This window comes from Lissotriton helveticus, chromosome 7 (genome assembly GCF_964261635.1).
Source record: "Lissotriton helveticus chromosome 7, aLisHel1.1, whole genome shotgun sequence".
Lineage (NCBI taxonomy): Eukaryota > Metazoa > Chordata > Amphibia > Caudata > Salamandridae > Lissotriton > Lissotriton helveticus.
Window position 1 is genome coordinate 1736031574 of NC_136068.1, and position 72089 is coordinate 1736103662.

At 46.3% G+C, this 72089-nt stretch overlaps 1 protein-coding gene across 1 annotated transcript; it reads right to left on the reverse strand.

Moving 5' to 3' along the window:
* Positions 1 to 5162: 5162 nt before the first annotated feature.
* Positions 5163 to 48345, reverse strand: LOC144770718 (lens fiber membrane intrinsic protein-like). Its single transcript, XM_078655450.1, has 5 exons — positions 48165 to 48345; positions 44420 to 44614; positions 41357 to 41506; positions 39108 to 39230; positions 5163 to 5539 (listed from the first exon to the last, which is right to left on the reverse strand). Exons 2-5 carry the CDS (start codon positions 44580 to 44582, stop codon positions 5499 to 5501), a joined length of 477 nt encoding a protein of 158 aa, XP_078511576.1. The 5' UTR covers positions 44583 to 44614; positions 48165 to 48345; the 3' UTR covers positions 5163 to 5498.
* Between the last annotated feature and the right edge of the window lie 23744 nt (positions 48346 to 72089).

Here is a 72089-nt window from a genome sequence, read left to right on the forward strand (position 1 = left end):
AATGTGAGAAAACTGAACCACATTTACCATGATGCATTGTGTGCAATTCACACTTTGTGAGAAGTAGATATAGCATATGAACTGCTCTAGAAAGTTAGAAAATCACAACTGTAAACAACGACACTTCGAAGAGCAAATATTCCCTTAGAGGTTTGTCTACAAATGGGTTAAATTTAACATCAAAATAATCAAAAGCTATAATAAAATGAGTCCATTGAGAGTAGCCAGTTCCAAACCTATTTCCTTCCAGTCTAAAAGCAGTGGGGCAGACCGTCAGCTTTCCCATGGCGGGGGCCAAGCTGGCTCCACCTTCAGCTTATTCCAACAGCTCTGAGACAGAGCATCATGCTGCCCCTGCTATGTAGAGGAGACGGCTGGATGTCCTTTTTTATGTCACTGATAAACATCAACAAATAATCAGCCACTCAACTGTAAAGAAAACTTCTAGAGTGTGGGGGCCAGAAACAATTAAGAATTTGGTGCAGATCTGGCCATAATATGGTGGCTGTGCACCAAATTTTCAGTGCCTTCACAGGAACCACCAAGACGTCAGCTCCAGTAGTCACTCTAAATTCGGCAGACCTCGGGGTGTTGGACAAAATGTTCTCTGCTTCCCTAACAGACAGAGGTAATATCACCATAGTGTAAATGAGACCCTAAGACTGTTCATAAGTGCTGGTGGGCTGAAGTCAGGTTACTTACCTTGGTTGGCACAAACTGTTTCCCAATGGAGATGCTAAAGGCAGTTAACTTTTTGTGGTAAATCTTCAGGAATGGTTTCAGTGAACAAGTCCTTTTCAGAATAGTAGGGGCAGAAAGGTGGATCCATGCGTCCTGCAAATAATGACTTCCTACCAATATCACTCCTCCCAGGTAAGTGTTGTAAAACCACGTCAATATGCACCTTTTTCAAATCATCAAAGCCAACAATATCCTACAGCCATCCAAACTGGTTTTTGGCCTAAACATAGCACTGGAACTGCCCTTCTAGCAGTAGTGGAGAACTCAAAAAGGACACTTGACCAAGGAGGCAATGCAGCCATTATACTTCTTGAACTAAGCGCTGCCTTTGACTAGGTGAACCACGACATCCTGCTCAAAAAGGATTCAAAGGGCCGGAGTATCAAGGAAAGCCTGAACTGGCTCAACTCATTCCTGATGGACCGATCCTTTCAGGTATTCGTGATCTCCTGCTCTTCAGACATCATCATCTCAACTGTGGAGTCCCCCAGGGATCTTCCTTGAGTCCCAGGCTGTCTAATTGTTAAATACAGTCACTCGCAGACATTGTAACTCCATTCAGGGTCTTCATAGTCTTCTACTTGGATGATACCCAACTGGTATTCTCGCTCCCCAGGCCTGTCCCCTGCAGCCCCCACTTCGGGACCATGTCTGGAGCTTGTAGCCAGTTCGATGAATAAGGCTTGCCTTAAATTTAATGTAAGTGAAACCAAACTGATGATTTGTTATTGTTATTGTTATTGTTATTATGGGTTTATATAGCGCCGGGTCACCTACAGGTCTCAGGGCGCTTTGACCACAGAACATAACAACCGAGAAAGAGAACGGGTGGAGTGCCTAAGCTGGACTAAGTGCTGTTCGGAACAAGCTGGTCTTCAAGGCTTTCCTGAAGCGGAGTAGATTCTCCTCCTTTCGGAGTGTTTCAGGCAGGGCATTCCAAAGCTTCGGTAATACAACCGAAAAAGATCTCCCTCCCATTGTGGCCAGCTTAAAACGAGGACATACAAGGAGTTTGGCATCAGAGGACCTGAGATTTCTTTCCGGTCTGTATATCTCGATCCGTTCCTTGATGTAGGTCGGGGCCTTCCCGTAAATGGCTTTGTGGGCTATGCAGAGGCCTTTGAAAACAGACCTCTGTCCAGTTGGTAGCCAATGTAGATCTTTTAATAGTGGAGAGGCATGCGTTCTCCGCGGGAGATTGAAGATAAGTCTCGCGGCGTCATTTAAGACTACCTGAAGTCTGTTTGTTAGTATTTTTGGCAGGCCTAGGTAGAGCGCATTGCCGTAATCGAGTCTTGACACTATAGTGGCCGAGACCACTGTGCGTAGCATCGACTGGGAGAGAAGAGGGACCAGTTTACGCAGCTGTCTTAGAAGACCTGTACAAGTGCCAACCACGGTGGAAACCTGGTTGGTCATTGAGAGGCCACTGTCCAGTTTAATGCCCAGACTTTTAACCGTGGCTGCCGGCTGTGGGGTTGGGCCCAGCTCCTGGGGCCAGTACATTCAGATATCAGGGAACAATCCAAACCTCTGTTGATCCCTGGGTTGGCCAGAATGTCTAGGCAGGGTATGTTTGGATAAAACTCTATCTAGGAAAACCCAGGCCACCAAACTCTTGCCCCTTCAGTATCCATTGAATGCTATGCAAATACTTCACCTGCACTCACCAATATTCAGGATGATCTTAGTACAGTCACAGATACTCTCCCTCCTGGACTACTGCAACTCGCTCTATCTGGGTGCAACCAAAGCAGTCATCAACAAATTACAGGTTGTGCAGAAAGCAGCATGTACTTTGTTAAAAATGCCCAAATACCCGTCTGTAAGACACAATATTACAGACCTAAACTGGCTCCCAGTCACCCATATATTCAAATTCAAGGCCCTGTGCATTGTGCACAGAGCCGTCCAAATGCAAGGACCTCAAGTATCTCGTCAGCTCATTGCCCCCTACATCTTTTAGACGATCCTTGGATCCTCTAAAGTACAAAGGGCCTTGGTACCTCCTAGTAGAAGAGCAAGGAGTGGAAAATGGTCCTTCAGCTTCAATGCATCCAATCTCAGGAACTCCCTACCCCTAGCATTATGGACAGCGCACAACAAGCTGTCACAATTCACTCCCTGTGCTCTCATGCTCATCACCAGGGGGCCGAATTGTGGGTCTTTACAGTGTTCTAATATGCTTCTAGAGACTCCCCTGCATGCATATCTTGACTTCCAGGCATTTGGATACTATTTAGGATTTGACATCCATTCCCAGTCCACGCCAGGTTTTGTGGAAGCCATGCTGGAAACTCCATTACCTATAATCCCCTGCTCACTACCTCGTCTCCACCCTTGCAGGCCAAGGATGGGTGGAGGAATTCAGCTCACTTGTGGTTGGCCGCTGCTGGCCTGTTCACACCTGATGCATGTGATTGCTGTGAGCTCTTTAAACCACAGCTCCCTTTAGGCCAAGGTTGGTCATTGTATCTGTATTCTGGTGAGACCAATCCTTGTTTCCTGAGCTGTTTGATATTCCTTGATTCTTGCGCTATAGTTAATCTTTGTTCCTTAATTCCTGAGCTATGCCTATTCCTTGTGCTTGAACTAGCACTATTGCTACCGTCACTCCTGAGCCTTAGCATTCCTTGTACCTGAGCTGCAGCAGTTATCCTTGTTCCTGAACTAGAACTGCCTGCAGTGCTGCCTTGGCTTTTGAGATTTAGCTAAATTCTTGTCTTGCTCCAGCACATCTTTCAGTGCTCCTAATCCAGGACTATTCTAGTATAACCTTGTAGCCCCCCTTCTGTATATCCGTTTCCAGTCTCAGCCTTTCTTCCCATTTCCTTGGTTCCAGTTCCTAGTTTGCTGACTTTCTATTCTGCTGTCTTGCTCCTGCTACTTTGTATGTTTGTTTGCTGCTTTCTGCCAAGTATGCCCTGTGATTTCCTTAGTTTCCTGTTAATTTGCTGTTTCTTGTGGATAATCTATCTGACCTCTGTTTCCCGACCTTTACCTTAATCCCAGATTGCACCAGTAGGTGGCACTGTTGTACTATACAACAGCCTTGCCCCTCCCTGTAATAAATAGTCACACATAGGCACCCCTCCAGCGCACTCTCAGTATCTTGCTGTCCTGGGTGACTTCAGATGCAGGTCAATCATGACAACTTGGATGTTACAGTGTGCTAAAACTAGCTTAGTGCCTTTCTGACAAAAAAGGAGTCCACTCCATGGAATGGGGTGAAGGTGTTGATAAATCTGCAGTTAGATAGACTATCCACCAGGAAGGGTGAAGGTGTGTGACTTATTCTTCTGGCGGTAATTTCTAACCAAACCTTCCTCACATTTAGAAGAGATACCAAAGCAGTGTCGCTGAAAAGGGTCTGAAGAGTGATCTTACACTGTGTAGCTGTCTGTCTACGTGCCTACCAAATGTACGCAAAATACCCTCATAGTAGCCTGCCAGACAGAGGGGGAATACCCCTCGCCAATGCACCAAGCTTCCTCTGGCTTGGATTAAGTGAGCAGATATGCATTCAAGGGGCTCCTTCTTGCCCAGGGCATAGCATGTGTTTATGTACAAGATGATCCACTTGGAAAGGGCCGCTTTCTGGACTACCTTCTCCTTCTTGGCCCCGACCCAACCTAGGACGAGCTGGTCATCTACACAGCATTACTGGTGTGCATAATATAAAAACTAAAGGCTCTTCTCTGGTCAAGCCAATGGAGCCTCTCCACCTCTTTTGAGCGATGTGGCACAGAGAAGAATGCAGCAAGTGGAATTGACTAACCTATGTGGAAGGTGGACACAATACAACCTACCTGCAGGGGATATCTGGGGGTCCCCTTTCTCCGCTCCGAAGGGATGCTCTCAGGGTCTGCACTAAGAGTGCATTACTTTACTGTCAGTGCACCTCCTAAGAACATGCTTGTCTCTATGTCCACACCCGTAATACAGTGCAGATGCAGAAGCAAAGAAATTCCCTCTTTTGCATGGGGCCACACTCCATGTAAATGAGTGAACACCTTCACACGAGAAGGCTGGTGCTAAATGTTTACCAGCGCTGTCAGTATTACAGAATGGGTAGCACAAGCGTCTGCGGTCCCTTCTGTAATAACATGGGGCCCGGGGCTGTAAAAAGCAGGGAAACACGCCCATTACGCCACTGAGGTCTTTTCTGTAATACTAACCGTGGTTCTAGAAACCTATTCTATCAGTTTCACTTAAATCACATCAAATCACTATGATCTCAGAAGCAACACAAATGGGTGTCCAATGACTGGAGTCCTCCAGCATTCATCCTAAGACTGCAGAAGACTAGAGGCCTAAAACTAGCTGTGAATACTTGTTAGTTTGGATAACGCCCACCTTAGTGTCTATATTGTAACACCAATGTCAATAAACTGAAACAAACTGTAGAACCTACAAAACCATTAGAAAAAAACAATTTATTTGAAAATAGAAAATAAGCTCCACATTCCATAGGTTTTGTATGTCAGCACTATCAAAGTATTTACAGTCCATTCTTGTAGGAATGTTTAGTGTACTCTTATGTCCTCTTCTGGAGATTTTTTAAATTATGAAAGCTGCGAAGGCATCTTAACAGTCATGTTGCAGGTCTTCCTATGTTCAGCTCTATTTCTGTGCAAAAAAGAGCTGAAAATGATGAGCACTTGCTCGGAAAGAGTCCAGCACTGGGTGGCTTCATGCCAGTGTTCTTGAGCACCATCCATTCTGTTCGCTGCTTCAGGTCTTGTTCAGTACTCCCTCTACTGAGCTTCCTTCTTGAACGACACCAAGGCAACAACACCTGCTCAAGAAGGAGCCACAAGAGGATGAGACAAAGAGACCACAAGTGGAGAGAAAGAACAAAGGTCAAAGGTCAGTGGACAAGAAACCAACATTCTTAATGTGTGAATCAAACATTTAGATACGCGGTATACCTTCCCCCAGCTCTGCAGTGTGATAAAAGCACCACACATAAAACACCAACAAGCAAAAAACAAACAAAAACTGAGCGTAATGTTTAGCTTTCGAGCAAAAAGCAAGTTTCAGACCCATGTCCTATGTACCGTGTAGTTTCTAAAGAGAGAGCTCTGCTGTCAGCTTCTGGTGCACATACAACACTTAGGCATATGGGCGAATGCCGTATTCCTGATGCAGTAGGTCTATCCTCACTCTGGGCCCACTATCTACTTCATTAGGTCTGCGCAGGCATCACTTATAAACGTAGGAACAAAAACATTTTTCTGAGGAGCCTAGCACCTGCCTTACTGAATACTGAGATTGTCAAATACAAGGCTGCCTCGAGCGTCATTAAGAGTTTAGTAGACAATGCGCTTCATCGCAAACATAGCATAGTATGCTGTCTACCAAAACCTGGGTCTGCCCGCTTCATTTAGAGATAATCAAACATTAAGAATTCTGTTGATGGAGCCTCCAGCGGCTCAATGAAGTAGATGCTGCCAGAGTAAGGGCATTGCATCAAATGCCCTATTTAGAGTGAATGTTGTAATGTACTTTTCCCTGTAAGTACTGCCAGGAATAATATGGAAATTAGGAACAGGAAACAATCTATGTTTAAGAGGGGGAAAGCCAAGAGCAGGATCGACTATATTTTGGTGGACCTTGACCTCTGGCAAAAAATAATGACATGATCATATGAAATCGAGAGGATAGTGGTCAAAATGCTGTCACACCGATGGTATCTGGTCTCCCAATTCTGTATGGCCGACCCCAACAGATGGTGGCCCCTGTTGTTACCACTAATAACAATAAAAAAGTAAAATGGCCACAGATATTGGCCAATGGGAATTTCCCCCAAAACTTTATGCTGAGGTAGCACAGATCCTTCCGTGAGTAATCCTGATATTAGTGATGAGGATATTATGGCTACTTTCCAGCAATTAACTTTTACTCTAAGATCCTTTTTAGGTCTCGCCCACGCAGCGCACATGCGCTGCATAGGAGAAAGACCTCTAGCCATCGGTTCCCTTTTTGAGGCAAAAACGTGCACACGTTTCATTGCTTTGAATGCAACGCGTGCACGTTTGAGCTATTCCCTTGCGGGAGCGAGCTTTGGCAAAGTATGTTTGTAATTAACTTACAAACACATGGTGCCACTGGCTCGCCCCGTAAGGGAATCACGCAGGCCCCCTCCTCTCTCCCTCCCCCCTGCTGCCAGTGTGGGGCGCGCGCGCGCTTGTTTTTTTATGTCAGTCCCCCGCGGGGCACAAGCAGGCATCCACTTCTGACTTTTTGCTGTGATCAGCTGAGATGACAGAAGTGGATGCCTGCTTGTGCCCCGGGGGAACTGTAGGACAGCCGAGAATCTCTCGCAAGTCTGCAGCTATAAGGTGGTACCCACAAGCGCCACACAAGCGCCGCAGCGCGATTAATGACTATACATTCAGAGCTGACTTTTAACACATCTCCTGTGAACGCGTTTGAACTGTAGCAGAAGCAGTTTGTCCCCGTTTACTTCCCTTACCCGGGGAAAGATGGTGGGCCAGGAACTGTAGAGGAAGAAGTTTGTCCCTATTTGCTTCCTGTACCTGGGGAAAGGACAGTGATGCAGAAGAAGAGGACTTTGTTACCTATGGGAAACCTCTTGAGCCTCTGGAAGAAGGTAATTCCCACTGTCTCGGGATGATCTTTTTATTTCCCTTCCTGGGATGCAGGCATTAGTCCTAGCGTGCTGTGAGGCAGTCTGCCTGGCATTAATGTTTATACATGTGACTGTAATACGGAGCAGTAGTCACACTGCCCTATACTTTGTGGTGTTGACGCCCCTGCCCCCGTTGACCTCTCCTTCCAAGCATGTGGCTCTGCTTCTGTCTTGTCTGTCTGGTGTCCTCGAAGCATGCTCTACTGTCTGCGCTTTTTGATGAGAAGGGGTGCTGATTAGTCTTCCTGAGCACCACCATTTGGTAGATAGTAGCGTTAAAGGGTGAGACTGATGTCTTGGTTGTTGATCTTCAGGTGAAGCCATCCTTTGGTGCCTCTCCCAATCACTGTTCAGTGTGGCTGTTGATACCCAGGAGCAGAAAGTTCACATCTCTCTCTGCCTCTGCTGTGCTTCTCCAGGCTCCAGTGAGGCTTTGAGGAACCTCACTGTACAAAGGCTGGAGAAGAGCCCGAGAGGCATGTTGAAAGGAGAATGACTAACACCGATTCTAGAAGTACAGACAGCGATTCAACAATACTTGTCTGCTGTGATTGTATAATAGTGGGACCTACTGGCCCACTTGTTGTTTCAGTTCCAAGTCCATTTTTGAAAAGGGAGGGAGTGCTCCTCAGACTACTTAAAGGTCTGGAATCTGACCTGGAAGGAAAGAAGTCGTGTTCCAGTCCTTAAGGGCCTGGAGCCAACCTGCCTGCCCTGTGTGGTTGTCCAGATCGGCCAAAGTCAGCTGACCTTGGAGCTCCATGGTTTATCTCCCTAGGAAGATTTAGGGATCTGCATGCTCCATGCTCCTAATTGCAGTCCCTCCCAGTTAGTTGCCGGCACAGTGACGCTATTAAGTTGTGCCTGAACAGAACGTGCCATTGTGACATTATAGAGTTGTGTCCAAGTGAATTGTGCTACTGTGACACTCGTGACGTTGTGCCTACACAGGCTGTGCCATTGTGACATTGTGAAGGTTTGCCCTAGTAGACTTTGCTGTTGCAACAGCATGATGGTTGTCAGAGTGAGAGGGGATGCTGTGTTTTTAAACCACACCCAAGCATTATGTGCCAATTATCCAGCAATATAAGCCATAGCTGGGTGATGCTGCCAAAAACAATCTGCCTTGAGGCAACCTCCTGACCCTTGACCCCACACCCTCAGCCCATAAGTGGGCTTACAGCTAGTGAGAGACTGCAACCATGCCAGAGGTTGCCCACCTACTCACAATCTGGGTAGCAGCTTAGGATGCTGCCTTCTGCAGATCTGAAGTGAGTGCAAGAGCACTCCCCAGTGTGTCTCCTCTCGGAAGAGGAAGAAAGAGAGAGACTGGCGAGTGCTGTGGATCCCTGCCTTTGCTGAACAGCAGATGAAACTCTATAGTGGTGAGATAAGGACAATTGGGACTAATAAATGTAACTGAGCAAACAATCTCATTAGAGAGGGTACCACTGCACCTGTGCCTGATACCTGTTGTAGACAGAACTCAAAAAGGGGAGAGAGGAGAGTTGAGAAAGGGTCAAGGAAGGAGGGAACAGGTCGATTACCATGACTGTTGAGTTTTGAGCTTGAAGATCCCCGCACTACCCCCTTTAGAAGCCTTTGAGTGCTGACATCTGAGAGTCAAGTGCTGGAAGGTTCTTGCACACTTTGCAGCTCAACAGTGGAGCGGACCCAAGGGCATAATATCCAAATCACCCTCTTCTTTAGCTGCTTGTTGCATACATTCTCTCACAGTTCACCCAATCCTCTCACTCTTTCCCTGACACATGCTCTTTCATTTTTTTGCTTTTCTTTTTTGTCCCTCATTCCCTTCCTCCCTTCATCTTTTTCTCTCCCCTTCATTCCCTATTCTTCCCCTCTTCCCCCTCCTCTCTCTGCCAGCCTCTCTTTTTTTCCATTTTCTGTCTACATCCCACCTGCCTCTCTCACTCTGGGTGTTATGTGTTATGAATAGATGCAAATAAAGAAATATTTAGCATTCTAAGAAAAACACAAATAGCAATGTATTGAAGTGTACATTCCGGCTCACTTGAATGTATTCACTGGAAACGCTTTGATAACCTTGTGTTACGATGTAGGAGACATTACATTTAATAAGTGATAACATTCTATTGGGAGCAGGTTGCAAAGCTATGTTTGGTGTAATTGAATACTCTTTTTAATGGTAAAGTCAGTTAAATGTCTTTTAAGTAGTCCCCTCATGTATACACCAATTACATACATTAGCCCCATCCACGTGACAATAACGGTTCTAAGCAGGTGACCTTTTACCTAGTAGCTTGCTCCTGTCTCTTCGACACCAGGCCCCCGGTGCCCTATCATAATCTCTTTACCTGACGTACATAATTGTAAGTGAACTCTTTATTTATAACCTCCACAGTTCCACTAACGGACAGCTTCAGCTCACATAACCTCTGCGTTCTCCTCTCAACCCTCAGAGTTTAACATTCTAAGGCAGCCTCACGGCCAACAGTTAGGCAGTGCCAAGAAAGGAAAGAAAAGAGGGGTGAGAGAGGGAGAATGAATAAAAGGGCTGGTTCTATTGACTTGATACTTAACCTAACAGTATTCATTGATTAAAAATTATATGAGCGAATATAACACCTTTACTTTACCCGATTGTGTTTAAATGTGATGAACTCTGAAGCAACAAATAATAAAGGCTCTCTAGTTGGATTGGAGTTGCCTTCTCAGGCAGTTGACAAATGGAAACCAGGGGTGTAGCTACATTGATTCAGCAGGTGCAGTGACTCTGGGACCCAGAGGACTGAGAGGCCCCTAAACCCTGATTATTTCTGTATTTCACAGTTCAAACAGTGTACAGGGGGTTCATGGCAATAGACGGAATGACACACAGGCTACGGCACTGATGGACGCTCTGCTTTGCTGATTAAACCATCTTACTGTGGGCCATCAGTGAAACAGGTACATACAAGCGCTGGCAAAGGTTGTAAGTCTGATCATAAAGTTTAAAGAAGTATCTGTGTTAAGACATTTGGCACAACTTGTTGAGATCATGGATAGCTTGAACTAAACTGGGTCTTGCCACTCCTTGCCTCATGCCTACCCTGAAAGAAGATGGCTTCTCACTTTTCAGTTTAAATTAACTGTGGTAATTTATGTATAGCTATTTCTGTGTGTCTTTATGAACCATCTCTTGGCAACACAGATGCAAGGTGTGTGCACTGAACATTTCCACACCACAATTTTCTACTATATCTGCTTGGACGCAAAATAGTTTGGTCTACCATTTTAGTAGTCACACATAATAAGAATCATGTTTCAACTATGTAATAGGAATAGAAAAAGTAATTGTTCTCCTTTAGACCTGACCATACTTGGTGTGGTTTTCCCCCAAACATTTCATTTTCAATCCTCCTGTTTTGCTGAATTAAGGTTTTTTTTGGCTCTATGACTGCACACTTTACCACTTCTAACTAGTGCTAAAGTGTTTGTGCTCACTCCTACAACCTCTGAAACATTGGCTTAAACCCAAATGGCACTTTTAATTTACTTGTAGCTCTCTAGTAAATTGGTTCTACATGTACCCAACCTGTGAATGACATCCATTTAGTGACGCTGCACCACTTATTGTGCCACCCACTTAAGTTGCCCTGTATCACACCTGCTAGTGTATCATGCGTGCAGCTTTAAAGTTTCTATTTTTAATTGGCAAAATTAAACGTTTGCCAGGTCGAACTCGTCCTTTTTAATATATAGGACACAGTGTATGGTATTTAAAAAGTGGAACATGTACTTTTAAGTTTTACATGCCCTGGTAGTGGAAAACCCATAAATTCACTTTTCACTATTGCAAGGCCTAACTCTCGCATAGGATAACATAGGCGTACCTCATTACAGTTAATACGCGATAAAATTTTATTGGGAGCAGGTAGCAATGCTATGTTTGGTGTCTGAGGAATTGTAATTGAATACTCTTTTTAATGGTAGTCAGTTAAATGTCTTTTAAGTAGTCCCCTCATGTATACACCAATTACATACATTAGTTCCATCCACGTGACTATAACGGTTCTAAGCAGGTGACCTTTTACCTAGTAGCTTGCTCCTGTCTCTTCGACACCAGGCCCCCGGTACCCTATCATAATCTCTGTACCTGACATATATAATCATGTCCCCAGGCACGGCGCATTTACTCGTTATAAGGGTCACCATTTTTTTTCATCCTTGGCCAATAACCAGCTGTCCAGATCACTTTTGTTTAGAAAAGGATTAGTGAATGTTTTCAAAGAATCCTGTTGTTTTGAAAACAGATCAATTCTAGAAATCTTCAAGTGACCACTTTAGTATAAAAGACCCTCACTCCACCCTACAAATTAGAGGAGAATTGCTTCCAGGCTGGACTGAGACTCTGCGTGCTGATCCTTTGACAAGCAGCAATCTGCCATCCCTGGTAGGGTGTCATACTCTGACATACTCGAAGCAGAGACGGGGTCCTTCGTTCTTTACCATCAGGAGAGTGAAGCGTGGCTCAATGGTTAGAGCGGCAGACTCTGATGCAGAGGTCTGGCCCGGGACCAGGGTTCAATACCTGCCTCGGTGGCTCTTGGACTCAATCTCCCTGGACCTGAAAATTCTCACCTCGGTGCCTAGTCTAATCATGGGTCCCACTCTGTGACTCTGGGCAATAGCTTGCTTAATCTCCACAACGGCCCCAGCAGCGCTTGGATGCCTGGCTTCACCTTGGGGGTGCCCAGGAGTGGACATTTCACATGCAAAAGCAAGGAGGGGTTCCACAGCATTAATAGTGCAGCGGCGGGACGCCCCGTCACGTGGGCAGCCTTGCGCTTTACAAATACAACACATTTACATTTACATTTACATTCCCTCGGGGATTCTTGGCTACATTTGCCCACACATATGGGGATTCTTGGCTACATTATGCCCACACATATATGCACATACACATGCTGCACCTACATCCTTAGGTTAGGTATCGTTAGGCAGAATAGGTAGGCAGGCCATTGTAGGAGTACGCCAATGCTACTGTTTTATATAATTATCTTATGTTCTATTTTTAGCACTATGGTAGAAATGTATCTACTATTCACTATATTGGTGCTTGCGAACACTTTTGTCTGCTCCTGTCTTCCGATTGTCATAGCAAATATGTTTTACACAAGACTGATGCTTGACCAATAAACAATTATTGAATATTTCCCAATCATCATTCTGTGTGCATCCTGAGGAAAAGTAAGCACGATTGACTGAGCGAAAAGTACTGAACTGTTTTCCACGATACCTGAGGAATCAGGGTTGTCATGTTCAGTGGTTGCCAGAAACTACCTACACCGCTGTAGAATTCAAGGGGGTGGTAGTGGCATTGTAGAGCTAGCTGGTCTAACGGCTGACATATCCTGTGGGGGGTGTTGAGAATCTGTCTATACACCTGGCACCCAGTTTAGGGCATCCAAAATGCGCAGGTCCTGGGGAGGCCCTAGGAACTACACGACATGGCACCACCAATGTTGGTTTAGTTCCTATATTAACAGTAAAATCTGAGTAGTTCAGTCGTGCTTTCTCAGAAAGCTCTATTCACACTGCTCAGAGACGTCTGAAGTGGGGAGGGCTATCCGCCTCAGCTGAGCATGTACACACTGTGTTTTGGCTGAAGGTTTAAAAACAAGCTTGTAAGAATAAAAAGTTCCCACATTGTGCAAAACCCTACCGCTTAAACTTTCTTTTCTCCTCTTTAAAAATGACTGACCTTGCAAGTTCAGGGAATAACGAGTTAGTAAATACTCTGAATATCACAGAATACTGAAGACAGGCAGTGACTCTGAAATTGCTAAAACATGGCATACCTGCAACATGTGGCCATGTTACTTTCGTGATTGAGGCACATGAGGTGTTCAGCTCAGAGGTATTCTATTCTTGGGTTAGATTCCCACCTGCAGATCCACAGACACTATTGCTCCATGAACACATTGTAGTGGACCCACTGGAAGAATACATTCCATACAAGGACACTGAAGTCACCTTAACTAGCAGCACAGAAATTGGTTTAAAGGTGCCCTAAAACGGTTGTATGTCATTACAACGCGGGCTTTTACCCCGCATGCCATTACAACGCGGGGATTACAACGAAAGTCGTTACAGCGACTTTCGCTGGAGGGCGCTGGATAGTGGAATAGTTTAATTTTCTATTCCAACTCCAGCCCACGTTGACAGTAGGGAAGGTGTTGGATAGAAAATTAAACTATTCCCTATCCAACAGCACCCTCCAGCGAAAGTCGTTGTAACCACTTTCGTTGTAATCCCTGCGTTGTAATGGCAGTGCGGGGTAATCCCCGCGTTGTCATGACTGTTCCCCCCTAAAACATACAACTTCAGTTGTAAGACTCAGTCTGCCCAGCAGAGGAGGAGCCACATGGTCAGTCTTAGCAACATACACTCCACATCCTGAGATAGACACACTCCCAGTAGGGGAAGTGCTTACAGAATATAAAGAAGTAGTCAGACTATACAGACACATTGTCCAGTTTGTCATGCGAACACTCACAATACAACCTAAGAGAGCTGCTCCAGCTTGTCCTCACCAGACCACACCTACCATTAGTCCAGAAACACTAAAAGCAATGATGGGTGCATGCCCATCAAAGAGGGAACAAATACCATTTTGGATTGCACAAAATAATAGCACAGATGGAAGCAGTACGGGTCCGCAGGAATAACACAAAATGTTAACAATTTGCTTGCCAATGGGAATGGCTCCCTCAATTGAGGACTGTACCACATGGGGAACAATCTTTTCTGCAGTTTACGTTAGGATGCATGGTACCCCTTCCATAGCAGTTATTCCAGATGTATTGAAAAGATACAAAATGCGGGAATTACCAAAACCTATCAAAGAAACCTATTCATCACTTGGTAGAGATAGTTTGGGAGCCAAACCCGTAAAACCACAAATGTTGAGTAATTCGGATTAGGATAACTCAAAGCAAGCACCCAATTCTTCTGAAATTAAATGGGATAAAAATAAAACAAAAAAAATAAAATAAAGAGAATAATTCACGAACAAGGGGTGGGTGTCCCCAAAGGGAGTCCTCTGAAGAGAGGTACAACCTTAGGAATCGTGACATCATTAGAAAATCTGACAGGTATCAGGATACTGATAGACGTTCCTTTCATTCCTTTCAGGGTTCATCAAAAAACTCAGTGTGGGAAGGACGGTCAGAACACAAGACAGTAGATCGATTAAAGGGAAAAAAGGAAACACATCGCAATTTGGATTATATTATCAAACAGGAAGAACAACCTAAAACAAAGCCTCAATTCAAAAAGAAAGTAGCTGGATTAAAAATCAGACATGCTCAGGTTACTGAGGATTCAGCTTCTGAATGGGGAATGGCCTTTGACGATGGTAGACAATGTAGTGACCCTTGACCCTGCTGAAGGGAGGCCGCTCTCCACGCCACGTAGCTCCACCTGAGTGCGCCGTGCCCAGGACCCAGCTGCTGCTGAGTTTGTGGCCCACCCCCACCCGCAGGCTACCACCTGCGCCTCATCCCTGTTGGCCAGTGGTAGGCCTTAGGTTTGTTTTCTGCCCGCTTTTTGTGCGCTCTGATAATCGCGCCTTGTGACCTGTATTGTAGTTTAATTGCCTGTTTAGCCTTTTTGCCTGTACTTTCTTTGTATTTTGGGCTGCTTGTTTGGCATTTGCCTGTGCCTGTTTTCGCCCCCCACTCCCTCACCAGTCCTGCGTCCCGCCGCTGCGTCTCCTATGGCCCCGTCCCCGCTCCCATTTGCCCGCTCCCCCCTCCAAGCTGCTCCTCCCTCCTACCTCCCCCTCTAATGGCGGCCGCTGCACGGCAGTGAGAGCGACCCTTGACCCTGCTGTAGGGAGGTTGCTCCCCACGTCGCGTAGCTCCACCTGAGTGCACCGTGCCCAGGACCGAGCTGCTGCTGAGTTTGAGGCCCACCCCCACCCGCAGGCTACCACCTGCGCCTTATCCCTTGTGGCCAGTGGTAGGCCCTAGGTTTGTTTTCTGCCCGCTTTTTGTGCGCTCTGATAATCGTGCCTTGTGACCTGTATTGTAGTCTAATTGCCTTTTTAGCCTTTTTGCCTGTACTTGCTTTGTATTTTGTGCCACTTATTTTGCATTTGCCTGTGCCTGTTTTCCACCCCGCTCCCTCACCGGCCCCGCCCCCTGCTCCCATTCGCCCATCCCCCCTCCCAGCTCCGTCTGCACCCATCCGCGCCTGGACCGCACCCAGCACCAGAACCCCTGGACCCCGGAGACGCCACGACGCACGACTGCACTACGACGGCAGCACCCTCCAAGCACTCAACCCTGGTCAAGAACACACCTGCTACCCCGAAGCGCACCCAAGGACCGTTCACCTGCCGGAACTGCAACTTCACCAGCCAGCATCCGGCCAGCCAAAGCGCCCACCAAGGTACCCAACCACCTCAGATGCATCCTCCTCAACACCCGCTCCGCCCGCAAACACGCTGTCGAGCTCTGGGACATCCTCAACTCTACCTCCCCTGACGTCGCCTTCCTGACAGAGATCTGGCTGAAACCTGCCTCTACACCCGACATCGCCACTGCCATTCTGGAAGGATACAAGATCACGTGCAGGGCCCGCACCAATGGAACAGGAGGAGGAATCGCCATCGGCCACAGGATCGCCCTCAGAGTATCGAAGAACACCGAAGGCACCCTCAGCACTGCCAAACACATGCACTTCCAGATCCACACCGATCCCAACACCACCCTCATCTACAGACCCCCCGGACCCTGACCACAGTTCAGCGACTCCATCAGCGACTTCATCAGCACGCACTCCCTCCCCTCCACGGACTACATCCTCACAGGAGACCTGAACTTTCCTCTCGAGAACAACAACGACAGCAACTCCAATACCCTACTCAACAACCTTGCCAACCTCGGATTCTGGCAGCTCGTGACAACACCCACCCATACTGCCGATCACACGCTCCACCCCATCTTCTCTGCAAGCCCCCACGTCTCCTTCAGTGACACCACCGAACCCCACTGGACTGACCACCACTGCATCCACTTCACCTTCAGGAAGCCCACCAGGCACCAGCGTACCCAACTGCTGCCTCGACGATGCTGGAGCAAAGTCACCGATGACCAGCTCACCACCACCCTCGCCCAGAACCCACTCGCCAACTCCACAGACCCCGACACCGCCTCCCGCAACTTCAGACAATGGTTCAACGACTGCGCCAACACCCTCGCCCCGCTCAAGACACTCTACAGCAGTCACACCAGCAAGAAAGCCACCTGGTTCACCGAAGACCTCCAGGTCTCCAAAAGAACATGCCAAAAACTGGAGAAGAGCTGGCTCCGCGAACGATCACTGGACACCTACACCGCCCACAAGAACGCCACCCGCAGACAACACCAACTCATCAGAGCCACCAAGAGGGCCTCATTCAAGGACCGCCTAGACAACAATGCACATAATAGCAAGGAGCTCTTCAACATCGTGAAGGAACTTTCCAACCCCAGCTCCAACGCCAATGACATCCCTTCATCGCAAGACCTATGCGACTCACTGGCTACCTTCTTCTACCACAAGATCACCGACATCCACGACAGCTTCAGCATTACAACCGCCCCCACCACCACACACACCAACCATCTACTCTCCTGGACAAGCGTCAATGATAAGTACACCAGCGAGATCATGAAGACCATCCCCTCTGGCTCACCGCTAGACCCATGCTCCTACCACATCTTCAACAAAGCAAGCGCATCCATCGCACCCCATCTCAGCAAGACCATCAACATCTCCTTCAAGACAGCAACCTACCTGGAAAGCTGGAAACACTCCGAGATCAAACCCTTACTCAAGAAATCAAAGGCGGACCCCAAGGACCTTAAGAACGTCCGGCCCATTTACGGCTAAGGTCACCGAGAAAATCGTCAACAAATAGCTGACCCACTACCTCGAAGACAAAAACATCCTGGACCCATCACAGTCCGGTTTCCGCAGCAATCACAGCACCGAAACTGCCCTCATTGCCGCCACAGATGACACCAGGACCCTGCTAGACAACGGAGAACAGCAGCACTTATCCTCCTGGACCTATCAGCCGCCTTCGACATGGCCTGCCACCGTACCCTACGCACATGCCTCCATAACGCCGGAATCCAAAGGAAGGCCCTGGACTGGACCACATCCTTTCTCTCCGTCAGAACTCAGAGCGTCCACCTCCCCTACCACTCCAATGCCACCAATATCATCTGAGCGCACCCCAGGGCTCGTTCCTCAGCCCGACAGTATTACATATCTACACAGCACCCCTTTCCCACATCATCCGTCAACACGACCTCAACATCATCTCCTACATTGACGACACCCAGTTAATCATCTCCCTCATCAAAGACCCTCACACAGACAAAACCAACCTCCATGAAGGAATGAGGGCAGTTGCCGACTGGATGAGGAGCAGCCGACTGAAGCTGAACTCGGACAAAATGGAGGTCCTCATCCTTGGGTCCACTCCCTCAGCCTGGGATGACTCCTGGTGGCCGACCGCACTGGGAACTGCTCCGACTCCCACAGACCACCCGTGCAACCTAGGGATCATCCCCGACTCCACCCTCACCATGACTAAGCAGGTCATCGCCATCTTCTCCTCCTGCTTCAACACCCTCCGAATACTACGTAGGATCTTCAAGTGGATTCCCACTGAAACAAGAAGAACAGTCACCCAGGCCCTCATCACCGGCAGGCTGGACTACGGTTACGCCCTCTACGCTGGAGCATCCGCCAAGCTCCTAAGACGGCTGCAACGCATCCAGAATGCCTCAGCATGTCTGATCCTTGACATCCCCTGCCGCAGCCACATCACTACCCACCTGAGAGACCTACACTTGCTCCCCGTCAACAAGAGGATAACCTTCAAGCTCCTCTTCCACACACACAAAGCCTTCCACGACGGCGGCCCAGCATACCTCAACAGCCGATTCAGCTTCTACACCCCCATCCGCAAGCTCCGCTCTGCCGACCTCACCCTCGCCACTGTCCCCCGCATCTGAAGAACGACAGCCGGAGGCAGATCCTTCTCCCACCTCGCCGCCAAGACCTGGATACCCTCCCCACCAATCTCCGACAGACCCAAGACCTACTGGCCTTCAGAAGATTACTCAAGACCTGGCTCTTCGATCATTAGCAGCTCCCTCCCCCCAAGCACCTTGATATGTAGTGCACTCGGTATGTAGTGCACTTTACAAGTGTCCTGATTGATTGATTGATTAATGTAGCAGAAGTAGCAATAGCTCGCCAGAACCAGAAGGAATTTCAGGTGACAGCAGCATTGAATGAACATATCATGGAGACACCCGATACAAAAGTTAGTGTCCCACATCGACTATGCAAAATAACTCTCCAAATAGAGGGGGACATCTCAAGAAAAATTAAATGTCTCTTTTGGGAGAACTTTACCTTTGGATACCACATTCTGTTAGCAGAAAAAGACTGGCTCCTTGAATTTGCAATGTATTGCCTGCCTTTTCCAACCTTGTTCTAGTTTCCTTGAAACTATCATATACGTGGGAGTGGGCTCAAGCGCTAGCTCCAGCACTATATAGAAACCATGTAGGGTGGGATGTGGAGTCCAAACACCACGAGATCCCGTTAAAATCGACTCCAAACCCAATACCCTATTAACAATGAGGCAAATAGACAGGTCTAAGAAAGTCTTGGACCAACTAGAATACCAAGGTGTGATTGAAACTTGCACCTCCACTTTTTTAGCTCTATTTCTAGGTCCTGATGAGAACCCACAAACGATTTCTTGGGTTCGAAACATGTTGACCATATAATGACGTTTCAAGTGAAAAAAAACAGACTGTCAGGCCAACCTTGTTGTTTATAACTCTTGAATGAATTGTTTGTTTAAAAAAATGTTTTTAGAAAAATCATTAGTTTACCCTGGACTGTACACTGTTTGGTCTTTGCCCAATGACTAGAGTTGTGGAAGTAACACTTGAAAAACTTACCTTTGGCCCTTTTTGCTTCTCTCGTTAAGTGTTTGGAACTTGAGCTGTTTACTTGTTTAAATATGTATTAATTGTTGTCTTGGTTTTGACCTTTGTTCTTAATTAAGTGTGTTCTCAAAGGTGAAAATAATTGTTTAGATGTGGTGTGGTCCACTTAAATATTTAAAGAATCATGTTTTGGGTTGACCATTGAAAAATTGTCAAAAAAATGGACTGACCGTTTTTCTATTGAAGTGAAAGAATAAAAAGAAAATTGATGATCAGATCACAATGAGTTTCACGTGTGATCTAATAAAGTGATTTTCGATTGAACATCAGTATTGGCATCTCTTCTGCTTTGTTATTGTTTATATTGGCCTAGCCTTGCTGATTAAGGGCCAAAACACTCTCTTGTTGAGCGTAGTGAGAGAAAGAGCACTACCACAGGGCAAACGCATCATTGTTATAACCCTGGAACCGACTTTAGAAGTGGTTACAACGCCAGCATTCCAAACGCAAAGGTAAAACAACCATGATGGATACAATGGGCTAGTTCTCTCACTGCAACAGAAGTAGAATACAGATACAATCCTACACTGAAAACAAGCTTTCCTGCAGCACAAACAAGAATACCCTCTCCCGAATGAAATCTTGCCTCTTGCCCAGTATAAATACATAATTTACACTGACGGTTCTGCTCAGCCTGCAATTGGAAGAAAACATCGATATAGCGCTCCATGTGCTATAGTGAAAGTATGTATGAGGGACGGTAAGTTCCATCCCAGCAATACAACCACACAATCTCTAGAAGAATGTACAGCACAGCTGGCAGAACTAAAAACCCTGATACTAACACTACAATACACGGATCAGGAATTCCCCACACTGATTGTGTGCAATTCATTCTACTATGTACAGTCTTATCATTAATATCTTCAGTACTAGAGCCAGAATGGTTTTAGAGATTCCAAGGGTTGCAAGATAAAACACGAATTGTTATGGAAACAAGTGGCAAATAGCTGAATGCCTGCCACAGGCTCAAGATATTTACATCTTGAATCACCAACGTGTTGGGGTGCACGTTGAAGGGAATTCACTGGCTAATGAAGCCGCCAAGGCAACAGTGCGAACTGCTGCCATTGCTGTTCTCACAAGAGGATAGACAGAGATGTAATGGTAGCTATCAGCGCCTCTAGGAGCGGCTCTGCCATGCCAAAAGGCTTTCCACTCAAGTACTCCTACAAGTTAGATGCGTAAAACATCCCGTATGCTCAAATTGCAAAAGTGGGGGATAGAGTAATACCAAATAAAGATTGCAGATTAGGTTTAATTCTAACTGCACATGAGGGTCTAGGCTCAGCACACTCAGGAGTGACTGCAACAATGTCATTATTGAAGCAGCATTACTGGTGGTCGGAGTTGACAGAACAAACAAAGGATTATGTCCTGAAGTGTGACATCTGCCAGCAGATGAAAGGTTCCACCATTGCAAGGCCACCAAAAACACCACTACTGATTTCAGACATACCTCTCGCATGTGTCTATTTGGAACACTGTGGGCCCTTAAATTCAGATGAGGCTTCAAGTACATCTTGGTGGCAGTGGATTAATGCTCTAGATTCTTATGGGTTTGGCCCCAGGGCTCGGCTGACGCCAAAACTGTTATTATGGATTTGCGAGTCTTCATTGGGACATACACAATTGGCATGTTATATTCTGACCGTAGCCCTGCGTTTGGCTCTCTGACTTACAAGGAAAGCCATGGGAAGAATGGGTATGGCCTTGCAGTACTCCTCCCCCTATCATCCCAAGGGAAATTTGGTGGTGGAGAGGAAAAACCGGGACCTAAAGGAATCCTTAACAGCAAGGGTATTGGGTGTGGGTAGTAGTTGGGTCAATCACCTATACGGGGTCCAGAGGGCACCAAACAATATGCCAAGAAAATCTTTGGGAGGACGTACCCCTTATGAAATCCTGTTTGGGACAAGAATGGGGGTACATGATCTTGATTGTTCAAGCACAGTGGTGATGTGAAACCATTTAAATTGAATGATAGTTTGGCTGTTTTACAGGAACTCAATGAATTGCGGGCATTACAAAGCAACGCGCCAAACTCACTGCCACTGGGCAAGTTAAACCATTTCTGGCAAGACCTGCCTGAGTCCAGCAGATTAGGGACCTGGACAGATAAAAAGTTGTAGACAAGAAAGAGTTCGAGCCATCCTTCAGAGCACCTGTACCTGTCCTGGTGGTTGTATAAACATGAACAGTACTTATTAGTATGCCTGTGGATAACACCAGAGCTAGCGGTATATAGCGAAGGTGGAAGAGAACTTATAGCCATTGATAGCTGTCTCACCTTCCACTGGCTAAGATTTGTCAAGAAATGACTCACAGAATTGGGTCTCAGTTCATACTGGTTTGAGCCACACAATTTAACATGAAGCTGCAAAAATGTAATAAAAAGAACTTACTGGCTACACACCTTGAACGCACTCCACTGTGACCTAACTCTGGGAAGGCTAACAACCCAATTTCTCATTATAAAACTTAATCCGAGTACTTGACAATATATAACCACACTTAGCAAAAATGTTCTATCTAAAATTAAGATATGGTATATTACAGATCAGGAGCTATACAGCAAACTGAGGAGCAAAGGGAGATCGTACTTGCACCTTATGTACTGCATACACTTTAAGGCTTACTGAAAACATAGCGCATATCCTATTCTTCTGTGCAACATACACCCGGGCAAGGAGGTAATGGGTATGCCCGCTGTGCAATAATCTGGGATTTAGAAAGCACCAAGATACACTGAGGGTTCTGACAGTCAGCACTGCACGTAAGTAATATTTGCCCTATCCCGATATTTGTTTGCAGTTGGGATTATAAGAAACAAAATGAGACTGAAACTCTGATGCTGTATCAAACAATGCGTTTTATTGAGAAAGCAATTTGAACCATATGAAACCAATTAATATTTTAACTGTAACATACAGAGTTTTAGTTGATTTTAAGTATGATTATAATATTGGGGCGTACCAAAATACTTAGTGGTGAGTTTACATGGTGTTATCCTGTAACTGATGATGATTTCTAACTAGAATATCTTATTTATTTCTACATGAACTTTATTTTATATCAAACAAGTGTGTAACACGTTGTGTACAGTACGGTTGTATATAGGTAACTGGAAAATGTTTGGTCGTTTGTGCGAAACTGTTATGGCCTTCGGCCGAAATAAAGTATTTAAATTGAATAACCTTACTTCTTCCACCTCTTGCCGGCAAAAGGAAAAAAGATTTGTCTCAATTCATCTGATCAAACCAAACCCTGTAGCTGATTCTCAACAGTAGGCCACGTAGGGTCCTGAGTAGCCATAGCTATCCTCTTGCTACTACACAGGAAGTTCACATGGAAAGACAAATACCCTTTCAAGACTCCACTGCACAAGGTGAAGGAGTATCAAATAACAGAGTGCAAATCACATCAGCTGAAATTGAACAACATCCAGTTATAAAAGCAATGCAAATTGCAATTCGGATTAACAATAAAGTGTACCCTAATGTGCCTTCACAAGACACAACTGCCAGTTCTACAAACCCTGCAGAGCTACCAAAGATAGTTCAAACTGCGTCTGGCTACTTTATCAACTTCAATGGCTTTTCTTCAGATCCAAGTGAACCTGAGCAAACGCCACCCATTTCAAAGAAAGTACATTTTTTAAAATTCTTTCTTTCGCTAAAAAAGACATACTTAGGGGCCCATTAGGATGTCGGGCGGATTGCCCCCGCCAGGCTGGCAGTAGCCACCACCAGCCTGGCGGGGGCAATCCGCCCGACATCCTCACTCGTTTCCCACCCGCCAAATTAGTATGGCGGGGGGGACCTCGGCAGACGGAAAGACCGTCTGCCACTTTTCCGCCCTGGTCGCCTTGCGGCAGGGGCGGAAAAGGAATAATATGGTGGTGGTGTCTATCAGACACCACCAGCCATATTAGCATGGGCAGTTGACAATGCCTTTCCGTTGCGGCAATGCCGCCACGGAAAGGCATGCGGTCTTCACTCTAAGGGCCCCCTGCGTGCCCCCAGAGTGAAGGAGGGGTGGGGGCTGCACACGGGGGGTACCTGGGGTACACCCCCACATTTGCATAAACAAAGTGGCAGGCACAGCGCGGTGCCTGCCGCTTTCTTTATGCAAATGCTGAAATGCATTTCTAGCATTGTGCATACTTTTCAGGGTTCAATACATCAGACCCAGCGTTGTATTACTACAAACTTGCGCATGCTAATTCAACTAAGAAAATTATGCTGACAAATCACGTGCCATCCTCCATTTTAGCATCCTGTTTGTTTGTGGTTGACCCCTTGGCCCGCCTACCCTCCCCTGCTACCGCCTCCCAGCTGACTCGCCCACGCTCCGCCCCTCCAACATCCATTTATGTCGAATGCCTCAACGCGCAGCGTCCACGCGCTGCGGCCGCGCCGAAGGTGCGCCAAAGGTAAGCCCGTCTGCGCCTGGACCACGCCCAGCACCAGACCCCCTGGTCCCCGCCTCACCCATCCTCCTCGCGTTATATACGACGCCTCCTCCCTCCTTGCACTCAACCCCGGCCGACTCACTAACTGCACCCAAGCAGCACCAGGACACACCCATGGACCCTTCACCTGCCACTCCTGCAAATTTACCTGCGTCAAGTCCCAAACTAAATCCACAAACACCAAACAGAGAGCCAACACCAACCACCTCAAATGCATCCTTCTCAACACCCGCTCGGTTCACAAACACGCCATCGACCTTTGGAATCTACTCGACACCATTTCTCCGGACATCGCCTTCCTAACAGAAACCTGGATGAATGCCTCTTCAGCTCCAGACATCACCATAGCCATCCCGGACGGCTACAAGATCATCCGTAAGGACCGCCCCATCCAAACAGGAGGAGGCATCGCCATCGTCCACAAGAACACCATCCGCGTCTCAACCAGCTCAGATGACAACCTCGCGATCGCCGAACACCTTCACTTCCAGATCCACACCGACCCCAAGACAACACTTAGGGGCACCCTCCTCTACAGGCCACCAGGACCCCGTACTAAATTCAGCGAAGACATCACTGACTTTATCACCCCACACGCCCTCCCTTCAGAAGACTACATTCTACTGGGAGACCTCAATTTCCATCTGGAAAAGAGCAACGACAGTAACACCACCACCCTCCTGGACAATCTCGCCAATCTCGGACTCAAACAACTTGTTAACACCCCCACACACTATGCAGGACACACACTCGACCCTATCTTCACTTCCAGCAAGCATATCTCCTTCACTCATACCACACCCCTCCACTGGACGGACCACAGCTGTATCCACTTTATCTACAATAAGACCTCAACCCACAACCACCCTCAACCAACTCTGCGAAGAAATTGGAACAAAATCACCATCGACCAGATCTCCACATCGCTTCTTCAAAAACCCCCTGCCTATTCAACGAACACCGGAGAAGCGAAAGTTCATTGCATCTCCCTGGAAGCGTGTGTTCATCGAAGCTGTCTTCTGTCGCATCGCCGGAGAAGCGCGACGCATCGAGAGAGCTGTCATTGCATCACCGGAGAAGCGCATCGCAGGGCCTGCCGCGGCTCCAAAGTGCAGAGTCGTCGCAAGGCTGCCAGGGCGTCATCGCATCGCCATCGCATCGTCGCATCAAGGGCGCCATCTTCTCGCATTGCAACTGGATCATCGCATCATCATCGCATCGCATCAAGGCGTCATCTTGCGTTCTGCAACAGGTCGAGAATCTACGCATCACCTCCTCAACGGTAAGGCTCACGACGAGTCCCCCACTCTGCGCAAGCATTGAGGAAGGACGCAACCGTTCCCCCGGGTCACGGAACCGATGCATCTCCCCTTCTGCGAGCCTTTTTTTTACTTTGCGTGCCGCATCCAAGAACTTTTGTTGAGAACTTTGTCGCATTTACCATCAACTTGAATTAAGAGACTTTTATCATCTTTTAAGTAACCTTTAGTATAGTATTGTGGATTTTTGTTGTTTGTGGTCTTGTGTTTAAGTCTATATAAACAATACCTATTTTTATAAAACTTGTGTTGTGTCCATCTGTAGTGTCATCACTGTATTACTGTGTAGATTCACAAATGCTTAACACACTGCCTCTGAGATAAGCCTGTCTGCTCGTGCCAAGCTACCAAGGGGGTGAGCAGGGGTTATTAAGGAGAGTAATCCCCTTATCCTGACTTAGAAGTAAGGGTCCCTATTTGGACAAAGGTGATAACCATTGCCAACTAGAGACCCCCAGATATAACATTGTTGGTCAGCGGTGAGGATTTGAACTTTGCATTTGTGTTTCATATACAGTAATTGGTGTACACTACTAGTGAGTGCGGACCAAACGCGACCACATACTTTTTTTGGGATAAAATCCTTTTTCCTTGGAACTGTTATTTTTTCTAAAGACTCCCAATTCTTACTGCCATGAGTAAACCAGCATCTGTTGCATCTATGGATCTTGATTTTGAGGAAGAGAGGTTGGAAACCTACACTGTGAAACAGCTCAAGTATCTCTGCAGGAAATTGAAAGTTGCTACACCAGGCATTTCTAAAAAGGAAGACTACCAAAAGGCGCTGAGGTCCTGGGTAGAAGCCAGAAATGTTCCTGATCTTGTTGTGGAGCATGTTGGGGATACAGATGGGCAAAATGATGGGCTAGAATTACCAGCCAGGGGAGGGGTGCCGTCCCCACCTGGAAGCAGCATCTCTTCCAAAGACCTGTCCCTCAGACAACTGGAAGACAGGGAGAGAAATAGAGCACTGAAGCTGGAGTTGGCTGAGCTTAAGATGGAGGGTCAGAGGGAAGCAGAGAATACCAGGTTGTCTTTGGAAAGAGAGAGAATGAGAATGGAGCATGAGAGAATGTTGAGGGAGTTAGAGATCAAGGCCAAGGGCTTAGAGATCACTTCCTCTGGTGGCAGCGCACCATCTGTGCCTTCAGAAGGCAGGGTACATATTCCCAAGGATGTCATCAAAGATTTTCACAAAGGTGAAGATATTGGTCAGTGGTTTGCAGCCTATGAGATAGCAATGTTGGCCCACCGGGTCCCTGAGAAGGATTGGGGAGCGGGGTTGTGGGGCCGCTTTGTCACTGAAGGTAGGGACACTTTGTTAGACCTGCCCAAAGAGCATAGCATGTCTTTTAACCACATGAAGGAAGCACTGATGACAAGGTATGGGTTAACTCCAGAGCTCTATAGACAGAGGTTCAGGAATTGTAAGAAACTGGAAGGAACCACTTGGGTAGAATATGTGTCTTTCTTTTGCAGAGCCATGGATGGTTGGGTGAGGGGTAGCAATGTTGATAATTTTTCAGCTCTCTATGATTTGATTGCCACTTATCTGCTAATTGTTTTCCAGAGCTACGCCAGCACCTTGTTGATAGCAAGTTGACTAATCCTAGAAAGCTTGCTGAGGAGGCAGACTGCTGGGTCAGTACCAGGGTCCACAAGGGTCTTGTGGGAGACTCTGCCAAAGGTGGGCAGGGTACCCAGCAGAAGAGTGGGGGGGACAAGGGTAAACAGAGGGAGTTCCAAAAAGGTCCCCAAAGTAATTACCAAAGGAACCAGGGCAAGGGTTCCCAGCCTCCCCCTGAAAAGAATTCAGGACCCCCAACAGGTAAACCTGTTCATAGGGAGCCTGTTACCTGCTTTCAGTATAAGCAGGTGGGACACCGTTGGTATGATCCCCAGTGTCCTCAGAAAGGACAGTATGTGCCACCCCGTGCACCACCCCGTCAGATGGCCAGTGTAGCCCTGGGTGGGGAGGAGATGGGTGCCCAAGGTAGGTGGGGTCCCGCAGAAATTTCCCTTGTCTCATTAGGAGATTTTGAGATGGTCCCTAGAACTCAGCTGCCTGATAACACTAAGAAATACAGGCAGTGGGTGATCATCAATGGCCATAGAGTGGAGGCTCTCAGAGACACAGGAGCAAGTGTGACAGCTGTCAAGTGTCACTTGGTCTCTAAGTAGCAGGTAGTCCCTCATGCATTCTTAACAGTTATTGCCGCTGACAACACAGAGAGCCATTGCAAGGTGGTTCAAGTTCCCTGTGAGTGGGGGGGTCTCTGGTACTCTTCAAGTAGCTGTGAGGCCATCCATGCCTGTTGATTGTCTGTTAGGCAATGATTTAGGAAGCTCCCCTTGGGCTAAGGTGGAGAAGAAGGCGCATTTGGAGATGTTGGGTCTGCCTGAGTGGGCATGTGTGACCACTCGGTCTATGGCAGCTAAGGGTGTTCAAGAGACCCTGGAGCCTGAAAGTATGGCCCGAGATCTGCCTTAAAGAGAAGAGGTCAGGGGCGTTGGAAATCAGCCCCTATTGTTCCCACGGTCCAGGAGGAGGCAGACCCTGCGGGGGATGCCCTGGAACCCACTGGTGAGCAAGTTTCTGAAGTGGGGATCCTACCTGAGCTGACCCATTGGCAGCAAGAAGGGGGTCCCTCTGAGGTTCTTTGATTTTCGATTTCGTTCCGTATTCAGCCGCCATTTTGTGCCCCGTCGCCATTTTGGTATTGCCTTCACTCAGGCAGCACGGCGAACGGAGTCTTTTTGCCGTTTCCAGCTGCTACGTGTCTTTATTCTGTTAAAAAGTAACCTCCTGCCCTTGCTTACAAAACCGATGTCAGGGACTGGCCGAGTCCACTAATCTATGTCTGGACTGATTGATCCCTGTCTCGCCTGACTGTTTGCCTTTCTCTATTCTTTCCTTACTCTGTCTTATCCAACTGGCCTTCGCGATTCTTTTCTTGTATTCTCTTGTTACACAACTATCCTTTGAGGCACGCAATTATGTCCTGCCACCTGCAAATTAAATTACAGGCACTAGTACTGATTAACTGGTGGGAAAGATTGAAACACGGGGTCTGAAAGAAGGGGGTATTTGGACATTCGATAGCTTGTTTTCCAACTTTTCCTATTGGCTAGCTTTATATGTATTGGGAGTATACGTTGTAAATATGTGTGCTATAAAAGATTGTACGCCACGGAGTAAAAGTGGCAGTCGCCTAAGAACCTACTTTGTACTTCTGGGACAACTGTGCTTAGCTGCAGCTAATAAACCTGATTTTCTACGCCTAACAGAGTGTCTCGTGTCTCTGTCCGACAAGGCAGGTGAACTTGGAGATTTAAGGCGTGCCCTGCGCCGCTAGGCCCATAAGGCCCGGTTCTTCACCTCCAGGGAGGAATTTTGTGAAGAGCAAAAGAAGTGCCCTTCTCTTGTGGGTTGGAGGCAACAGGCCACAAACCAGGCAGCAGGTGATCGGTCTGGATCACATTGGATCTACTGGGAGAATGGTCTCCTGTATAGCGAGCCAAAGGTTGCTGAGCCTGGGTCAGTCCGTGTGCTGGTAGTACCCCAGCGCTTCAGATCCTTCCTACTGGTTTGGCTCATGATGTTCCTTTAGCTGGTCATCTGGGGCAGAACAAGACCTTTGAAAGGCTTATCTCCCACTGTTATTGGCCCCAGATGAGAAAGAGTTCAGATACTCATTGTAGGACTTGTCAAACTTGCCAGGCAAGTGGGAAAAGTGGAAGTAGGCACAAGGCCTCTCTCCAACCTTTTCCCGTAGTCAGTACCCACTTTGAACGGGTGAGCATTGACATTGTGGGGCCACTGTATCCCAAGACAGCCATGGGCAACAGGTTTATCCAGGCCTTGGTGGACAATGCTACCCGGTACCCGGAAGCCATTCCACTCAGGACAGTGACGGCCCCCGTGGTGGGACGTGCACTGATGGGGATTTTCTCCCGTGTGGGGTTCCCCAGAGAGGTTGTGTCTGACCGACGTACAAACTTCATTTCCAATTATATGAAGTCTCTGTGGAAGGAGTGTGGTGTTACCTACAAGTTCACCACTCCTTACCACCCACAAGGTAATGGGCTGGTTGAAAGATTTAACCGGACCCTCAAGGGCATGATCATGGGTCTTGAAGAACCAATGAGGTGTAAGTGGGACGTCCTCTTGCCATGTCTTCTGTTTGCCTACCGAGAGGTGCCACAAAAGTCTCTAGGGTTCAGCCCCTTTGAGCTTTTTTATGGTCACCCGGTAAGAGGACCTTTGAGTTTGGTAAAGGAAGGCTGGGAGCAATCTCCCAGGAAACTTCCCCAGGATGTATATAGCTACATTCTGGCCTTCAGAAACCAAACCAGGCGTTTCAGGGATCTCGCTCAGGCAAATCTGGAAGCCAGCCAGGAAGAGATGAAGCGGTGGTACGATCAGAATGCCACTCTGATTGAGCTTCAGCCTGGACAGAAAGTTTGGGTCATGGCCCTTGTTGAGCCTTGTGTGCTCTAAGACAGGTGGACTGGTCCATATGAGGTGGTGAAGCGCAAGAGTGATGTCACCTATCTGGTGAACTTGCGGTCTCCATGGAACCCCTTGAGGGTCCTTCATGTTAACCGCCTGAAGCCCCACTTAGAAAGGTCCGAAGTGGGCATGCTCCAAGCGACAGATGATGGAATGGAGGAGGAGACCGAGCCTCTTCCTGACCTCCTGTCTGCAACAGAGCAAGATGGGTCAGTGGATGGTGTCAGCCTCTTTGCCACACTGACCCCTGATCAGCAGCAAGATTGTCGCCAACTGTTGGGGCAATTCTCTGATCTATTTTCCTTGGTTCCTGGTGTCACAGATTGGTGCGTTTATGATGTGGACACTGGTGACAGTCCTCCTGTGAAGCACAAGGCTTACAGAGTGACTGACAAGGTTAGAGCTTACATTAAGGAGGCAATCTCCAAGATGTTTGCTTTAGGGGTCATTGAGTCTTCCAACAGTCCTTGGGCCAGCCCAGTGGTCTTGGTCCCAAAGGCTGCCTCGCCGGGTGCCACTACTGAACTCCGGTTCTGTGTGAACTACCGAGGGCTCAATTCGGTCACCAGGACTGATGCACACCCCATCCCCAGAGCTGATGAGCTCTTTGATCGGCTAGGAATTGCACGGTACCTCAGCACGTTTGATTTGACATCTGGTTACTGGCAGATCACCTTGACCGATGGGGCTAAGGAGAGGTCAGCATTCTCCACACCAGATGGGCACTACCAATTTCTGGATATGCCCTTTGGGATGAAGAATGCCCCTGCCACCTTTCAGAGGTTGGTCAACCAGGTGTTGGCTGGACTGGAGGATTTCAGTGCTGCCTACCTGGATGATATTGCAGTGTTCAGCGCTAGTTGGGAGGAACACTTGCAGCACCTCTGGGAAGTGTTGAAGGCACTGCGCAAGGCAGTATGTACAACAAAGGGGAAGGGGGGAAGGCACAACGGAAGATCTCTCTATGTGCCAGGTTTGGCGAAATCACCACTCGTACTAAGGAGTGATAGGTCCAGCCCTGGTATTCGCCAGAAGTATCAAGTCAAAGAAGGGTACCAGGTCGTTCCTAGAAGAGTGCGTGTTAGGTCGGTGTCAGGTTAGGGATGCTGTAGGACAATGCGGGGTACCTACAAACGGGCTTGGACTAGGACTAGACTTGTAGGGAAACTATCTACAGAATCTGGCGGCGAGGGGTAGGTCTGATTTTGAAACCTGAATACTATGAGGTTCACCCGCTGTTCTACCCGCCGGGCACTGTTGTTATAGCATACCATTACCTGATAGGAACACAGAGCACAACACAGGTACACGACTCCTTTCCATCTGATTTTGACATTGCAAAATAGAGGAATAGTCATTCTGTAGATAGTTTCCTTTAAAACCAACATAGTTAGACACTGGTCCTGACGAATCGCCAGTCAAACTGACACATAGGCGAGAAACATGTTGACCCAGTCACATACCAGGTTAGCCTTGTACTAGGGTACATTTTTTCCCTACAAATCTAGTCCTAGTCCAATTTTTTATTGGAGCCAAAGGACCTCTAGAATAAACTTGATCCTGGCACGCTTGATTCCATTTTAATCACTGTCACGTCTACTCTGCCCTGGCCCCACACCCGCACTTCACCCACACGGCAGTTGGAAAAAGATCTCCGCTAAAGAGCCCCTCTATGAGGTGTTCCCCGTTGGGTATTGCACCGCCGACCCAACGAGGAGCATTGCCGATGATGAAGCATGACACTCGCAAGGGTGTGTGAGGTCATTACATCCAACAAAATGGATGCCCGTTTGTAGGTACCCCACATTGTCCTACAGCATCCCTAACCTTCCACTGACCTAACACGCACTCTTCTAGGAACGACCTGGTACCCTTCTTGAACTTGATACTGCGCAAGGCAGGCCTCACGATCAAGGCAAGTAAGTGTCAGATCGGGCAGGGCTCCGTTGTATACTTGGGTCACCAGGTAGGAAGCGGCTAGGTGGCGCCCCTACAACCCAAGATTGATACCATCCTGGCATGGGAACCCCAAAGACTCAGACACAGGTGAGAGCCTTTTTTATTACTCACAGGGTACTACAGGAGGTTTGTCAAAGGGTATGGCAACATTGTTGCACCTTTGACTGAGCTGACTTCCAGGTAGCAGCCCAAGAAAGTGAACTGGACTGACACCTGTCAGAAAGCTTTTGATGCCCTGAAGACTGCCATGTGCACGGCATCCGTGCTTCAGGCACCCTACTTCTCAAAAGAATTCATTGTACAGACAGACGCTTCAGAGCATGGTGTGGGGGCTGTTCTATCACAGATTACTGAAGAGGGCTTTGACCAACCTGTAGCCTTCATCAGTAGGAGGTTACTTCCATGGGAACAGAGGTGGAGTGCAATTGAGCGTGAGGCATTTGCTGTGGTTTGGGCACTGAAGAAGTTGAGACCATACTTGTTTGGGACTCAATTCCGGGTTCAGACCGACCACAGGCCCCTCAGATGGCTGATGCAGATGAGGGGTGAGAACCCAACGTTGTTGAGGTGGTATATCTCCCTAAAGGGTATGGACTTTATAGTGGAACACCGCCCTGGTACAGAACAAGCCAACGGTGATGGTCTGTCCAGATTTTTCCACCTTAGTGAAGAGAACTCCCAGGGGGAAGGGTAGTTCTCCCCACATTTCAGCTGGAAGGGACACGTGTTAGACCTGACATCATTGGCGTGAGTCTCCCTTCCATTTTTGACAGATTGCCTCCTCTGTTTTGACCTATTTTTTCTGGTTGTATGTTTTGGGCCCTGTGCCACTGCTAATCAGTGCCACTGTGCAAGTGCTCCTAATGTTAAATTGATATACTGATTGGATTCCATGATTGGCTTATTTGATCTACTGTTGGCCCCTAGTACAGTGCACCATGTGTGCCCAGGGCTTGTAGAGCAAATGCTGCTGGTGGGCTTGCAGCACTGGTTGTGCCACCCACAGAAGCAGCTTGTAAAGTGTGTCTCAGTCCTGCCATTGCAAGGCCTGTGTGTAGTCTGTGACTCCAATGTCGACTTGGCCAAGTGCACCCACTTGCCAGTCCCCAAACTTTCCCTTTGCTTCATATTAGACACCCCGATGGAAGGTCCAAGGGCAGGGTGCATTGTAAGTATAAGGTAGGACATGCTCTGATGTGTATAGCATGTTCTAATAGTGAATCACAGCCATTTTCCTTTTTCACTATTGAAGGCTACCTGTTCTCATAGACTAGAATGGCAGTGAAGATTGTTACATCCCTACAATCCTAACTGACTCAGGGAACATGGTAGGAATTCGAGTTTAGTATGCCTGAACTCAGAATAATAAAATACATCTTTTAGTAAAGTTTATTTTAATATTCTGTGTTTGCAAATACCACTTTTAGAAAGTAGGTATTTGTCTGCCTAACCATTTGAGCCTGCCTCTGCTGACTTGTGTATTCCTTGTCTGGGGTTGTGTGTGACAGGGCAGGGGAAATTCCAGGAGACAGTCTGGGACAGCCCAGTGATGAATAGGGAGATTTACCTCCAGATGGGATGGGGAGAGTGCACCTGGGACCTGAATAGGGCTGGGCCTTCCCTCCACAATGCTGGCTCCACCCTCTGTGGCTTGTCTGATGTCTCTACCCTGCACAGTGAAAGGAGAAGGGGAATCCTGTCAACAGAGTGCTCCAGAGCTGCATCTTCCCTCTCCTGTGCTGGCTCCACCTCCTGTGGGGCGTCTGATGTTTCTGCCCTGCACAGTGAAAGGAAGAGAAGAGTCATGTAAACACAGTGCTCAGGAACTGGTTTAAACTAGGCAGAGGCCTCTCTGCCTACAGAAAGCAAAGGATTTGTTGGTATAAATATTGGGACCCAGTCCCACAGACTTAAGATCACTTCTGGAACAAGAAACCTTTCTGCCAAGGAGAAGAACCAAGGAAGCTGCAGGAGTTTGGACTGCCCCTCTGCCAGTGTGCTGTTTGCTGGGTTGGCCTGCAGTGGTTGCTTCATTGCCAAGGGAAAGAAGAAGGAACTTTGTAAGGACTTTCATCTACCAAATATTCTCCAAGGGCTTGAACTGTGCTTGCCTCCTGTTGACGTCTCAGGGCCAAAAGACTTCACCCCCAGCTCCCTCCTGAATTTCCTTGCTGGGAATTCTGACTCCAGTCACTTGCGTGCCGCTGGGAGCTGGAAGCGCGACGCATCGAGAGAAGCGTGTCGCCGCCGCAGCTGAAATCATCACAATGCCGTAGAAGCAAGAGTTTGTCGCATCTCCCTGGAAGCGTGTGTTCATCGAAGCTGTCTGCTGTCGCATCGGCGGAGAAGTGCGACGCATCGAGAGAGCTGTCATCGCATCACCGGAGAAGCGCATCACAGGGCCTGTCTCGGCTCCAAAGTACAGAGTCGTCGCAAGGCTGCCAGGGCGTCATCGCATCGTCATCGCATCGCCACATCAAGGTCGCCATCTTCTCGCATCGCAACTGGATCATCGCATCATCATCGCATCGCAACAAGGCGCCATCTTGCGCACCGCAACAGGTCGAGAATCTACGCATCACCTCCGCACCGGTAAGGCTCACGACGAGTCCCCTACTCTGCGCAAGCATTGAGGAAGGACGCAACCGTTCCCCCGGGTCATGGAACCGACGCATCTCCCCTTCTGCAAGCCTTTTGTTTACTTTGCGTGCCGCATCCAAGAACTTTTGTTGAGAACTTTGTCGCATTTACCATCAACTTGAATTAAGAGACTTTTATCATCTTTTAAGTAACCTTTAGTATAGTATTGTGGATTTTGTGTCGTTTGTGGTCTTGTGTTTAAGTCTATATAAAGAATACCTATTTTTATAAAACCTGTGTTGTGTCCATCTGTAGTGTTATCACTCTATTACTGTGTATATTCACAAATGCTTAACACACTGCCTCTGAGATAAGCCTGTCTGCTCGTGCCAAGCTACCAAGGGGGTGAGCAGGGGTTATTAAGGAGAGTAATCCCCTTATCCTGACTTAGAAGTAAGGGTCCCTATTTGGACAAACGTGATAACCATTGCCAACTCGAGACCCCCAGATCTAACAAACATCAACATATCAAATACATTTAGAAGTAGGGACAGCACAAGAATATGCTGTTAAAAGTCACTGTGTGGGAAAACATTTTATGAACCTTTCTGCTTTTCTGCATTTCTTCTTACTACCGTGCAGCTCTGTGCGCTAGAGGTTCCATGGCCTTGCAGTGTGCTTTCACAGAGGAAAACAGTATACACGACAGTGGGCATGTGCCTGATGTTCTGCTGTGCACTGGATGTCACGAGCTCAGCACAGTTGATTGAAGATGGCCAAAGTGGAATGCACATGTCTGGAAGTTTGACCTCTATAGTTCTGTTACCCATGGGAGCAGCCTTCATATATAAGGGTCTAAAAGAGTCCATTCATATGACTAAATTAATTTACATTTCAACCCCTATTTACAGGGTGTGGTTGTAAACCAGTACTTCACTACTCTTGCATTTGATGACTGGTGGAGCACAGGGTCTGCAGTGTGGACAGCACTGTCCCCTGCCCACATTGAGCCGAACCTTACATCATCCCTGCACTATCTCAAGACTGCCACAATGGGGCTGGAGTAGGGCTAGGTTCAGGTTCCTGCTAATCTCCCTGGGAGCACGGGATGTGTGGGTATTTGTCCCTTGCAAACCTTATATATACCGTAGGGGTAATACAGAGCTAATATTACAGGTTGGGAATCGCATTGCTCACTGGTAGTCCACGAACACTTTACGTGCAGACGATGCCTTGTCACTGCTGTAGTAAGAATCCACCTCTTCCATGGCACAGCCAGACCTCACCATGAGTGAACAGTACTGAATTCATGCTCTGGCTGAATGAATATGTATAATGAAAAATGGATGTACAACTTGTACACAGGTTTAGGTGACGTAAAAATGTGCCTGGTTCGCCATCTGTCTTGCAATGCAAAGGCTTTGTTGCTTAATCAACAGTTTAAAGTATGCCTTGGTCAGGCTGAAATGTGGAAACCAAACAAAGCATATTATAATAGAAGAGATTGTGAATCAACATTTCACTTGAAAATAGGCAACAAAAATAGGCTGGTCCTTGTAAAGATCAACAAGGCTCTAGAGGCCCCTGACCTACTGTCCCCCCTCAAAGGTAAATGGGAAGCTGATGGGCTAGAGATAGATGAGGAGGAATGGAGAACTGCACTAGCCTCCCCTAAGGAGGTGGCTATTTCGGCCAGGTTTCGGCTCATTCAACTGAAAATCCTACATCGTGTCTACCTCTCAGGGACTAGACTACAGCGAATGGGCCGTAGTGCGGATGGACTTTGTAGGCGGGGATGTGGAAAGGTGGGGACCTTTTTCCACATACTTTGGGATAGCCCGCGGTTGAGACACTACTGGACCCGAGTGACCCGCTGTATGCAGGAGGTCTGGGAGGTGGAGGTCAGGCTTGAAGCCTAAAAATGCCTGTTGAACATCTGGGAACCTACAGACCTATCGCTTAGTGGGAAAGTTTGGGCCACTCTAGGATTTATGGTCGCTAAAAGGAACATTGCAAGGTTGTGGGGAGCGGTTCAACCTCCTAAGATTGGACAATGGAAGTTCGATATGGACTGGTGCATGCTCCAGGAGAAGACGGTGTATGAGGCAAGGGGATGCCCTAGGAAATGGACTCGGATTTGATCCGCCTGGAACGATTACAGAGGGAACATCTGTGAACCCCCCCAAACCGCTCTAAATGACAAACCACTTGTACTGTGAACTCTGTTTGCTGCACTTTTGTGTACCTCCACACTGTGATTACTGTATATGTCCTGAGACTCCTTGCGCTTCAAATGTAACTGATTTAATGCTTGACTGTGATGATTGCCACCTGTTTTGTCATTTGTTAATAAAAAGAATTTAAACAAAAAAAAAACAAGGCTCTAGGGGTTCTGTGGGCAAGACCATCACCAAGGAAGTGGCAAGTCAGAGCATCTGGGTTCATCCCGTGACTAGGACATCCACAACTACAACCAGAAGCTAAACACATTTTGTTTTGTTTAAATAAGAGCAATTTATGTTCATCTCATTATTATTGAACAACGCTAATGTAGGGACACAAAAGTAATCATTATTTTCAAGTTGTAAAATCGAGTTCAAATGACATGAAGTGCACTTCCTGTAATAAGACGTAATAAGTGTTGGTGTTGAGTAGCATAGGGAGAAATAAGTATTAAAGTTAATGGTCCGTGTTTAGGGAACATGCTGAAAGTTAAAGTTTATTAGAGTTAGGGATCAGGGTAAGTCTTGATATTAATGTTTATTAGAGTGAGAGTCAGCATTGATGATCATGGTGAAACGTGGGCCCAGATTTATCAAAGATTTGCGTTGTCATTGTGTCATTAGGACAGCCTAATACTTAGGTCAGATTTACCAAGTCCCAGAAGCCCACCTTGCGTGGCTCTGAGTGGTTTGGTAAATCTGGAGAAGCACAAGGCAGTGCAACTTGCTGCCTGGTGTTACTCTACGCGCGAAGTCTTTACATGGGTGGAGCATGGGTGTTCCCATGCATCTATCCATGTATTTTTGCACATTCCCAGATTTACAAAGACTAGTAAACCTGGGAATGCATCAACATTGTGCACCTCCTTAATATCTTTATTTGTCCTCATTGTTTCTCAGAAAGACGAAAATGTCTTCAATTGTTGTTTTGGGGCAGGGAGATGTTCCTTCCTGCACAACAACAATACTGCCTGCAACATAGACAGCCTTGCATCATGGCACAAGGGTGCCTTCCTTTGCACTAGACAGCCACAAGTGTCCCAGCGCAAGGAGAGAGCAGGAATGCACTGTATCTTGATAGTTATGGAGCATTCATGCCCTCTCCATATAATGGAGTGCAGCAAGTTGTCTTGCTGCGTTGCGCTGCGTCAAAGTTTTACAAATCTGGGCCTTGGTGTTAAGGTTTATTACGGACACACCAACATTGAGAAATCAGGTGATAATTTATCTTAAAGTTTTTATTTAGAAAGAGAGATTTGTGCCTGAGTAAGGTGAAAGCTAGGGGATGGAATTTGACATCAAGATGAGTGTTTGTGTTCACCCGTATTACAGTCAAGGATCAACAATGGAGATCCTAATGAGACTGGAAGCCCAAATTATATCTTGGGTGTAAGCACACTTCAAGGCAATGGATTACGCTTACTGCCAAGATAATGGTTCTCCTGCCCCATGTAGATGCGAGTGGTCTATAAGTGTAATCATGGTGGAGACTACTATGTCTTGCCGTGATTAAACTTCTTCAACAGCCCTGTAGAGTAAGGGTCATCGGAGGCAGACCTATAATTCCACCCATCTGATTTAGATGCACACAATTAGAGTGCAGCTTTACCTCCCGTCACAGCCAGGAAAACCCTGAAGGTAAGGGACCCATGGTGAGGGGAGCATTGTCTTTTTTATTTTCAAAAACAAAATCCAGTTTGGGGATTTTAGTTTCGAAAATAAAAAAAAAGAAAACAGTTTAGTGCAGGGCTCCATCATGTTGATGGAGCTCTGCACTAACAGCGCAATGCATTGACAGGAGCGGTTACTGGCAATGCTTCATATATGACCACCAGCTTGGCAGTTACTTATCAATATGATGGGTGGCCCCACGGAACAACGGGTCATCCATCAGGATTTAAATCAGGCCTCGGTCTTGACGTTTATTAGAATTAGTAAAAAGCAATGAAGATCATGGTGAGACTTGATAGCAATGTTAATTAGTATTAAGTATTGGCTTTGGGAATCATGGTGAGATCTTTAATTAAAGTGTATTACAGGTAGGGATCAGTGTTCAGAAGTATGGTGCAACTTCGTATTAAAGTTAACTAGAGGTAGACATCAGCACTGAGGATCACGGTGGGACTTGGTTTTAAAGTTTATTATAGGTAGGGATCAGTGTTCAGAATCATGGTCAGACTTGGTATTGAAGTTTATTAGAGGTAGACATTGGCATTGAATATCATGGTGCAACTTTGTATAAAAGCTTATTAGAAGTAGACATCAGCATTGAGAATCACAGTGGGACTTGGTATTAAAGTTTATTAGATATAGATATTGGCATTGAGCATCACAGTGGGACTTGGTATTAAAGTTTATTAGATATAGATATTGGCATTGAGCATCACAGTGAGACTTGGTGTTAAAGTTTTTTAGAGGTAGACATCGCCTTTGAGGATCACGGTTAGACTTGGTATTAAAGTTTATTATACGTAGGGATCAGTGTTCAGAATCATGGTGAGACTTGGTATTAAAGTTTATTAGATGTAGTTATCATCATTGAGGATCGTGGTGAGACTAATTGATAAACTGTAATAGATATCGGGCCTCACCTGCCAACAGAATCAGTCCTGCAGAGACCCAACCTAGGGCAAACGACCAAGAATATGAAAGAGTGGCTCCTGAGCTGCTTGTGGATCCAGTAAAGATGCCCATAGCAATGATGGCGCTGCAAGCTGGGAACAAAAGGAACAGTATGAGACATCTCTTCACTCAGAGAAAGCAGATGAATTCTGAGTCAGGAATGAATAAGGACTGTTTACTTGGATCACTTATATCTGTTTAATTTGAGAAAACCATTATAGTCATAGTTTTATTTGTACTCATCCTGTTCTTTTACATTACACATTTGGAAAACTTAAATAAACAGAAATCTGGTAAATATTACTAGCACCATTATTAATAGTGACTGCGCTCTTTTGCCTTCCAGCATCTAAGCAGAAGTGTCTGGTCTGTAATGTGCTAAAAGGCATGGTTTTGGCTTCTGTACTGTTTTAATAACCTATGTTTCAAACTGCAAGATGGAAAGAAAGAGACAGAAAGAAACCAAAAATGGAAGAAAGAAAAGAAGGAAAGAAGAAAGGGCGAAAAAAAAATGAGAAAGGAAGCAAGAAATGAAGAAAGAGAAAAAATGAAGGAAGAAAAGAAGGAAAGAAGAAAGGCAGAAAGAAAGTAAGTAAGAAAGAAAGAAAGAAAGAACACTCCCAGGTTCATGCCTGTGGCCAGTACCATGTGTTCAAGGGAGACCCTATTGGCAGAAATGTGCCCATCATCATCAAGAAACAATTTCATTAAAAATGTTACATCCGATCTAAAATATTCTTTAAATGTGAATTAACATTTACCAAATATAAGCTGGCAAATCGAACGTATTCACCTAAACGCAAACAGCTTGTTAGTGCTGCTCACGAAACAAATGCACCTCATGTTTTGTAATGGAAGAACTCGCTAGAAGTTGAAATTTTATGTTATGTATATTTGTAAAGCGCGCTATCACCCACGAGGGTATCCCACAATAATACACCTACCAGGTCTTGGCTGATTCAAGATGTAAGGTACTGTTTCAAGGCATTAGCTAAAGGCTGCTGATGCCAAAAAAGCTACCGGCTGTATATTGTACACAAGAGGTTGATTCTTCCAGATCTAATAAACTCCAAGATGTATTCTGGGAACATTAGTAGAACTAACTGTTTGACTGTCATGTTAGCAGCAATCTCTATTGCAATCATTGCATTTTTGCTTCTACAAATGCCTTTTTTAGGGAATGTATGACTATACAACACATGCCTACACCAGGCAAGCCTTTACCACGCATGCCTTTATCACACATATATCTTTACCACACATTCATTTAACACACAATTCACGTATAGTTAAGGTAAGCTTACCCTCTACCTTTTTATATACCACAACTTTTTTATATTATTTATAAATGTATTTTTTCTTTCTAAACCTCTCTTTCTTTGTCTAAATGACTCATACTTATACCCACACCTAAAGCCTAAAAATACCCTTAAAACCCCATATCCTTACCCACCCCTAAACCCTAAAAATGTATTCATCCCCTATACCATTACCCTGCCCTAAACCCTAAGAATACCCTTGCTACCCTATATTCTAATACACCCAAACTCCTAAAAGTACCCTTACCACCCAATACCCTTACCCACCCCTATACCCTAAAAATACCCTTACCACCCTTTACCCTTTTCCACCTCATTCCCTAAAAATAACCTTGTCACCCTATAGCACATTACTCACCCTTACACCCTAAAAATATGTCTAGAACTCTATATTCCTCTTAACCCCAAACCGTAAAAAACCCATACCACTGTATATCCTTACCCACGCCTAAATCCTACATTATATATATACAAAGACAGACAGATGCATACACACACACACAAACATACACACACACTCTCTCTTTCTTACCTTAAATATACTTATCTTGCATTGTAAAGGCATGTGTGGTGAAGGAGTATGAGTTATAAAGGCATATGTGTGGTAAAGGCATGCGTAGTAAGTGAATGCGTGGTTAAGACAGTGTTGTAAAGAATGTTTTCCTTGGTAGGTTGTAAATTTCAACTTCACTGAAATCACATAGTGTTGTATAAGATCAAGATGCCTTCCTCATCTCTCCTCACCGCTCTGCGATATCCATTGTTAAAATGGTTGAATCAATGTCATCCACAGCCAACTATGTGGTAAAACGATTAGTTGCAAAATATCTCATCATATTTAGTGCAATTCTTAGAGAGACAACAAACTGTTTTAAAACGAAGCTAGTATAAGGATTTACCTGCACAAAAATTCAGGATGGTCACCAGCTTTTGCTTATTCATCCCCATTGAAACATTGTTGATCCAGATTTCAAGGATCTGAGCGACGGCAGATAACACCAACAACAGGAACGAGATGATGATGAAGGCTCGAGTGGCGTCAATATCAGCTGCAAGGAACCAAGAACACGTTTCTTAAACAGATTCAGAACATGGTTCACTCTGCCGTTGAGTTGCTAATGGATATTTTGGTGATGGTTTGGGGGGTGGTGTTGTTCCCTCTTCATCTGGGATAAAATAAGCCTGCAATTTCTGTCTAGCTTAACCCCCCTGCACTTTTGAGAGGCATTAAAGCATCTATCCTTAACTAAACAAAGCAACTACATTCCTGCCTCGGATGCTACATGACGAGATACCCTACCTCTCCTGCGTATAGCGTGCTCCAGCTTGTTTTAATTCCAGATGCTGGGACAATTCCTTTAGTTGGTTTTTCAAAGGCCAGCGCAGCACTTCTGCTAAAAACTGAAGGGATTATTGTGGCACAACACAGTAAGTCGCCTTGCTGTGCCGCATAGCGCTGCATCACAGGGTAAGGGCAAGAAAGCACTGTCTGTTAAAGAACATGACACATTCCTGTCCTCTCCTTGCATTGGCACCATGTTGGCTGCTTCACGCTTATGCAAGCATCCTTACAGCATAGTGCAAGGGTGCCTGTGTTGCATGCAGGCTTGTTTTGTGCAGGAAGGGGCGCCTTTCTGCCCAAAAACAATCCGGAGAGGCATATTCCTTTCTCTATGTCTGCTGTAGGGTACAAAACACATAAAAAAGGAAGTAACAATGAGAAATAAAAATATTTCTCCTTATGGCGCCTCTCCTCAGAAGGCCTATCTTTTTGGTAAATCTAAGAATGTTTAAAAAAAACATGAGATTAGCATGAGAACACCCACGCACCGTCCATGGAACACATTTCCAGAGCAGAGTAATGCAACACAGTGATTTGTGCTGCGTTGTATTACTCAAGGCCACACAAGGTGGCTGTGCGTAGCTTCATAAATATCTTTTTAGACTTGCACTTGCACCACATTGCAAGAGCAACGAAAGTCCTCTCAGAAATATACCCCTGAGAATTATCTGATGTTGCTCAAATCGGAACTATGCCCTAAGTAAGGGGTCCAAAAGTAGAGAAACAATAAACAAAACAAGCAGCAAGTTTGGTAACAAAATTCTTGTATTTAGGTAATCCCGGTTTATGCATTTGACCAAACATTGTGTGATTCTGGGTAATCCCTTATCATCTCATTGTGTCTGGAATAAGTGTATGTAGTCTCTTTGCAATTTCAATCAACTCACCCTCTAGTCTATGTAATATCATGCTGCCACCTCTGATTGTCATACTTCTTACTGTGTATAGTGTTTCTGTTAGAAATATTTGCAAATAAATGCTTTAATGTTGACCATCCTCAAGAGGTTTTCAGAAACCAACGTAGTTTGTTTCTAATGTTATGTCTGACTGCCTCGGTGCAAAAAAGATCAAACAAACAGGGGGTCTATTTCCTATATTTTTTTAATGTTACAGCTCAGTTTAGATGTAGGAGTTACAAAGAAATCAAACCCCAAACCTTTTCCCTACTTGTGGAAAGCTTAAGACCACAGTCTTCTCTTCTGAAATCTGAGAGAGGAAATTTAGGAGCAGATTTATGAAGACAGGTCGCAAAAACAGGTCAGAAATTCTACACTGACGTTTTGCAATGTGCATCTCACTTTGCGATGTAATTTATGTACTAGGTTGTGTTGCAAAATCTCAGATTACAGGAGAGCGCAGCGCAATGTGCGTGGCGACTATTCGGGAGGTCGCGTTTGCAATCCCCTGTGATTGGCTACAAACACAGAGGTGGTGGCTCCAGGAAGGATCATCAGACCACGATCCCTGTGTTTGTATTTTTTTAAGCAGACCATATTCATTACAGAAACTGAAGCCGCTTCAAAAAGAATGGTTCCCGTTTGGGAAGATATCGGGGTACAGGGAACCACCGACTGCTGCCCCGAGGCTGCGACATGATTTTTAAAGGGGAAAGTGATCCCAAGAGGATCCTTTCCCCTGTGCAAATCAGCTGGGGTACCACCCATTTGAGCTTTAGTCATAAACCATTGAGAAGTACCCTACCAAATTGCATGTATGAAGGTATTCCCCTTTTATGCCCCTTCCAAATTGCGATTCGGTACGAGTCACCAAACCTGTGTTGCCAGGCTGACCTCCATTTACGACTCGCAAAATGGGTTTAGTACATTTAATAAAAACGTTTGCCTACCCTGTGATTTTGCTACTGTCAGTGCTTGCAAATGCAAGTGGTTTAAACATCTGACCATAAAGGGAGAGATGAGAAACCTCTGGAAACTTCTGAATGGGTCTGCTGAGTTCTGACATTCTGACTGGCACGGAATACTTTTCTAATGCTCAAACTAACGTATATAAAAGTAATCTAAGAAGGCTTCCACAGTAACTGAATTATTCAGAAACCTAAATATAACTTTGGTCATGTTTTTGCCACTGCGGCCGGCACAGGTGGGGCGGGGCGGAGTGGGAGAAGGGGGAAGCTGACAGACGATGGAATAGGTATAATTAAATATTCACTACCCCAATTCGGTCGTCTGTTGACTTTCCCCTGCCGCGCCCTGCCTCGCCCAACCGCCCTACCACGCTCACCTGAGCCAACCGCCGTTGTATTTTTGTGCTACCTGCCAAAGATTCCCTTAACTTCAGGGCTATCAAAAGTAGGTGCAGGAAGGTCGGATCCATGCTAGACTTTCAGGATTACGACTGACCAATTGACTTGTTTTCATGTAGATTCATTTATTGCAAACATATTTTGTTAGGGGCATCCTGAAACTCTGGCATGAGCCTAACATTTCTGAACTTACATTTGATGCTCCTGCTTTACGCAATGTCCATCCTTCATGCGAATACCTTCAGATTGGCTTCCAGTTCAGTTCCTGTTTTTTTTTAACTTTTATAACATAGATGAAAAATTATCATACACATTGTTCCATCTCTGTGCATTTGCCAGTTTGATTCCTTCTCTTACCGGCAGATCCAAGTGTCCCGCAAATACCCTGTACACAAATTCTCCAGAGTCCAAAAAATGTACCAGGGCCAGACATCCAGTAATCGGATGCGAGCGAGATTAGAATGACTATAAGGCTGATGATGATAAGGACCAGCGAAGACAATTTCAGGGCGGACATCATTAATAAGTTTCTATGCAACTTCTTTAATTCACCTGAAAAGACATAACACAGATTATTATATTGATAATATTTTAATAGAATGTCGGTTAGAAGAATTCCCGGAGTAGTTAACTATGGGGTTTAACCAAAAAATCCTGAATTGCATAGCAAAGATAAAGTTCAAATGTTATAGAATATATTACAGAAAGAGCTGGAAAATCTAAACCAATTACATATCCACTGGAAGAAGAATGGCAAACTAAGATACTGCCTGAATGGCTTCACATCGTAGAACCCAGAAGGCTCTTATGATAAAAGGAGAAAGAGCTTTATATAGCACTTGTGATTACTTCATACAGAAATACACCGACAGAAAGAATCATGGAGGAAAGAGCCACTAAATCCTCTAGGCGATGGCTCTGTGATAAAAATACCGAGCTTTTCCACACAGAATAAATAAAATCCACCCTGACCTGAAAGTTAAGCTTTCTGCAGTAATCACATTGCTTGGATCCAAGTAGATGCCACAGTCAGCGCCATCTTGTATTATTTCTCACCTATTTAAACCATCGCAATGACTGGTGTAATATGCTGAAGCAAGCACAATGACTGTCCCTTGGATGACTGTCCAAAAAAGGTTATGTTAGTTTTACTCCCTTCTTAGTCTTTGCAATCAGTTTCTCGCTAAGATATAAACTAAGCGCCTAGTGCTTGAAATATAGGTTAAAGTTTCCCCCTCTAAAAAAAATCACAGGTGGATCCTGACGTTAAGTCAATGAAAACACCTATTTGCAATGTCCCTTAGAGCCCCAAGCTACTGGAAGATATTGTCAGGGACACCTTCAAGCATAGATTGAGACCAACAAGACTGTAGAAGATTCCAGATGGGGCTTTCCATCACAGAGGCAGTCTTCATAGCATTACTGATGATCCCTGACTGCTAGTATATTAGTTATACTGGACTTAGCTTTTTCACGGATTGACAGGATTCTGTTTCCAGGAGCACAAGTTATGAGACACGGAAACGTTCCCTCTAAACACAAACCACTGTCATGCGTGTGCTCCATTGAGCAGCATTGGCATCACCACTTTTATCTGCTGGACATTGACGGCTAGAAGTGCTTTAATCGCATAAATTAGATCATAGAAAATCAGAGGTCATGTTTGTCAGAGCGCTTCCTCCTAGCTGGCCAAAAAATATCTGAACAAGGGAGGTAGGTTCAAGTCCGCACCAAGAGTGGAGATGAAAAACCTGGGATCTGGATGAACCATGAACTTTATATGGGAACCCAAATCTCCAAAGCTGAAAGCACAGCTTTAAGTATCTTCCTCTACTGACAAAAATGTTGGCTTTTTCAGTTTCCCCCAAAAATCCAGCCCTTCAACTTTGCAAACAGAGCACATTTGGGTGTGAACAGGAACCTGTTGACCAAATGCTATCACTTTCAAATGTGTCTCTGGTAATCTCATCCTTATAAACTGTAAAGCTCGGCACAGCGCATCGAAGCCTACAGAGTCTCACGGTTGGAGAAGGTATGGACTATAAGTCAACAATTATGATCCAAAGAGCTGTATTTCACTGGGGACGTGGCTTCTTGAGCCTTCGGTTAAGAGATCTCAACTAACTCAACAGCGTGGATCAGTAAACAAAGCTCTGTTTGTTCCCAGTTATAGACCTGTTAAGCGGGGTGGCCTGTCCCTCTCAGCCCCTGGCGCCAGATTCTGGAATGCTCTTTACTTGAATTTCAATTATGCACCATCAAGAACTACCTTTTGGTAGCTGGTGACTGCCAAGGCTTTGTTTGTCCACTCTATAACAGCTCATTTATTTTCAGCGTTGTCTCAGTTTTTAAATTGCTACTAGTAACAGTTCATGTTCAACTACAAATTAGTTCAGGAATAAAAGAAAAAGAAAAAAGGGTGTTAACGACTTCTCATAAATAATGTCATTAGAGTACAGGCTTCTCTTTACCTCCTAAAATATATCTGAGTAGGAGAGCACATTTTAAAATCGCATTACTACAAACAATTAGTTTTTTTGAAGGGCAAAAATCAATTACTTTTGCGTGATCAAAAGGTGTAATTAAATTACTGTGATTAGCTGTACATTATGTGACGACTGATTGGCTAATATTCGTCCAATAGTATTTCTGAACAAAGATTCACTTTTTGTTGACATGTTTTTATAAATGATCAGAGCGTTTTTATTTCCACTGGAGCATTACAAAGTTTCCCAAAGATTCAGAGAAAATGCGTGAATTCTCAAAATTATCTTTAATCTCTACTGCAACGAAACACAGCTAATACATAACAAGATCATAATGTACGCTTAGGCCTTCATAAGGCTGTGCATTTCTCCCAGCAACCCGTGTACATTTTGTGTATATAATTTGAGAAAACTACTATGTCCAATTGTTTATATTATTGGTAAGACTACAGGCGCTCAGAACGAACTTTACTAGGCCGGCTATAGCCTAGGGCAGGGCGACTGGTGCCACCGCACCGGACGCTGACTTCAGGGGGCGCTGTGTTTGCATGTTAATTGCGGTTTTAACAGCACCTGTTGCACTTTCGTTACCTCCAGCAACTTGTAGGCAACAATAAAAATGTCAAAAATAACGGTGGTGATAATGCTCTTCCTGAAGAAAGATCGGATTTTTGTCTAGCTGAGGTTTTTTCTCATCATAAAAGTGGCAGAGGGTTAATGTACCTGCTGCATAGAAGGAGGTCCATGCAGATCACAACGTGCATATAATGTAAATAGGTTAGTGGGGTACTGCTTTTGTCAGAGAGATCTATAAGTTAAAATCCTAACAAAACAGTGAGCTCTTAACTGTTATTAAAGAACTGCATGCACACTACAAAGTAGGATAGATTAGAGCATAGATTAGTGTTGCAAAAAGGGTTCATTTGGGTAGAACTCAATTCTTATTATTAAAGAGAACCCCCACTATGGTGTTCTGTTTTAAATTCTGAGTTTGTGCTTCTCCAGACCAAGCACTCTTAAACTACACTGCCTACCAGTATGGCTGACGTGACTCTTACACCTGGTAGTCCTCTGGTTTATGTAACATTTCCTATATGCTGATTTACAAACGTATGATTGGTTGTCTCTGTGTAATGTGTGTGTGATGCAAAGTGCTCTGACACCCTACACTGGTACGAGTGCCGCTATATAACTAATTGGAAAACTTCTGAAAGAGAGTGGTTATGGAGACTTGAGGGGCTCTGTTAGATGGTGGTGATGAAGGGGTCCGTGGTGGAGGTAGTCACCACCTCCACCACGGATGGGGGGCTCCAACAAACTTTGTCTCACCGGGCACCACCAGCGCTAATGCTGGGCATGATGTTCACCAACCAAAAGTGAGCAATTAATTTTTGAATGAGGAAAAAATAGAACTGCAAACAAACCCTTCAGATATACTTTGGTGATGATTTTTTCATTTTGTGACATTTTTATGGTACCAGTCGTTATAGCATAACTTTAAGTTAAATAGCAAAAACCTGCCCCGTCAAGCAAAGTTGTTCAAAACAACATTCAAGTCCAACCATTAAATGCCTATTTCTCCCCAGAATAATTAAATGCTCTACTGTTTCACTTACTCTTGCAGTGGTAGCTCTGTTCTCCTGTGGTGATGGGTCTTCTGCTGTTTTATGTTGCTGTTCCTGTTGAACACAGCAGTGGGCCTCCAAGTTTCACTTCTTGCCTGTTAGATCCCTTATAAAGGGCGGTCTTCAGGATCTCTCATTACTACCTACCGCCCACTTTTACTGTGTGATCTAAGTAAAAACGTGTTTGCTCTGGCGTTTTATGTTCTGCGCGTTTCTTGTAAGTGGAAGTATGAATCATTGAGCCTGAGCGATGAGTAAACGAAACTGTATTCTTTAAACAAAGGACATCTCCGGGTAGTTGAAACCCAGGTCGGGGGAGGCAAAGCCTTGACCCTTGAACAGAGCAGTGGGAAGGTGGCCCCTCCCGTCCCCATAATTTGAGGAGGATGGGTCCACGCAGCAAAGAAAATTATTGTAAAGACAAGGAAGATATTCGCATGAATAGCAAGAGAGCATTAGGATAATCATGATCGTGCAAATGTATAAAACGTTATGTTGAATAAACTGCTACCTTTTTTGCCACTAAAGCACATTGTCAGTGGTTTGATTTGAGGTGCATAAGGGACGCAGGGGTTGGAAGCAAGGAAGTGGGAGGGACAACTCGCCTCCTGGAAAGGGTTTTACGTACACATCTACACACACAAGCATGGGAAAACACGTACAAGCACAAACATTCACATACACAAACACACACACTATAAATTATATAGCAATATCAAAGTGAAAAAGTGCCACATGAGCACTTTTTTAAGGAAGAGAAGAACACTGGAACACAGCTCTGCATTTGAAAGAGTTAGGGGTGTATTCACAAGGACGTAACTCCGATTTATCCCCACCATACCGCATCAAAAGAGGAGAAAGATTTAACACCCCTTTCACAAGCTGGTGCAAACTGCGAACATCGCCATTATTCCCGCGATAACTGCCCAAATATTTTCCTCCGCAGTGGACACCATCAACTAACCCTAATGAGATGCAGAGTAGGTGTTTCCATGCAAAAACACACGAAAACAACCACAACACCACTTTTACAACGAAATGCCAGATCCGCGAAGAGAACCAAAAACAGGCGATAAGCCGCAGTAGCAGCAGGGATTTGACACCTGTCTTTTGCTGGTGCTAAGCAGGACGACAACCCACAGCATGAAAGGGAGCCCAGCCAAGACCCACACCTGAAGACCCACAGATGCCACGGAGACAATGATCATGCAATAGCAGGATGAGAGGAGAGGCATGAAGCAGGCATGTGCGAGTACGGTAAGTGACCAAGGAATGTGAACCTACCCAATGCAAGGTGTGGCTTGGAGGTGCCTGACAGACCACAGAGTGCAAACCACGGAAATGCCCATGTTGTGAGCAACTGCTGCAGGTGCATGGAGTGCAGTGGCCAGTGGACGCTACCATGTCCCCACAGGCTGTGGGGCAGAAAGGGGAAATGTTGCACGTTACGTCTCCCCCTGCATGCGTGTGCATAGTGGGTTGGACCTGCGTTCCCCAGGCCTGCGTAGGGGTGTGAACAAAAAGTCCTCTCACTGCTCAATGGTGCTCATTTTGAATGGACAATGTCTCCCAGGGCGGTGCCTCCCAGCCTGCCACGAGTCCTGCGTCGAGCGCGGCGGGGCCTGCGTCCCTGTGCGGCTTCTGCACCCCAGGCTGCTGGTCCCCAGACACTTCATGCCTGCCACAGCGCACTAACAAGGCTCCGCTCACCTTCCTACACCGGCGTATGTCAAAGAGGACCCACTACGTGCTGGTGCAAACTCCAAGCACAGGGCCGCGACCTCTGCAGCCTCCGCAGACCATCGCTGCCCCCCCCCCCCGACACTGGCCCACAGCACTCTATCCTCATTTACATACTCCACCTGCGTCCTCTTTGGCCCAGTAGGTCCTACATGTGGAACTGTGTCCTGAGTCCTGAATGGCAGTGACCCCAAGTCTGTGGCAGTGGCCACAGCACCAGACCCCCTGCGATCAATAAGGCATAATTCTATATGGCAAGCCGGCGACACGTGGTGCCACTAACCCTGTTCAACGCAAGCCGGCGACACGTGCTGCCACTAACCCTGTTCAACGCAAGCCGGCGACATGTGGTGCCACTAACCCTGTTCAACGCAAGCCAGCGACACGTGGTGCCACTAACCCTGTTCAACACAAGCCGCCACACGTGGTTGAGGGCCCAGGCATACCCTGTGGACCAGTAGTTCACACATCCAGCACTCTTTCGCGAATCATGAATGGCATAGTTCACACCAGTGAACGCATGGAGAGGTGTAAGAGGAAGATGCGGTTCAGTCCGGACGACAGCCGGATCAGAGTCACGGAGGTGATCGAAAACTATCAGCAACTGACATGGTGCCATAAATCCTGTCCACTGCAAGTCTACGTCCTGTGGTGCCACTAAGCCTGAACTACGCAGGCCGGTGGGGCCATCCAAACTCAGCCGGCAACACTCTGTCAATGGCCCGTGCCGACCGCTGCCTTAGGACTACACTGTGGTCGAGTAAATCACACACAATTTTGAATTCAGCCTTGATTAATTTATGGCAAACTTGATGTCATTGTACAGGCCTCATCGCAGACTGCATCCCCTTTCAGCCACGGTGCCACTGAGTGTGTTTCCCGAGACCTACGACACATTCTGGTTGGACTCTGGGGGTGACTGAGTCCATGGACTTGGGTTTGTCGTCGCCATCGTGTCAGTGTTACTGACTCCGAGGGAAAAACGATGCAGTGGCAATCCATTCTTCCATTTGCTGGTTCCGGATAGCCTCGACCCTCTACATTATGCCCTGGAGGACACCTCCCACTTTCCCCTGCAACCCTCCGCCACATGCACCTCGGACGTTGATGAGGACCCACCCAGGGCGCATGCCCCATCTGACTCCACCGCAAGTCACCGTCCCGTGGTGGGGGGTCTGTTCTGGCCACAGTGCATCCGGGGTCACTAACTCTGTGCAGCACAAGTCATGGGGCCTTTGTGGTTGTATGGTTATGACCTTTATGATGTACACTGTTGTCGATTTCTGACTGCACCAGGCAGGCCTTGCCGGCTGGTGTGCACACACCCCACACACATCCAACAGAGGTGTCACTCGGTATGTGTGCCTGCTAATAAATGTGGCTGTGCGCATGTGCACATAGCCATTTACACCATCTGAGCAAGTGTGTGCGTGTAGTCATTGTGTCAGCATGATGGGCACTGGTCCTGCAATATCACTGTTTGCGTTCTTCTTTGGACGTTACCATGTCACCTCAGCTTTGGCAGTGGCCACGGACATGTTGCTGCGCACGCGCACCCCTGCATGCACAAGGGGTGTGAGCTGGTCTGGCGTATGTCAGGTCACCCTAGGGTGTGATGATTCAGCAGGGGCAGCAGGGCATGGCTCGGACCTGGCCTCGTGCAGGAGGTATGGTAAATGTGTCTCTGTGTTGGGGTGTAGTCTCTACCAGGGCCACAGTAGTTGATGTTGCAATGTAGCATGCACTAGTAGGGCAGGCCTGCACGGATGGGGACACGTAGGAGCACAGCGCACATGAGTGAGGGGGCATGTGGGAGGGAGGAGCAGCTGTGTGGCAACGTGACACACAGTGGGGTCGCTCATGTGCCACTTGCTGGGCATACCATCCAAGATTCCAAGGGTCTCAGACATCCCACCACACCCATGACAGGCCTCTGCACATATCCTGTATGCATGCAGATGGTGAAGTTACTGTAGGGAAGAAAAGTCCTTTGTCTGCACTATCAGGCGGTAGCACATCTGCAGCTCCGAGCAGGAACTTGCATCCGGCCAGCACCCCCTGACAGATATGATAGCATTTGTTTGTGGCTCCCACACTACTCACTGTCTGATGTGGGGCCACTGTGTACACATCCCACATGCAGTAGTCCTTGGTCGCTGTTAGCATGCATGAAATGGCCTTCACACGTACCCCGACCACACCACAGATCTGCACCCATTGCATGCAGACACTGCTCATTCCACCAAGCTGTGCCATTTCATCCACAGGTCTGGCGCAGGGCAAGCCAGTGCTGCTTCAAGCAGAGCCACTGACGCAATGTCAGACCATCCCGGACACATGCCCGACTCCAGTCACTTTGAGCTGTACCATGCACGTCTAATGCATATCCTGGCGGCACTGCCTATGGCATTGCTGCTGATAAGTTACCGGTGTTCAGCCTTGTGTTGCATTGTCGCTCGTGCATATTTGAGTTGTCCATGGATGTCTGCCTCTTCAACGTCACAGTGGCTGACCTGGAGTTCAACGTGTGTGTGCGCCCTCTGTTGGCCCATGATCAGGAGTGTCACCGTGATGCCCATTTATGGCATGCATGTATGTTTGGCATGCAGGCTGGGAACTGGGCCTGGGAGATTGCACGAGTCGTCATGTGCAGTGAGCACATTGAGCCACTACCCGATTAGGCTTTGGTGCCCCTTGGCTCGAGTGGTTGGTGTCAGCACATCTGTCCGGGTCAGCTGATGGATTACATCAACGTCATGTCGGATATGTTGGATGACGATGGCTCATTGGAGCTGTTGGCCTACGCTGCTGCACTCGCGTTCATGGACGAGTGACAAGGTTCCTTCAGCCATGACTGGATGTGACCCATTGCACGAGTTCCAATGCCTGGTTGCAGGTGGTGGATCTGTTTACATGTCCTGAGATGACCTGAGAGACCACCACTGGCTCCCCATCCAGAAGTGCTGCCAGTTCAAGATCCTCACACATGCCCACAGACTGGGACCTGTCTAGATCAACAATCGACTGAACTTCAACCAACCTTCTAGACACCTGCGCTACTCCTCACTCGCACTTGTTCACACCCCCCACATCCCTCGCAGTCGCAGCGGTCGCCGCTCATTTCCTACATCAATGGCAAGACCTGGAACGAAAGCCTCCTCGCTGTCTTACTTCAGAAAGAGCCTTAAGACCTGGCTCTTTGACTGAGACACAGCGCCCAGATACCCCTAGAGGTGAAAGTGATGCTCATTACAAATGCTTTCGATTGCTGATTGATTTATTGAAGTATAAGGATAGAGGGATGAAGACGGATATGGGATAGAGTTGATGAGTGAGGAATGAGGACTGAAAAGTGAGAAATGATGTCCTAAAAAGTAGCTTTACAAACATTGTGCTAAGAAATGCTTCTCACTGCCCAATTTGTATTAAAGCTTTCATTTAGGGTTGGGAATCAACATATATCCCACCTCTAAAAAGCCTCAGTAGAGTATCTGTGTTTGGCCCTTCAGTCTGCATCTAAGAGTTATCATTACCAGGGACACCAGTAATTTACAGTGGCAGAGTTAACATGACTTGCAGGTGCAACCCAGAGGCTCCCTTGAGAAATGGGCAATTGCATAGTAAAGCAGTAAATTTGGGTCAGATTCCTCTGGTAATTCCTAGTTTCTCCTACAGAGACGCATTATGGACTGTGCCATGGGGGCACAACCCATTTTGTGCTTCCCTGGGATCCTTTGGTATTACAGGAAGGGCCACAAATGCTTGTGTTGCCCCTTCTACATTATTTATAGCGCTGGCACACGTGTAGCTGCAGCGCTATCTTGAGAGGGCGTTCCCTCATTTCCATGGGGGTGTAGAATCACTATGCCTCTGCACCTGTGCTGCATTACAGTAACAAAAGAAAATGAAAAAAAGTTGCTAATGACTCTTCTTTAAATATGGCACTAGAGTAACAGTTTTTATGCATTCTGTTGACATCCTAAAATATGTCTGAATAGGAGAGCACTTTTTTAAAATCACAATCCTACAAATATATATATATATATATTACCTACTGGCGGTCGCCAGTAGGTAGTTATAGTTAGGGCCTAGTTTCCATAGGAAATCCGCAACATTCTATTGAGAATAACTTTGGCGCCGGTGGACGAATTTTCACGAATTTCTCAAATCAGGTGGCCAGCTCCGCTCCGCTCCTTCCTTGAAAATTTGGGGTGGATTCGTGAAGCGGGGGCCGAGATAAAAGGGGGGTCCCAAAACGTGTTTTCCCCATGTTAATTTCCATAGGGCGGTTGGACTCACTTTTAGCCCGAACAGCTGAATGGATTCCCACCAAACTTGGCAAAATTGTAGGGACTGGTAGCCCGATGTGCCTTTGCTATGTCTCAAGATATGTGCTCTAGAGGATTTTGAGTAATTTAGGTTCAAAATATATATATATCTATAAGCGCGCCCCGGTACGCGCACCGGGGAGCGCACCCGGCGCGTAACGCTTGTCTGTTAACATTCCAAACAGTCCGGAGCGGCTGCCATCTTGTGTATCGGTAGGATCGAGACACAAGAGGTGGCAAAAACAAAGGGGGAAATGACCAAAAGGGGGCAGGATAGACCCCCCTTGACCCCCTAGGTTTGATGTGGGGCCATAAAAGGGCCCCGCGGGGCAAACACATTTATTTTTTATTTTCCGATTTTCGCGGGGGGAGCGCCCGATACGCGCACCGGGGAGCGTACCAGGGAGCGTACTAAGGGGAAAACCCAGTGAAATAGTAAAATAATAATTTAAAGTGCTTAGAGGTAGGGTAGCTCTGAATAGAGTTGTTGTGTTGTTTGGGTGTTTTAAGTACCAACATGTAGGTACCAATGCAGAGTCTTAAATTTAATGTACACCGTTTCCTCTGTAGATATCTTGCATGTTGTTACAGAAGTTATTGTGGTATATGGAATCCATATCATAGTCTGTCAGGAAAGCAGAAATAGATACTTTAAGCACTCCCTGAGAAGGCCTAGGGGATCATGGGTAGTGTACCCTGCTCCCTTCTGATGTTTTAAAATTGCACAGTATACTGTAAGTCTCACTTTATATTATAATCATTTTGGTAGTACTTCATGAATTACATATACAAATGAATAATGTCTCAAACAATTTTTGATTAATAAATATACATTTATTCTTCTGATTCTTTTTCAAAATTTAATAAAACTTCTAACATTATATTGTCTGGAATTTCCTCATAATTATCATTGCATGATTCAATTTGTTCCAAACAGTCAATTAATTGTTGGTCTATAGAGTCATCCATGAAATTCAAGACATCTGATTTTTCATCTGGATTGTTTTCAATCTTTACTTCGAAAGAAATAACATTGGATTGTTGTTTTTCTTCCATTTTCTTTCTGTAAATTGCATAAAAAATAACTTTATCAGTTGAGTTAGGGTACTTTTGGGTTTAAGTTCAGACAGGTATTTCTGGGTTTTTAACAGTGAAGTACATTTTCGGCAGTGTATGGTTTCAGGCAGAAAGTAGAACTATTAAAAAGTGCATGTGATGAAGCCTAAGTAAATTCATAATTATACCAGAGAAGCCTAACTCAATCCATAACTATTACAGAGAAGCCTATCTCAATCTATAACTATTACAGAGGGATAGTATATAACTATCAGAAAATGTTTTCCCAAATTAACTTAAAATGCACAACATACTTCCCTTTCCAAATTAACAACTTACCTTTGTGAAAGCAGTTGATGTTTTCAGTGAAAATCCTTTTCAAATGTACTTCAGGAAGTACTAGTCAAAATGGCTGTGTTTCTCTCTCTTTTTTATATATATTCATGCACACAACCAATCAAATGTCAGCACATAAAAGTACAAAATGTAAGTAACATTTTAATTGGTTGTAATTTCTTAACACTTTCATATGTGTTTTTGTCATGTAATTTACCTCAGGATATTTAGACAGGGCTATAGCCTAAATGGCTGAATGGAATATCACCAAATTTTGGAAAATGGTAGGAACTGGCTACACGCCTTTGTCAATGTCCAAAATAAATAAATATATATATATATTCACTGAAAAAACCATAGGTTTCACACCAGTTATAGTTAGGAATTAGCATTTAAAAAACCTATTAAATTCACTGAAAAAACCATAGGTTTCACACCAGTTATACTTAGCTGGAAATTTTACTCGCATAAAACCATTGTAATTCCCACGTTATAGTTAGTTGGACTCACTATAACTTGCGCGTGCAATGCACTGCTGATGACGCCACATATTACATCACTCATGACATGGTCAGTGACATCACTCATGACATCACTGATGACACCATCCTTGTGACAGAGTGACAGACCTCCTTTCACTGTAATGTAACCCTTGAAACACATATTCAAAAGTAGAAACTACAATTTTTAAAAAAATGGAGATACCCATATCAGTTACAGCAACCAATTCAGTAATTCCACCATCTACATACACATCCACTCATTGACCAACAGTTCTATATAGTCACTCATACATATACTCACTCATCATATGCAGTGATACACCTATACATCCTGTTACACACCGACAGTCATCCAAAAGTTACTCACACACATACTCACACATGCAAATAGACTATTGAACATCCATTTATTTGCATATAGAGCTATACACACACTACCACCTTATTTCTAAGGAAATTTACACATATTTATTCTTTTAAACAATCACTTATAGAAACACATACTTATTTAAACAGGAACTCTTACAATCTCTTACTCTCACATATACTCACTTATATACATCAATATTCACATATACTAGATTAAAACATATGTAGTTACTGATAAAGACACTAGTGAGACAGTCATTCACTCAGTAACATACACATATTCACATTCATCCACCCATACAGTCCTGCACATATGCTGTCTTCAAAACACATACAAACAGAGAGTCAGTCATTCATGCATCTATGTGCTAAGTAATACCCCCACCAAACCATATAGACACTCATACTGATATTAAAACAAACATCTAATAACCCATATACATACACATGTAGCTACTCACCAACCCATGCAACCACTTATACACAAAGTGAAACACTAATCCTTATATTTAAATATTTAAACATTACTCATTAATATATGTATTGCCTAAGATACACTTAATAAGCCAGTTAACCAATCAATTTAAAAAAAAAAAAACATCCATGTAAACACTTATTTAAACATATATTCTTCCATCAACTTTTACATATACATGTATAACACATATTTATTTTTCAGAAAGACACACATTCACTGGATGGTGTCATCAGTGATGTCATGAGTGATGTCACTGACCATGTCATGAGTGATGTAATATGTGACGTCATCAGCAGTGCATTGCACGCGCAAGTTATAGTGAGTCCAACTAACTATAACGTGGGAATTTCAATGGTTTTATGCGAGTAAAATTTCCAGCTAACTATAACTGGTGTGAAACCTATATATATATATATATATATATATATATATATATATTGAAGAACACAAATCTATTACTTATACATGAATATAAGGTACCATTCTATTTATAATATTACTAAGATTATCTGTACATCAAGTGACCTATGAGTGGGTAACATTTGTTCAAGAGTTTTTCTGAGCATAGATTCACAAGAGTTTCCCTTCTTGTTGAAATTTAAAGTAATCAACACATTTTCATGTTCACTGAACCCTTCCAAAGTTTCCCAAAGATTCATTCTTTGAACAAAATTATCTTCAATTTCTACAGCAACTAAACAAAGCTAACAAATAAAAAAGGTCTCGACGCTCTGATCCCTAATAAGAAGGTCCAAAAGAGGGAAAAGAGAATTGGCTCTGCCCCATGGTATAATGCCCAGCTTCGAGCCTCAAGGAAGGAATGTAAAAAGCTGGAAAGACTATGGAGAAAGAACTGGGAGGCAACTAGGCAGGAGAAGTACCGTGCAGCGATGAGGGGCTACAAATTGGCTCTTCGACAGGCAAAAACACAATTTTTTGAAGAGCGCATACAATCTGCCGCAAATTCTGCCAGAGAGACTTTTAAAGTGGTCAAAGAACTCCTTAAAGTCCCCGAGCCTGTGGTCATCTATGATGAACATAAGTGTACGGAGCTCGCAGATTTTTTTCAATCCAAAATTCAAAAGATTTTAAACTCCTTGCCTCAGCCCCGGATGTCGCTTCATAATGATAACATTAATATAACCTCTCGGCCCAATGGGTTACTTCCCAATCTAGATACATTTGGCCCAGTAGCGGAGGAGAAGGTGGTAAAGGTCCTCAGATCCCTGAAAAGTGGGTCTCCAATGGATCCTGTGCCTATGAAGTTCCTTAAACAGGCAGCAGCCTCCATTGCGGCCCCGGTTACGGACCTGATGAATGCCTCCTTTGCCCTAGGTTCCGTGCCACCAAGCTGGAAAACAGCAGTGGTAAAAGCACTGATAAAGAAGCCACACCTAGATCCTGAGGATCTTTCAAACTTTAGGCCCATTTCTCGGCTGCCGGGTATTGGCAAAATTGCCGAAAGGTTAGTGAATGAACAATTGTCGGGTTTTCTGGAGGCTAATGGTCTGCTCCGAGACTCACAAACCGGCTTCCGTCCGGGCCAGGGCACCGACACGGCCCTCCTCGCAGTCGTCGATGAAACCAGACACATCTTGGATTCGGGGGGTTCAGTGGCAGTGATCCTCCTGGACCTAAGTGCGGCATTCGACACCATGAACCATCAGGTGTTGATTCAACGGCTGTTTGAGGTTGGGGTGTCAGGTGTGGCATTGAAATGGCTGAGGTCATTTCTCTCCGGACGGTCGTACCAGGTGTGGGAGGGCAAACATCGCTCCAAAACTATCCCCCTCCAGTGTGGTGTGCCACAGGGCTCGTCACTCAGCCCGACATTATTTAATGTCTATATGGCCCCCCTGGAGGATGTGGTGGCCCCCTATGCCATCAAGATCGTCAGTTACGCTGATGATACGCAGCTGGTGGTCGCCTTATCCCAACTGGCAGAGAATCCTGACCTACTTCACTCCTGCCTGTCGGCAGTCCACACCTGGATGGATGAGTCAGCCCTGAAGCTGAATGGGTCAAAGACAGAGGTAATGCTGTTAGGGAGTAAAAACCCCCGGCTCCCTCTGACCAGCTGGCCGAGCTGCATGGGAGATTTTCCCACCTCTAAAGAGGTGATTAAGAGCTTAGGGGTTTGGATAGAGCAAGACCTGTCGTTTAGGGCTCACGCCAAGAAGACTGCCGGAGTGTGTTTTGCTCTGTTACGGTCAGCGCGTAAAATCCTCCCTCTCTTGCCGGTAACTTCAAGGAAGCTACTAATCCAGGGGCTGATTATATCGAGGTTAGACTTCAGCAATTCCATCTTCCTGGGTGCTCCGGAATCCTCCCTAGACAAACTCCAGCAGGTTCAGAATGCGGCGGCAAGGTTACTTATGGGCATTCCTAGATCACAGTCCGCCCGACCTGCCATGAAGGCGCTGCACTGGCTGCCAGTGCGAGAACGAGTGAAATTTAAGGCACTCTGCACTGCCCACAAAATCCTCCGGGGGAAGGGCCCTCCAATTTTGAGGAATCTAGTGGTCCCATATAAAGCCAGTAGAACACTGCGGTCTGATCAAAAACATCTTCTTGTAGTCCCTAGAGTTAAAAGGGCTAGGACAGGCGGGAGAAGGTTTTCAGTTCACACAGCAAAGCTCTGGAACTTGCTTCCTTTAGAATTGCGCGCTGAGACTTGCGCACTGCGATTTCGCAAAGGTCTTAAAACCTACCTCTTCCCTGCTTAACTGCACTAAACATACTGTTTTTTAACTGAGTCCAGAAAGCGCCGGGATGCCCAAGGGTAGCTGTGCGCTATATAAAATTTTAATAATAATAATAATAATATTAATAATGTACTCTTATGCCTTCATAAGGCTGTACATTTCTCTCAGCAACGCGTGTTCCTTTCCTGCATTTAACCTGTTGCGTGCTCGCGTCGGCCACTACCTGCCCAGTGCTGCGCACGACAGTTGGCCGACGCAGCCCAGTCACTCTTTAGAACTCCCGCACCGAGGCGCAATTTGCGCCGCGGTAAAAGAGTTAATTTAAGAAAAATTACCCTGCCCACTTGTTTATATTGTAAAGATACCAGGCTCTCAAAACAAAATTTACAAATGTCCACCCACCAATCACAAGTGAGCAGTTCATTTTTAAAAGAGGCAATAATAAAACTCCAAACAAACGTCTATGTATAATGTGCTGTGAATGTTTTAATTTTGTGAAATTATTATGGTCAGTCGTTCTAGCATACCTTAAAGTAAAATAGCAAAAACCTGCCACGTCAAGCAAAGTTGTTCAAAACTTCATTTTGTACAGTCCGCTTATTAAATGCTTGTTTCTCCCCAGCATAATTAAATCATCTAATTTTTTTCTTACTCTTGCTGCAGTAGCTCTGTTTAGGCCAAGCTTTAGTTGCAGCGCGCAAGCGCTGCTCTCTCTGCGATTCATGCAGTCGTCTAGCATGGGGAGACAAGCTGCCCTCACTCTCCGCCCATATTTTTCATTGGCTTCTGTGTTTGTCCTTCGTAAATTCTGTTTTCTAATTGATAATGAGGCTTGTTAGTCTTGCCTTATTATACTATGTGGGCATTTGTATCCTTCCGTGGCTACTAGCCTCTTTACTTCAAGTGTTACACTGTACGGACGTTGTTGCAAAGTCATCCTGTGCCCTGGGCAACCCCCAACAGTTTGCTGAATGGTACTGGTGGTAACTGACTCTGACTGACCCTGGGCTTTGCCTAATCAGGCCCAGGGCCAGTGCTGTGCTGAAAGAGACACATTTAGAATACAGAATACAGTGAAAACACCTACATACACTAGGGAACACTAAGGGTTGGGGTACCCCTGTGGTTGGCATGACCTACCCTATCGGACCCTATTAAATATTAGGGCAGGGGGATTAAAACTACTTAGAAATCCCTTACCCACAATAGGGCATGGCAGTTTAGGGGCTATCAGCTTTTTCTGCACTTGCAGTTGTGCACTGCTAAAGCCTGAGGTCAGTTTAAAAGTAGTGGCAGGACTGCTTTTAAAAAGTATGTTGTGCTCAAACTCGACTTTGGGATTTGGGGCATTTAAAAATGGTTAACCTGCAATGTTTTGGCATATTAGGAACCCCCAGGGTCTCCCCAAGGTGTCCCAGTAGTGGGGGGTCAGGTATTTATAAGGTAGACAATTTTAAAATTAGTTTTATATGCCCTGGGTTAAGTGACATTTCACAATTAACTCCCCACATTGTGATAAAGTGCTGCCCAAATTCGACTTTGATGCTAGGAGTCCTGTGGAGGGAGGATCTGCATTGTTTCTACAGATTCCGAACCCCTAAAGTCTCCCCTGGTTGTCCCATGGGGAGGGGGTCCTGTAGATATAACCAAAGTACTTATAAAATATGTTTTTGTAAGTCCTGGTGCTGGAAAAATGGCCCAAGTCATTTTTTCCATTGCAAATCCCCTGCAACATAGGTTAACATAGCAGGAAGTTATTAACTAATAACTCTCAGTGGGGGAAGGCTAGAAGTGCCATTCAAAGAATGGTATTATTAAACTCAAGAATATGATATGGTTGGATTTCCCCCAAAGTGTACATACAAGAAGTTATGAGACTTTCTTGTTTGTAAGTCAAGATGTAGCCTTCCAGTGGTCTGTCCTGATTGGTCAGAGTTAAGTGAATTAGCCAGGCTGCCTTAATGAGGCGATAACAAGCTCCTGGGGTTAACCAGCTCTGCTGGGAGGGCATTGTGCTGCTACACAGGAATTCCAGAGCGGGGGGGGGGGGTTGTAAACCATGGTCTTCATAGAGAGGAGGCCTTAGTGTCATTTACAGTTCTAAACTTTTCACCTCAGCCAGAGCTAGGCTTACGGACGGAATGCAAAGATGCAAGGGGAGGAGTTTATGGAAAGTAACCCATCCTAGGGGTGTGTTTAGCCAGCTCTTATTTCCTTGCTGGAAAATCAGCCATTATGAATTTGGAAGATTTGGTGCACTCTGGGACAAAATAATGCCACACTCAACAGGGTGTGGTCATATTCTTGGGGTAGTGCCCTGCTCCCATTGGTCCGTAGTGACCTCCTGCTTGACCCAGAGAACTTGGAATAAGTATCTGAGACGGGCAGTCTCTTTCAGATCTGCTGCTTGAAACTTAAGAAAGTAAGACGTTGCCTTGCTGAGAAGTTGGGGTGCAAAATGCTAAGGCCTGCCCTCCGAAGACTGCATCAGCTGAAACTACAGTGCTGTGGATTACCTTGCTGAAAAAGAACTAAAGAGTCGACTCCCTGCAAGCTACAGGTTAACAGAGCTCACCACCAAGGATCCTCAACCTGGAGAACACCAGTGGATTTGTAAGGGTTTTGTCCAAGTGGATTGTGGGAACTTAAGTCCTCAACTTTCAAGGACCATCTTGGAGCTTCCAGACCCTTGGAGTGAGTTTGAGACACTTTGGGACCCCTCGGGGTACTTCAGGAAGAAGTTCCAGGAGTGTGGAGAACTTTGGAACAACTTTGAAAAAAAGGTCCATAGGGGGACCGACTCAACCTGACCAGCCAAGCTGCCTGCCTTCAACCGCGAGCCGGCCAAACCTCCCAGGTTTGTCCTGCTAAGAGCTCCATAGGTCCAAATTCCAAAGTTTGACCGGGAGTAGAATAAATCTGAGGTCTGCGATTCCTCACTGAATCCGGCCTGGTGAAGAGCATCGAGGGACCCTGCGAGAAAAAGCTCCAGAAAAGTTTCTAAGTCTGTGACAGGGACGTACCGCGAGTTGTAGCCGATCAGGGCTCCATCGCTGTCGGCCTGAAACTTTGAACTGGTCTATCCCGAACAGATATCCCAACATGGTGCTATATGTTTCTAAGTGCTATAAAGAGATACATCTTTCAAAATTCATATCTCAGGCTCCCTACATTGGATTTTTGTTGTTTGGGGGTCATGTGAAAGATAGAAATATTTCCTACTTTTATACATTGGTGTTGGATTTTTATCATGTGTTGTGTCCTAATTATTTACTTAATTGGTGTTTTAAATGTATTACATACCTGTCTTTGAAGTTAAGCCAGTCTTCTCACAGCCACGTTACCAAGGGTTGAGCATAGAAATAGTTTTCTAAGACATATGCTGAGTCCTATCATGTGTTAGTGTCCTTATTGCCAGTGGCAGACCTACATTTGCCCCTACCAATAATCCACTTACCAACACACGTGTTATTTAGAGCAAATGCGAGTCCTATTGCATTGCAAATGCTTTTTTTCCATAGGAACCAAGGCAGTTAGTCATCTTACACGCGTCGATAAGCATTACTACGCAAACAAAAATTAAGTGCTCAAGCTCTCACTGAGCACGCGCAGGTAGGCAGTGTCTCGAAAAGCTTTCACTGATGTTCCGGTCTCCCAAAACACATGTGCAGATTGTCTGTTTCTGTGGCCCATGCAGCACGCAAGGCATGCCGCAGCTCTGCGAGCTGCCTTATCCTCTTAATTATGTGTGCCGAGGTTGCTAGCGCATCACGCTTCTCACTGTCAATGCTTACGACCCGGGAGGTGAGTAGGGCGTCAGAGCAAGCTGCAGGTGCAGTCTTTCAGATACCACAGTGTTATGTTCAGGAGCCCACAGTGATGAGCAAGGTTTCTTATTCCCCAGAACATGGATTACCAGTGAGCAGCGGGTGTGCAGGGTCCAGTGTTTTGCAATGGACAATATGGCGCTGCAGGCGAATGCAAGAGCTTGAGAAATGACCACCAGGTGCTGCATATGGAGAACAATTGTATTGTATTTGTAACCACCTACAGCTGCTTGTTGTGTTGTCTTTAGTGCTAGTGACCGCTTTGGCTGTCAGTAGGAAAGTTGCTATTGTGCTAATAGTACTGACAGTAGTGGGGAAGGGGTCGGCTGTGACTGCAATGTGTGGGTTTACTGTGGCTGCTATACTAGGAGTGTGTGTGTATTGCAGGGCTGCCCGGGCCCACGCATGGGGCCCTCCTAAGAGGGCGGCCCCACTTAGTGCCACAGGATGGCACACGACATGTCAGCCTTCCAGTGTTTGGGACCCTCAAGGGTCCTCCAGGCATGCGTCACTTCCGGGCAGGAGAGGGCGGGGGAGAGGTACTTATCCCTCTCCCGCCCACTGAGCACCCTCTTTCTCTTGCTACCATGACGCTGTTTGGTCGCCTCCTGGAGCTGTTCTGAGTTGCGCAGTGAGTGTTTCCTCTCCACCCTCTCTGGGACACGGCTGCTAGCCCGGCCATTGCCGTGGCTGCGGCCGCTTGGTGGGGCAGGACTGCTCCAGGGGTTTAGGGCTCTCCTCCGTGTGGTCGGGTCCGGGAGCCTTTGTGGTGGGGAGTGCCTTTCACGCACCGCCGTCCCCACGCTTGGCCACGGTGAAATTTGAACCGAGTTGGCCGCCTACCGCCATTGCCCGGTTGGGGCTGGTGGGGAGGGGTCAAGGCGCCCGGTGTATGGCCACCCCCGTAGGAGCATGTGTTCCGCTGCCGGGCTAGGTTTGAATAGGGCGGGTCATCAGGTCTAACGGCGCGCGGGAGTCGGATCGGGCTTGTAGCACGGGCCCCTGATATGGAGGTTAGGCTTCTTGTCTCCAGCATGTCCATGTCGGGGGTCCGTGCTGTGATGGGCAGCATAGCAGGAGTATTGTTTGTCGATGGCACCGTCTGTTACCACCACCCTGGGACACGCTAGTTTGTGCGAAGTATCGAGGGGGAGGGCTAAGCATTTGTTGTCATGGAGGCTAGAGGCGGCGCTCAGTCGGGCTGGCACGAGTTTCCTGCACTTATTCAGCCCAGTGTTGCGGTGCGGCACGGGGGCTGTTTTCAGCACACTCCAGTAGGACTGCCCGCTGCTCTAGAGGGCCTCTGTTTCTTTAAGTAAAGGGTATCCCGGGGGTGGGGGCCATCTTGGACCCGTCCATCTGCTGGCCACCAGCCCCGCTTCAGTGTGGGTACTGTTGTACAGGTCCGCTACCCCCCTGTTGATTTCTGATTCCCGAGTAGGCTGCTTAGGTCCGCTGCAGGGGCCCGGGTCTGGGTCCCAACATGTACAACATGGCCCGTGGGGACAACATGACGAGGTTGACCACGCTCCTCTCAAGACCCCCCCACCTCGACCCCCTCTCACTCCTAGATGGCGGCTTGCAGGAGGGACTGGGGCGTGTGCGGTGGGGGGTTTAGTCCAGTATCAGGTGGCTGCGCTGGCTTGCTCAGCACTTGACGGGCACAGCCGCCTATGTGGGGGGGTTCTCACGATGTGCGGTCACCGCATTCATGGCAGTAAGGCCGGGGCCCCCGCTTCCCTTTCCGGGTCTGAGGCATCTGCCCTAGGCAGCCTTGCACCCCCCCCTGCCCTTCCTCGTGGGCAGGCATCGGGTTCGGGGCACTCGCCTGCTGCAGCAGGGCTTGAGCTGCTGGCTACGGTTGGCGCAGAGCGAGGGTCATATCATCAGGGCAGCCATCTCCCGGTGTAGCCTGGATATTACCTGCGTTCAGTGCGCCGTCCGCCCTGGCCCTCGTCGGGACTGCAGCGGTGTGGGGTAGGGCCACGGTGTAGTATTCTTGATGCAGTCCACCGCCTTCTCTGTGCGTGCCTCTGGGGGTTTTATGTGTGCAGCGGACTTGTCGCTCCACTTGCGCGACCGAGTTCTGGTGGGTGGGGGAGTGAGGCAGACTGGGGGAACATGACCCGGGCCGGGTGGTTCTGTGGCCAGTCGAGCGCGCGGGTTCCGCGAGTTTCCGTTCAGTCAGGGGGCACACTCTCATTGCGTTTTTCCTTGACCGAGGGCCTCGTCAGGACAATGACTACGAGTTGGCTTTGACTCCGCCCCAATTATCTTCAACAAGCAGCAGGTCTCGTGCACTTTGCTGACTGGACTCCACCCAGGGGAACGGGTCCAACAGGGAGGTGTTGTGTAAATAAGTATAAGCAGCAGCACTTAATGTGGTAAGTGGGGGGGGGGAGTTGTTTTGTGCCTGCATGTGTTCATTACAGTGCTCATGCTGTGCGCTCCTTACCTTCGGGTCGAGCAGGTTGTCGGGGCCGCGGCTTCGGGTTTCTCCGTGGCTGTGCTCACGGCATGTGTGCACAGGCCTAGTTGCAGCTTGCTTGTATTATGCAAGTTCACTCTTTGCCTGCGTATTGGTCCCGATTCATGTCACTGGGGCTAGCGGTGTTTGGCCACCGTGGGGCAATGCCACGTTGTGTTGCTTCCTGCACTAGGTCAGTTACTCTTGGATTAGGTTTGGAATTTTGTCCCGTGCCTGAGGGGGCAGTGTGTGGCTGGGCGCATACGGGCGCTCTGGCGCTGTGCGGACCTGAAGGGGCAAATCACCTACTTAACGTGCTTGAAGGTGCAATGGAATGCGTTGGGCACGGTAGTACACATATATCTTTCTCCCGTGCCTCTAGGCAATATATGAGGGTGCACGCTTGTGCACCATTGCCATCTGTGCTCGTGGTCTCTGCGCCGGCACATTAGAAGAGTAGTATTGGCTTTGCGAAGCCAGGTTTGCTTGCATTGGGGGCAGGGCCGCGTAAATAAGCACCTCCGGGATGGCCACACCCCTGCACACTTCAGGTGCAGCAACTTGGTTCATGACTGCAAGGGGAGGCTTTTCACTTTTAGACCAGCCTCATGTACGGTTTATTTAGCCCTGAAGCGCACATCCTTTGACAGCCAAGGGTGCTCCTGGTTGTAGGTACGCTGGGAACTTTAGCATATATCTGGAGGCAATGACAGAAATAACATTACAAGTTAGCTCGCTCTCTGTGCGAGACTCAGCCCTGCGTTTTGGGCTTTGCATGAGGCGCAAAGGTATCGGCAGGGCCCTGTCACCTCCAGCACCTTAACTAGCTCTCAGTATGCGGGAGAGCAGGCGTAGGAAACATGCACATCCTCAACACGGGTTAAGGCTTATACTAATGAATATTATCAGTGTCCTTGGCCCCCGCTGATCCCCGATTACCTTGTGGGTTACGGGGTCCGTGTCTGTCTCATCTATGCTTTGTTTTGACAGGTTCGCTACAAGGAGTTAACACCCGCCGACAAGTCTTCAAGCGACAAGCCGTCTGCAGTCGTAACAGGGTTGTCACGGGAAGAAGGGCACGAGGGCTGAGGTACATCAGGCTACAGAAGGTGGCATATGTCGACTCAGCCGATGGGGCACGGGGACAGGGGCTTTCAATGCATAGGCATTTACCTGCCTGGGACTGGCAGGGGGTGACCAGTAAGGGGACCGTTCATCATGCTTGCTTTCCTTAAGCAAGGCAGTACTGGACTTGCCACTTGGATCGCCGATTTAACACCACCCTTACTGTCAGCAAATAAAACAGGTAATGGTGGGGGTCGAAACAGTGCTCATAGGGGCGGGGAAGGTGAATAGTTCCCCCACCCAGGGCATGTGAGAGCATGCAGCAGTCTTAGCGTTGTGGGTCATGGGGGCCTCCACCCCTCCTCGGATGGATGCGGGGCTAAGGCCCTTGGTGAAGGATCAGGGGGTGGGGAAAGAACTAACTTAAACTCTGCTTCATCTCCGACACAGATTGCACCAAGGTACACACCGAGCTGCCTCCTTTAAGCACGGGAGCCCCCATTCAGAAGAGTAAGTATAGACGTGGGTGGGACGTGCACAAGGGACATCAGGAGGAAATTGGGCGTATGAAGGGACAGGGTGCAAGACTATGGTTGTGGGGTAAGATAACTGTACTTCTGCTTCATCTCCACCACAGAATACGAGGAGCCACCCATCGACCGCCACCCATCCAAGCACGTTAGCTCACTTCCAGGATAGTAAGTTCAGGCGCAGGTTTGAGCGTCACAGAAGGCACAAACGGGGGACCTTGGGAGGGCCTATTCTCAAGGGTCGGGGTTGTAGCTCACAGCTGTTTTTTCTTCCAGTCCCGTTGTATCTCAGAGGTGTCAATACACATGTTTGTGAATGCTGCACGTCAAGACTACCGGGTCAAGACTGCAGGAAGGTATTTAGCAAGCCCCGCACGCAAGGCAAATTTTTGCCTCACATGACCAATAAGCATGGGGCATATGGGGTTTTACTCAGGGGCCACCTGTTAATAGGGGCTACTTTTTCGCTCCGTCTAGTTAGTCATGGGTTACGCACTTGTTTGGTACCTAGTTTTATCCCACAGGGTGTGAAATTCAAGTCTGGAATTCCCTAAGCGAGGCATTGGCGCACCACTGCGATTGTCAGCAGCAAGTTCACCTTAAATCTGACTGGGTGGTTTTCTGGGGCAATAGGCACCATCAGTTCTTTGTCACCACCGGCGCCTCGGAGGGTCTGCCACTGGGTGCCACTGTTTGGCTTGGAGAGAGGACCACCACAACAGGTGGTGAGTAAGTCAAGTCATTGTTGACTATCGCGTTCTGCCCAAGCCATCCTGTTAGCCTTGGGGGCCTGGATGGCCTCATTTGTCATACTTCGAGTTTGAGTTACATAGAGGCTGTAATTTCGTTTCTCAAGTTTGCTGCGCTTCAAAGATAGAGGTTGAATGTCTCCTGACAAGTTTGGCTCGCAATTTTTGGTTGCTTTGGGTTTTGCAATTATATTATCCTTCAACTTGCGGTCAGAGAAACTAGATAAGCTGTTTGGATAGAGCAGTGAATGATCTGGAACACTTAGCAGTAAGCCAGCAGACATGAAACACATAGATCGTCATCCGGAAGAGGAGGGCAGAGGTGCCGGTTGTGTTTAGTCAAATGGGCAGGTAGGACAAGAGCTCCGTGGGTCAAGGCGTGCACGGCAAGGATGTTAATGTGTAAGCACAATAATGAATATATAACTTATAAAACCAATTTGTTTTCCATTTGTAGGAAACAAGTTGCAGATATAGCAAATCATTTGAGACTTGTGCTTCAGATGAGAGGATGCATCTTCTGTACAACCCTTTGTAAACACAGCATCCCTCAGAGGAAGCAGTCTGAAATCAAATCACACATCTGCCCGACAAGTATGACAGGCAGCTGTAGTTTGCCGGATCTCAAGTGTTGTGGTCGATGTGTGTGTGTGTGTGTTTTATTTTCATTGATTTACTTTCCACCAGTTAAAATTAAAACTGCATATTTGGAATGCATGTTTGCGTCATGGTGTGGTAGGATACTTTATTGCTAACAGGGAGTGTTCTTAATCTTATAGTTACATTTCTGATTCAATAAACACCCTCTCGGCACACTGGCTATCTCTTTTCCATAGTAACTACTCGTCCAAGCTGAGAAAGCAGCCAGCAGTATTAAAAACATAAGCTGTGGTTAGTCGTTCTTTGTGCACCTCCAGGGTCTGACCGGCAGTAATATTACATGGCTAGAGATACTTTCTCGAGTGCTTGTGTTAACTAGATTATGAATGTATCAACTCCCAATCATGCATTGCCTTCTCTCACGTGTGCTGAGCCGCATTAACTTATCCAACCATGCCGACGCTGGTGTTGATTAGCTCGTGGTTATGTGGTCTAGGTTACTACTTCCCCTTGAGTCACAGCGTTAATTTGTTACTCTTGTTAATCTACCCTGTTGTATCTGTTTTAGCTTTTTAGTTGCTGCAGCTCAGCATTCTAGTTCTTTTGTACTGTGAGTATGTGAAACCAGTGCAAATTATCTTTAGAGTTGTTATTTTACAGTATGTTGTAAAGTAAATTATGCAGAATAACTTCACGTTTTTTTAATAGAGATGCACATGTTTTCTGTCTGAAAGCATGTTTTTTTTACTATCCTTTAACCACTGGGAAGGACGTGACCCCCACTCTGTATCCATTTTCACAGTACGTGCAAGCACAGGACACCTGTATGGAAAAGGCATGCTCACTTTACAAGATAGACCCCGTTTTTCTTACCCGTTCTTTCAGACATTCCTGTGGTTGAACATTACCTAGTAATAGCCATAGAATGCAGTCACATGTGTGAGCTGCAAGCATATTCACACAGACCTATTTATAATCAAACAGAAGGACATAGAATTAGAATGTGATAGAGCGCACACAGCACTCTAAACTGTATGGGTGCATTATTTGTACTCCTGGTTTAAATGCATTTATCTATATTTGTATTGTGTGCAGTGTATTACGGTTATCAAATGCATTTATTCAACATTCTAAACATAGAATTATAAAATGTATCTTTAAGTAGGATTTATATGTATTAGAGACACTATCATTCCTGTATACATAACGTGCAGAATGACATTATATTCATATCAATGTAACTGTGTGTTGTTTAAGTTGCCTGCACGGTAGGCCAAAGCTGCAGGTTGTTGATAGTTTCGGAACCCTTGGTAGCTAAAATAACTAATTAAATGAATTGTTTTTGTGACCAAGAACAGTATGCTCTCATGCCATTGCTGGTACATTTAGGAGGGGGCTGAGTTTGTCTTTTTTGAATTATGCACAGGGACAGAGAAATCAGATTTCTACATTTTTTTCGGAGGAGAAGGATCATCCTAAGAGCGAGCTCCCTAGCCTTCAGCTATTTTGACCCATTTGACGAGAGTACTACTTTAGAAGTCAACCCGTGTTGACACTTTTGGGAAATGAGATAGGGGGAAACAGCCAGAAACAAGACTAATGAGAGTAGTGAAGGGAAAGGTAATTTATGCTTTCCTTCCTAATGAAAAAGGACTTGTATTCTGCCTCCATCTTGGGTTGTATAATAATTTTGGAATTTATTACTTTGTGTCTTGTATGCCAAAATAATTATATGCGTAAATTTGGCTCTGTATTGATTTTTCCGTACCTATATTCGCTGATTCTCTGATGCGTGTATATCCAATTATTTTTGGCCTTATAATAAAATGCATAAACTAGAATTCGAAGTCCGTGGTCTTTTATACATGACAAAATTGTAAGTATAATTTTGAAGTGTTTACTCCCCTCAACCACTTTCAGCAGACAAATAAAAGACCATCAGTGCTAAATTTGGAAGGGTAAGCAAGGACTACATTTAGCGTAATCAAATGGTAGCAGAGGATGGTTTGCCTATAAGTGAGGGAAAATTGAGGGATTTAAAGTAAAAGCAGAGGACAATCTGGCTCTGGACTTGGCGTAGACGATAGCGGAAGGACAATGATTGATGGAGGTCGGCGAATACTGATGGTGCGGCAGAAGCAGTGGTAAAGTGAGTATGAAAGTGTGTGGTGTGCTAGATTGCGGTGATGAATTAATTGTGTGTTGTCTTGCGGAGTGAGAATGCAAGTCGAGTGATTGTGGGTTGATCGGTTTACTGGTCCAGACATGTGCGGATCAGGAAGTTTTGGTGAGTGGACTCAAGAGAAGTCCAAGATCCCGGGATAGTTTGTATATGAGATTGTCCGATTAAAATTGTGGGTGTCGTGAAGCGCTTTCGGCGATCCACTTATACTAGGGAACTTTGTGTGAATGAAGATTAACGTTGCAGTGAAAAGCCTCAGGTACCGGGATAGACTACAGCGATTGGGTGACCAAAGCAGGTCAGGGGTCACAGCGGATGTTCTTGTGAGAGTGTTCTATCGATCTTTTAGTGGACAGACAATTACTTGTTTATGTGACTCTAAGTTATTGTGGCTGTAGTATGAAGCAGTTACTTGTTTAATAACTTTTGGTTATTCAATTACTTGTGTACGGATGTGTGAGCGAGTGTACGATGGTGAGCCGCTGCAAGGAGGGAGTTCTGATGTCAGTGCGAGCCGCGCTGGGATACGTCAGTTGGTGTAACGCAGCACTGGGATTGGTTGACGTTCGTCCAAAGCTTTAATATTGAATTCTGGATTGCAAATAATTGATTTTTACAATGAGATGTTTTAAGGTGTTGTGCGATATGTGTAGAGGTAACACAGGAGTGGTAACTTGGGTGGGAGAAGAAGCTCCACCAGAGGATACTCCAGCACATTACATGTCTACCAATGTAGTAATCCATACTAGTGTGGCTGCAAAATTGGCACAAAATTACAGAGAAAGAGGGAGAATCGGCTTTCCCTCGGTATGGGTCATTTCGGACGGAGGTGTTTTATCAGTTGAGAGGAGTGACAAGACCCTGATCCATGTATGGAGGTAGTTGTGAGTACCACATGCAGATACCACAACCTCCCAGAATACCCATGAGTAATCAGACATATCGGCAGATGCCTTACTTTGAGATAAAAGACAGATTAGA

Bases quoted from the DNA above. Each gene is read 5' to 3' on its own strand.
- LOC144770718 (XM_078655450.1), bottom strand. From the start codon at position 44,582: ATGATGTCCGCCCTGAAATTGTCTTCGCTGGTCCTTATCATCATCAGC. The intron at 39,231-41,356 runs GTAAATCCTTAT...TTTTGTTCCCAG, and splicing joins CATCCTGAATTTTTGTGCAG to CTTGCAGCGCCATCATTGCT. The intron at 5,540-39,107 runs GTGAGGCCCGAT...CTTCTTGAGCAG, and splicing joins AGGACTGATTCTGTTGGCAG to GTGTTGTTGCCTTGGTGTCG.